General features: G+C 38.7%; 4 protein-coding genes and 1 pseudogene across 4 annotated transcripts; 3 read left to right on the top strand and 2 right to left on the bottom strand.

Moving 5' to 3' along the window:
- Positions 23,071–24,156, bottom strand: LOC109127538. The gene is made up of 4 exons (XM_019232476.1): positions 24,000–24,156; positions 23,619–23,899; positions 23,349–23,419; positions 23,071–23,222 (listed from the first exon to the last, which is right to left on the bottom strand). The coding sequence occupies exons 2-4, from the start codon at positions 23,873–23,875 to the stop codon at positions 23,185–23,187; spliced, it is 366 nt and encodes a 121-aa protein (XP_019088021.1). The 5' UTR covers positions 23,876–23,899; positions 24,000–24,156; the 3' UTR covers positions 23,071–23,184.
- Positions 30,845–32,964, top strand: LOC104728059 (cytochrome P450 708A2-like). Its single transcript, XM_019231883.1, has 8 exons — positions 30,845–31,098; positions 31,211–31,314; positions 31,417–31,526; positions 31,639–31,788; positions 31,895–32,233; positions 32,356–32,538; positions 32,614–32,741; positions 32,844–32,964. The coding sequence occupies exons 1-8, from the start codon at positions 30,887–30,889 to the stop codon at positions 32,962–32,964; spliced, it is 1,347 nt and encodes a 448-aa protein (XP_019087428.1). The 5' UTR covers positions 30,845–30,886.
- LOC104728058 lies at positions 33,855–35,484 on the top strand (annotated as a pseudogene).
- Positions 42,750–43,673, bottom strand: LOC109127292. The gene is made up of 2 exons (XM_019231882.1): positions 43,452–43,673; positions 42,750–43,031 (listed from the first exon to the last, which is right to left on the bottom strand). Exons 1-2 carry the CDS (start codon positions 43,671–43,673, stop codon positions 42,750–42,752), a joined length of 504 nt encoding a protein of 167 aa, XP_019087427.1.
- Positions 53,601–55,330, top strand: LOC104723626 (cytochrome P450 705A20-like). Its single transcript, XM_010442016.1, has 2 exons — positions 53,601–54,525; positions 54,613–55,330. The coding sequence occupies exons 1-2, from the start codon at positions 53,608–53,610 to the stop codon at positions 55,246–55,248; spliced, it is 1,554 nt and encodes a 517-aa protein (XP_010440318.1). The 5' UTR covers positions 53,601–53,607; the 3' UTR covers positions 55,249–55,330.

Here is a 72,089-nt window from a genome sequence, read left to right as displayed (position 1 = left end):
ACTCTTTATGGTGTTGGTAGTAATGTTAGAGTGAGTAAGGTCAATGAAGCATTGTTTAGAGTAGCTACAAATGAAATATTGGCTTTAGCTGAGCTACCATTATCTTTCGTAGAGTGCTTAGCTTGGAGGCATTTCTGCTCTAAATTTCAGCCGTATAAACCTCATTCTAGGAAAACGGATACAAGAGACATTGTGGAGATTTATGAGAAGAAGAAGGCAGCAGTGAAAAAGATTCTTGAGCACAAGAAACAGAAGTTGTCTGTGAATACATATATATATGGGCTGCTCCCACTATTGGAGCTAGTTACATAGTAATAACAACTCATTTTATTGATGTTATGTGGAGGCTAAAGAAGATGATTATATGATTTAAGAATGTTTATGATCATAAGGGTGTAACAGTTAGTAACTGTCTTCTAGAATGTTTGGAAGAATGGGGCATACATATAATATTTTGCATCACTGTTGATAACACTACAACTAACACTTCAGCTATGACTAAGTTCAAGAAAGCAATGATGCAGAAGAATGGAAGTAATGTATTGATACCGAAAGGTGAAAATTTGCATTTGATATGTGCTGCTCACATATTCAATCTGGTTGTGAAGAAAAGATTGCATGATATAAATAGCAGTCTTGAGGTTGTTTGCAATGGAATCCACTATGTGAGGTCTTCAACAAATAGACTCAAGGCCTTTGATTTAAGTGTGGAAACATGAAAAATTATAAGGGGAAGCCTGCCATTAGATGTGAAGACCAGATAGAATTCTACCTATCTCATGTTAGAACAAGCTCTAAAGTTGAGAGTTGCATTTGAGAAAATAGAGGCTGAAGATAAACCATAAAATGACTACTTCCTGGAAAAAGTGGATGGACATATAAGAGGTGGTCCAGCTTTGAAAGCTGATTTGGATTCAGTTGAGAGGTTTGTTCAAATTCTTGGTGTAATACCCGAACTCAGAACCTGAAGCTGGTCAACGGGTTGACTTCCTCGCCTGGCCCAGAACACTCTTTAATCGCAAAACCACCAACTAACCATGAGAAAAGAACACTTAGCTTAACCATCTTGCAAAGATAGAGGGATGAGCAATTGATAATAACTCAGTGAGGGAAAGCCTCAGGGCTCCCGAAGTCTCTACACCCAAATACGCTTAGACAATCACAGAGTCTAAACCTAAGACAAGCAGCAATCACTGTATCCTAAATCCTATGACACACAAACATATGCACACAACACACAAATGGATCTATGTCCCATGATACCACATGTCAAGACACGCCAACCCGTGCATTACTGGATTCCTCATGCATTTGCGCTTCTTCCTGCATATTTTCACTAGCGTATCCGGATTCCTCTGGTTTCCCGCACTTCTTCCACGCACAACGCACTCGTTGGCTCATCAACCAATCCTGATCTACCTGAATTCCGCGCCCGTAGACCACCAGACAAGTACAAGGATCTCTCCTTGCATGACTCTCTGCGGCTCACCGCATCTACGTGCCATTGTCACCTATCTCCTCACACACAAGCACTTATTTCACCACAACAACATGCAGTCATGCAACAACATCAATATCAATCAACACACATTCATTTTCTATTCTCACGTTTATTCTAGTTCTTATATTTTATAATAAATATATATTTATATATGTATAAATAAGATCTACACTCATCCAAATATACATTACTTATATACTATGTAATATATAGGTATATTCACCTTAACCTTAAGCTAAGTAACTATCCAAACACATCTGCATATGTAGACAACACCAACTAGTCCTCACCTTAGCCACACAAATAGAATCCTCAGTTTAGAACTACCGACAACGGAAATCCACTTCAAAACAGTCTTAACCTGCAACAGTTGAGATTAACCAACCAAAGATTATTTCCAGGTAATAATCCATGATTTAATCTATTAAACCAACCCAAACCATTGTCTCCATTTAATATTTTCCATAATTAATTAGATTTAGTTTAATGAATAAATTAAACCAACAATCTAAATAATTTATAGCATCACAATTCATTCCACGATCGCATGGTTCCAGATTAATATCAACTAGAATTTACCCCGCGGTACACCACGGGTCAATTGTTTTTTTTTTTTCATTTTTTGTATATATATAATTTAAATGATTTTGTATTATAGGTAAATCGAGTTTCTTTGATTTTGAATATAAATGTTATAGTGTTCTATAAAATTTTGAATATAACTTTTTTATTTGTATGCTTCGTCGTTAATAAAATTAAGTGAAAAATATTAGGAAAAAAATCAAATTGACCCAGATAAAATAGCACAACTAACCCCTATTAAAAAAATTTAATAACACAATTGACTCCTTAATTTTTTTTTTGACCCTACAATAACTTCATATAAACTTTTTTCTACTATTAGTTAGATATAAAATATTGCGAGCAGATGCAGAAGAACAATATTATTCTAAATTCACTATGTACATGCTTTGTAGATGTCACTTGTATAATCACTTCATGAAAATGGAGATGGAGTCTTCGTAAATATATCCAGACGAAGGTTCTTCTTTCTTCTTTTTTCATCTTAGTTGTTTTATAGTGGAATATTATAGTATTGTGTATCTTGCAAGACCGGTGATAGAAGAGTGAGGCCATCATAGGGAGTCTGTATATCATTAAGAATTAAAATAAAACAAATCAATAAAGTGTACAAAAAGTAAATCAATATTCACTGTTGTGCCCAGATTTATCGGGGCTTAAGGCGAACTTAAATTAGAGGTCATTTTAATATAATTTTGAAAAAATAAATAAATATGAAAATACAAAATTATAATAAATAAACATTAAAAACTTAAAATTATATAATTTTTTCAAAAACATAAAAAAATAATCTAAAAAATTAAAACATAATCGCTCACCAATTTTTCATAATCTTTCTTGCTTCTATGTCACGACCTTACTCGATTCATTCACAATTTAGGGTACTATTTTTTTTGTATATTTTAAGAAAAAAAGAGTCATACATGGATTGTTTAGAAAATAATAAGACTCCCAAAACCATAATGATATACCATATTTTCCAAAATTGAGGGTTAAAAAAAACAAAAAAAAAACAATATATTTTGGGGCGAACGCAATTGCCTTTTTTCTTACTCATAGGCACGGCCCTGCCAATATTAACGAACAAATGAAAGTAGACTTAAGAAATGATGGATTTCACATGAACTTGTGAGCATCGAATAGGTTGGATAAACTTTTTGTACCTTAAATATTAATAACTCAATTGTTATAAACATGATTAAATATAGTTCCTATTCTTTTTTTTGCAAAAAAGAAAACCTTGTTCAAATAAATTAGCGACTATCCCATCAATTAGCGATACAGAAATATAGTTCCTAGGAAAATGACGACTATCCCATCAGAGTCGGCACAAGGTACATGGCAGTCTCTCACTGTTTGAATAAATTAGTATTGAAAACTAATGTTATCACATATACGTAAATATGGCTGATAATTATAAGATTTAAAAAACAATTAACTTACGTTTCATCTCTCATTTCGAAATCAAGCTTATTAGTTATCTTGTTGTTAAGCTCATGTCAATATCTCCAATGTTGAGGATTTGCCCAATCACATCTACAATTTTTTTAATGAGATTTAGACATGAGTGTTGAATGAGAATTCAACAAAATTTAAACACATATTAGAAATAAACTTACCAATCAAAATGTTAGCATTTAGATCACCACTAAATTTTTTCTGAAACTTAACCAAGGATAATTAGTTTGAATCAGAGATAGGATCATTGTGTGTATTGTCGCCATGAGTAGAAAACTTTGACATGAACTTGCCACGCTGTATGGACGTATGTGTCTTAGATAGGCAAATGAAGCGACCATTTTCAATATATGTATTTAGTTTGGTGGCTTAGGTAGGTGTCGTGAATGACACATATATAGTATTTGAGATGATGATAGGGTTTTGGTATTGTGGGTTGGTTCAATTCTTGATTCGCAAGTTTAGAAGATATTATAAGATCCGAAGTGTTTTTATTTAGGTAAGATTAATAAGGTATATACTTAAAAAATGCTCGGCTGTAGTTATGAAATTCATATGTTTAATGCTCGATTGCCATATTATAGGAAGATTGTATATTGGAGTACTATAAACGATTGCGAGATTTGTGCAAAATTTATTCTCTAATTTCTATAAATTTTATTGTGTTGCAATATTTTTGGGATTTAAACCACCCGGATTTTACTTGTTGACATTCCTACTGATTAAATGCATATTAGTAAAGGATTTCGTGTATATATATTTCCTTATACGTTTATCTCGGAATTTTGAAGGATTAATTAGACTGTTAGTAATTAAGGATTCAAAGAAGGATCCGATTAGTGTAATCGGGTTTTAAATCAAAATTTAAAACCGACCCAAGATGTAAGTGTACACAATTAACTATAATGAGTTTTGAATAATTGATTTAACATAAGGCTAGTTGTGGAAATCTTATGGAAAATAAGAGGATGGCACAAAAATGTACTCCAAAAATGTTAAGATAGCAGGATTGTAATCATTTGTTACTCAAATTCGGCTGTGTCATTTAAATTTAAGAGATTATACAGTCTCTGAAAATATATTAAAATAGATTTGGAGATTTTTATGGAATTAAAAATTTAATACGTAGAGTTGTTTTTGGAAACATCGAAATGTATAGATGTTGTCAAGCTATTTATGACAATAAACGTATCAAATTAGGTCGATTTAAATAGTTCCATTAATTAAGTTTTTATGAAATGTTATTTTAGGATAATTATTAAAGGTTAATATTGTAAATAAAATAAATTAAATAAGCAAAACTTGAAAAACATAAAACAAAATATACTTAAAAAATGTTAATAAAGATTCGTAGACCAGCACACTAATCGATTCACCACAATATTAAATTAACCAACGTCACCGTCAACACACGTGACGATGCACGACACCATGCACGTTCGATAATCAAGCTTTCTGTTCAGGACTTAAATCTCCTGGTTTAGTTGGTTAAATACTGGTTAGCAATGAACAAACAACACAACAACAACCATACGAGACCTAACGCTTCATCGTTTACCTCTCACGGTGACTAGTCTCGACGCACTGTTAACACGGCGGCAATACTCGTCTACGGACTACGGTGGATCAAGCTCACGGTGGTTAGGTCCTCATGCCACAACAATATAGAACAACACAAAGCGACAAATCAGACAAAGCCAGTAACTTTCCTGCAAAAGTTACAAAGAAGATCTAGGTTTCCTTACCTTTAATGGTTTAGACGATGATTACAACTACTCCGGTAACAGTGGGTGCCATATCCGGTGACCAATGGTAAAAAACAACCGCCTTTGACGACAACAGAGAATATCAGAGTGCTGAACTCCAACATCAACAACGATGGACTTAGCGATTGCTTTATCACAGGTCTTTAACTACAACGCCATCACGGGACCACAACAATGGTGGCTCAGCGCTCTCTCGTCTCTCCTACTCTCGGAGGCTGCTGGTTTTAGGTTTGATAATCCCCGATTCTATTCGCGGCTTAACGAGAGCACACAGCAAAACCCTCTTCTCCTCTGCTTTAACTTCAATTGAGCTTTTAGTGGGCTGATCTTAGTAACAAAGCCCAATTGTAAAAATCCAGAATGTTACAATTCTCTCCCACTTAAAATAAAGTGGTCGTCGAATTTGTGAACTAGTTCCTCCCGTACTTAGTATCCAACTCAACTGGGAGTGTCCTCCTCCTAGATGTTCTCTTCGAATATTTCAAATTTTTCTGATCAACAACGAACCGCAAGTTTCCACTTGGTTATAGTCACTCTAGTCTCCTTTTACTAGAAATAATTTCTCCATGCTCCTCATTTTCAGCTTTTCATTAGGTAAAAAAACCCAACTCTTCCATTACTATGATTTACTCCAAAGCAACATGGGGTGTCAAGTGTCATAATTCCTTTTAATTTTCCATCTTTCAGTCATTATAACACACATCTTTCAAATAGATCTCAAAGTTGAATAGAATACTCCAATTTGCAACAAAAGGTTTTTCCATTACCTCATTACCTTGACTTGTGAAAATAACCAATTCACCAACATACGACCTTATTTAACAATGTTCTCTTAATGAATGTTAAAGGGACTGATTGATAGGATTGCATGTGTAAAGATTGGAATCGTTTCAGGTTGTGAAGAACTTGTCTAAAGTTTTTAAATAAAGTTCCCTCACCATGCATCATAGAATTAATAACAAGGACATTGATTCTAACTACTCTATTCAGCAAGTTTTAGGTTATGAGACCCCATCTTCACACCTCTCTTCCATACTTTGTTCCTGATTGTTTGCTTGAGGGCAAACAAAAAATAAGTTTGGGGGAGTTGATATGTCTATTTTGTCTCTCCTTACCATGTAGTTATGATGCATTTAGCTAGGACGATAACTCATTATTTTGTATCATTGTTAGTCTCTTTTTCATAGAATGCATACTTAGGTAGTTCTGCATAAATTATGCATTTCATTGTGTATTTTGGAGTATTTCAGGTATTTAGGAGGTGTCCAGACTGTTGGAGCCGAATGAAGCCTTAGCTACACTCCCGGGACTCAATTCATGCGACTCCAGACATGCGACTCGACCAACGCTCCCGGGAGAGACGACATGTGACTCGACCAACGCTCCCGGGAGAGACGACTTGCGACTCGACCAAGAACGCCTGAAATGGATGTCATCCCACTCGACCCACCATGCCTGGAAAAGATGACATGCGTCTCGACCGACCACGCCAAACATGCGACTAGAACGACCCGTCTCGCACGCTTCTGAAGATTCCCGAACCGCATCTCTATCTTGTCGTTTTATGTTTTAGGGCTTTCCATGTTTTGCTATAAATACTCTTTCAAGTCTTTACCCAGGAGATATCGTTTTTTACCTTAAGCTTTATCTGTTGCCACCTTAAACATTTTCTGATTTTGTAATCCAAATATCTTTGAATTTATTGAGTTTTTGCATTTGATTTCTTCTACAAAGTTGTTCATCTCATTTTTGTCTATCTGATTATGCTTGATTTAATGTTTTCTGGGTTTGTGTTCTTGGTGATGATGATTTCTAGATCTGAGTAGTGTTAGAGTTCTTGAGGATGGGATAGATTAGGTGGAAAATCTTAGTATATAGGATGTTTAAGCTTAGATTCGTATGTTTCCCTTCTGCACTAGAGTTAGAAATGCTAGTTTCTCTCTGATCATTTGGAACTAGGTCTTAAAAATTTCCACACCCAAAAGGTGTTTGATGAAATGTCTGACCAACTAGTTCTAGAGACTTACATGCCTAGCCTAAGAGATTAGTTGTCTAGGGTGTTTGTTGACGTGAATGAACTGGTTCGTCATGCCTGCGTGACCATGTTTCTCTAGCGAGAGCTAGGTTTGGAAAAGTTTGAGTCTAAGTAGCTTCTGCCAAGAGATTGGATTAGCTAAGTCTTGAGGTTCATTGTCTAGGGATAGTTTGCTTGTGGCATATTAAACACTCTGTAGACTAGGAGACTTCGCCGACATCAATTACTCCCATCCTTAGGACTTCTATCTTTCTGATTGTTATTACATTCCTGAGACAGTTTATGTTCTTATTGTTCAGTTCATGCTTAGACTTGTTTCTGCTTTTACTCATTCATTTTTGCTTCTTGTCATTCATGTTCGTTTCTAATATTTTAGTTCATTTTCTTTTTGTGTTTCAACCATTCTAGGATTGTTATATATAAACCCACTCTTTGAATTGGCTTGACTTGTAATACTTTGATTGCATCTTGAGTGATAGCAAAGTTCCCAACTGGATTGACACCTTAAGTATTACAACTACATAAGGTTAGTTGAACCTACTAGGATAGACATTCAAAAATCCTAGTATCATGTACTAACATCCTTGGTAAGTAGTGCTCCTTCCTCAGGGCTCAAACCATTTGATACCATTCTTTTAATATACTGCTTAATCCTAGGAGAAAATTTTACTACATCAACCAAAGACATTTATATTATCACCTTATCTGTCATAGCATTACATCTAGATTCCTCCATCTCCTGCTTAGACCGTCTTGGCTTAGGAAAAGGAATCTTAGGATTGTATATCCTCTCAGCTAGGCATGACCACGGTTACGGTTAAAAATTTTGTTTAACCTTAACCATAACCATTTAATAAAATTGTTAAATGGTTAAGGTTAAATACGGTTCCGGTTAAAGTGGTTACTATTAAATACGGTTCCGGTTGAAGTGGTTACAGTTATATACGGTTACAGTTCATTGATAATATGATATTGTATTATTATTTAATTTGATGATATAATATAATTGATATTATTTATTTATAATTAATATGTTCTTTTAGTGTAATTATATTTCTATATATTATATGATTGATATTAAACAAATAATTACTTGTATATTTTATTATGTTTTTAAAACAGTTACGGTTTAACTATGCGGTTAACCAACGGTTTTGATACGGTTATGGTTAATTAATGGTTATGGTTAATATAATTTAACCATATATTTACGGTTAACGTTATGGGTTTTAACCATTTTATACGGTTACGGTTTGAATACGGTCCGAAATGCGGTTACGGTTTAATTTTGGTCATGCCTACTCTTAGCAACTAGAATCGGAGATTTTGTAACGTCAGGTTCTGTCTCAGATGAGTGTCGCCGACACCCAGTTGGTGTCGATCCACACCATCATCTGGTGTCGACTCCTCTGTGTTGAGCTCGGTTGATCTCTCTCCCTGTTCTACGGAAGCAAATTCATCATCATCTTCATCTCTCACTGATATGGCATTGCAAGCATGCTTGGGGTTTGACTATGTTCTTGCAGAAAGAAAACCCTCTTGTCGTTTAACAGACCCATCAGTCTGTGGAACTTGACTCTCCAGCTTCTTAACATGAACATTCAATGCATCAATCTTTCCACTAAGCTCAGTGTAGATATTATCAATCTTCCCATTGAATGTCACTGCGAACTGCTCTTATCCCTGAAGACTCTGATCAAGCATGGCTTCCATTCAACTCTCAAAAGTTTGTGGAGGTGAAAACTGATTAGATGAATTACCATAGGTCCTTGTAAAACTGTTGTTCTGTTGCTGCTTTTGGTAATATAGCTTGGAAGTGTAGCCTGAAGAGTTACAATTGTAAGGCCTTTTGCCTTGCTGATTGCCAAACTTTTGTCCCTGATACCCAAATCCTTACACAAAATTGACGTTCTCTTCTTCATTCTCTGGCTTTGGCTCAAATGTCTCAACCTCAGCAGCAAAATGAACAGATTTCTTACCTATAAAAAGATTGTGCACTTAATCAAGCTTAGCATTAACTGAAGCTAGCTGGTATGAATCATTGCCTCCATGTAATTTTTTTCTCTCAGCATTGGCTCACTTAGTGCTATCGCTGAAGGCCAGATTTTCAATCAGATGCTTAGCCTCATCTGGAAATCTTGTCTTGAAATTCCCATGGCTGGCAGCGTCCAAGGCTTACTGATACTCCTAGTCACATCCTCTGAAGAAGATACTCAACAATTGTACCCTTGAGAAACCATGGTGTGGACAGTCCCTCTGATAACCTTTGAATCATACCCAAGCTGCCTTGAAGGCTTCATCCGGTCTTTGCTTAAAAGAGGATAGCTTGACTCTCAGCTCATCAGACATTGCATCATCATAAAAGTGAGGAAAGCCACCTTGATGTCTTGCCAATTTGTCAGTGATCCAGGTTGCAGTTGCTTCAACCATTGAGATGCTTCTCATGCAAGTGAGTATGGAAATAGCTTGCAGTAGATGTAGTCTTCCGTAACACCATTAGCCTTGATACTAGTCACAATATCTTCAAAATGTTCAGTCTGGTCCAGAGGTTTCTCATTTGGCAGGTTGGAGAAAGGTCTCTGCCCAACTAATTGGAAGTATGCAGGCTTCAGCTCATAGTCATTCTTTGGGAATGGAGGTGGAACAATGGCAGAACGGTTGTCATAAACCAGGTCAGCCCTATTGTAGTCTGCAATGACCCTGATCAAATCCCGGTTTGGGTCCTGCCAGTGAACCGGTTGCAGGTTTTGGACGTGGTCGGCAGCTCCATGTGCAACAGCTGGAAGTGGGTGTCGATCGACACCATCATTCTACTCCTCAGCGACAACAATCTCATAAATCATGTTGCCCTCTGCATCAATCTTTTGGCCCTACTCATTGCGCAAGTGGCCCTCTTGATCCCTTAAAACGCCATCGTCATCAGGTCTCAGAATGATTGTGTTGACCATCTTCAAAGATTTGGCTGCTTTTCGGTTTTCACGCTCTAATTTTTCCAACTCTTGGTTTGAAAGCTTCACAATTGGACCAGTCTTATTGTGCTAAGTGCTAGGCTTAGAAGGCATACACCTAAAACACATAAGAGAAGAGAAACAAAAACGTGTTAGTTGCAAATAAAAAGAAAAGCTTAGACAAAAAAAAACTCAAATCTAATGGTAGATCAAAAGAGTCCCCAGCAACGGCGCCAAAGTTTGATATGCTCAAATTAACGCTAGAGCTACACTCTAATTAAGACATCACTGTAGTACTTAGGGGTCGAATTCTACAAAGACTCAAGAGTACACAATAAATTATAGAGTTTTATAGTTACGCTAAACAGAATGATTTGTATTGAAATAAAAGCAATCCAAAATACTAAAATAAAACTGTTTAAATTCAAGGGATTAAAAAGCTAGGTCTAGGGAATTTCTCAGGAAATTACAGAATATTAGATCAATAAATTAATAGGATTCAAGAAATTAAAAATAAGATCTAGAACTCTAAACTCTTTTGTAAAATAAATTAGTTCGCAATGCAAATATTATCTAAGTTTAAAACTCGAAAATCCAAATCTCTTTGTAAAATTCAAGGTTAAAACCAGCTTTGAAAACAAGTTTAGATTATTCACAAAATTACTAAATCAAATCTTTTTGTAAAAATTAATTTTGCTCATCAATGATTTTATCAGGAAAAACAATTATATTCTCATATCAATCAATAATCCTAAGATCTAAATCCAGATGACTAATCAAAGATCTAGCATTAAGAACAACCTATGGTGAAGAACAAGAAAGATAATGAATTCAAACAATCAATCAATCTAACATACCATGAAATCCCTAATGAATCCAAAATTTGATATGCTCAAATTAACCCTAGAGCTACTCTCTCGAATTAAGACATCACTGTAGTACTTAGGGGTCGAATTCTACAAAGACTCAAGAGTACACAATATATTATAGAGTTTTATAGTTACGCTAAACAGAATGATTTGTATTGAAATAAAAGCAATGCAAAATACTAAAATAAAGTTGTAAATTTAAGGGATTAAAAAGCTAGGTCTAGGGAATTTCTCAGGAAATTACATAATATTAGATCAATAAATTAATAGGATTCAAGAAATTAAAAATAAGATCTAGAACTCTAAACTCTTTTGTAAAATAAATCAGTTCTCAATGCAAATATTATCTAAGTTTAAAACTCGAAAATCCAAATCTCTTTGTAAAATTCAAGGTTAAGACCAGCTTTGAAAACAACTTTAGATTTTTCACAAAATTACTACATCAAATCTCTTTGTAAAAATTAATTTTGCTCATCAATGGTTTTATCAGGAAAAATAATTATATTCTCATATCAATCAGTAATCCTGAAATCTAAATTCAGATGACTAATCAAAGATCTAGCATTAAGAACAACCTATGGTGAAGAAACACAGACATATTGAATGAAACACAAAGCATCTTTCTGAATAATATGCAATGGATATTAAAAGAGTAAAGAGGGAGTTTAGGAATCTTCTCTCTACAGATGGATTCAGATCCGTCTCTCCCAAAAGCTCTCAAAACCTATCTCAGAAGGTTGCAGAAAATAAAACTTAAGGGTTTCTAAAACCTAAAAATACTATATATGTCCTAAAACATATAAGGGACTAGTCTTGCAAGTTTGAAAAACTTCGGGTAACTTTGTAAAACTTCAAAAACGTGGGCTTCTTGTTGGCTTACTTGGGTGTTGACCGACACCAAGGGTAGTGTCGATCGACACCATCACCCTTTATTGTCTCCAAGTTGATATCCTTCGGTTCATTGCTCCAAAACATCACAAATTGCTCCACTTTGCTCCATCCATGCCAAAATCCTATAAAACCTGTAAAGACTCATAACGAACCTAAAAGCACATCAAAAGACTCTAAAAAGACTCCTTATATGATGGTTAAAAAACACAAAAAAAACATGATATATCATGAGGCTCCACGGAGTGACAGCCAACATAGTGTCTGATCGCGACCCTAGGTTCGAGTCAATATTTTGGCAAGATCTGCAGCATGCACTAGGGACGGACGTCCATATGAACACCTCATTTCATCCAGAGACTGACGGACAAATGGAGAGGACAATTCAACCCATAGAAGATTTGATTCGACTATGTGCACTCGATTGGTCTTCGGATTGGGAAGGTAACCTACCATTTATTGAATTCTCCTACAAAATAATAGTTATCACTCGAGCATCGACATGTCTCCATTCGAAGCCATGTACAGGAGGCCGTGTCGAACCCCTTTTTGCTAGACGGAGGTAGGAGAGGGGACAAGTTTCAACCATGAGTTGATAGATGAAACGACGGAGAAGATCAAGTCTATTCGAGAGAATATGAAAAAGGCCCAAGATTGCCATAAGAAGTATGTCGATCGAAAGAGGCGAGAGGTAGAGTTTGAAGTTGGAGTTTGGGTGTACATGAAGGTCACAATCCAAAAAGGAAAAGATCGTTTTGGAAAGGTTGGAAAGCTCGCGGTCAGGTTCATAGGACCGTACCAAATCGAGCGAAGGGTTGGTGAAGTAGCTTATCGTCTAGCCATGCCAGAAGTCATGCGCATGCATTAGGTCTTTCATGTGTCCCAACTCAGAAAACATATACCATACCCTAATGCGATCACAGAGGAGTCGATCCAGGAACTGAAGACGAATTTAACATACCTTGAGGACTGATAATAGGATTTTCACCCAGGGTATCAATTCCCTATGCAGTTGTAGTACAAAGGGTTTATCAATCCAATGGTTGTTATGCTAGCAGATAAGATATGATCAGAACAAACAAGTCAAGCCAAGCAATAGTTGGGGTTTGATCTAACAATCCCAAAATATTTAAAAGAAAATAAATAAACAAGAACCACATGACCTAAGTACTCGATGCAAGCATTCGAGTACAGGATCGGGTGGAGTGATCAGGTAAGGAAGGAGAGTAAGAACAGCTGGAGTGTGTACACGAAGCTGGTGATCGAGTACCAGTTTGGGTATAGGGTCGAGTTATGAATAAAAACGTAAACAATCAAGATGTGAAAGCTTCTAAGGATGGGGTAATCGACTCCTAAGTGTTCCTTACCATTATTGATGTCCTACATGCCTCAAGCAAATATTCCCTAGACAATGAATCTCTAAAACCTTGTTAAAACACTCTCGTGATAGAAAAAAATCAACCTTGATCACTCCCCTACCCAACTTTCGTTGGAGAAAAATGACCAAGCAGGCAATACAAACCGATTCAATATTGTCAATAAACTCCCTACACATCTAATCTCTTAGGCTAAGTGAGTAAATCTCTAGCATTGATTGATTCAAGCATTTCAACATCTCTCGATGGCAAAACAGCCTAGATCTACTCATAAACCTCTTGGTCTGAAAATAGCATTAAGAACACCAATCTAGAAAGGAATTTATATAACATAAACAATCAAGCTAAGACATCCTAACCAATTAAGAACACATATTTGTCTATCCCATCCCTAGAAACTTTGTTTCACTACTCAGATCTCATTGTAGAAAACATAAAAACACATATAAATGAAAACTGCATTGTATTGAAAATAGAAATAGAGTAGAAGAGTACAGAATCGAAATCTAGAAGAATAGCAAAAAGAAAATGAAAATAAATCCTAACAAAGTGGAAAAGGAGTTTGGATCACTCAGTTTCTCTCCCAGAAGCTCTCGCTCTCTGTTCTAAGGGTCTGCGGCATGCTAGGGCGAGAGGAAGAAGAGGGGGGAGTTTATATATGGAAACCCTTTAAACCTAGCTGCCCAGTCCTGCCCGAGGGTCTGCTTGAGACGGTGCTCGAGGATGTGGTCGGGTTACTCCTCGGATAGGTCTTCGGGTTGTTCTTCCTGCCCTTGGATCCTCTTCGATCGGGTTGAGGTTCGGACTGTTCTTCCTGCTCCATAGTTCCTTCAGGTACATGCTCGGATTTGACCTTGTTTCTCCCCATTTTAGGCTCTAAAGCACCTGTTTTCATCCAAAATGTGCAAATGCAAGAATGCAACACCCTAAATAGCCTAAATGTGGATTTCTACAGTTAATGACCTAAAAACGCTAAGGTTAGGGTATATATAATGCAAAATATGGACAAAAAACGATGCCNAAAAGAAAATGAAAATAAATCCTAACAAAGTGGAAAAGGAGTTTGGATCACTCAGTTTCTCTCCCAGAAGCTCTCGCTCTCTGTTCTAAGGGTCTGCGGCATGCTAGGGCGAGAGGAAGAAGAGGGGGGAGTTTATATATGGAAACCCTTTAAACCTAGCTGCCCAGTCCTGCCCGAGGGTCTGCTTGAGACGGTGCTCGAGGATGTGGTCGGGTTACTCCTCGGATAGGTCTTCGGGTTGTTCTTCCTGCCCTTGGATCCTCTTCGATCGGGTTGAGGTTCGGACTGTTCTTCCTGCTCCATAGTTCCTTCAGGTACATGCTCGGATTTGACCTTGTTTCTCCCCATTTTAGGCTCTAAAGCACCTGTTTTCATCCAAAATGTGCAAATGCAAGAATGCAACACCCTAAATAGCCTAAATGTGGATTTCTACAGTTAATGACCTAAAAACGCTAAGGTTAGGGTATATATAATGCAAAATATGGACAAAAAACGATGCCTAAAACATGTAAATTAGAGAGTTATCAAACCCCCAAACTTAAATCTTGCTAGTCCTCTAGCAAGGAAGTAGGAGGAAGAGGTTAAAAATAGGACTCATAACCTTTTGAGCTAAGCGAAGGATTCAAACCATAGTCATTAAAGATAGTTTAACGGTGCTAAGATCAATCATCATACTTACAACTATTAGTAAAGACTTACAATTCCAAAGAACATCTCTTTCACATTCATTAAAGTGTTTGGCGAATTCTTGCAAATGGAAAGTGAATCAAGCTCAATTGGTTTCAAGGGTAAGGGTTTTTGGTGGGGTGGTTTCAAACAATATCTTTGGGTGGTTTTCGCTCAAAAGATGGAATGCTAGACAGTTGTGAAAACTATCTAAGATTGAGAACAATTAGGGCATNGTTTATATATGGAAACCCTTTAAACCTAGCTGCCCAGTCCTGCCCGAGGGTCTGCTTGAGANATTTTTTTTTTTTTTTTTTTTTTTTTCAAACCCCCTAGAATAGAACTACCCACAACCTTGATTTTAACCTTTTTTTTTATAATCCCTAAGGTCTAATCTTTAAACATCTAGCTATTTTTTTTTTTTCTTTTTTTTTCTTTGCTAAACTCCTAATAATATTCCTATATTTTTTTTATTCTTTTTCTAGGAGACTATAGCAAGATCTTTTTCTTTTTTTTACTTAGAGCTTAAATGAACCGAACCATAGGGACCTTCTTCTTTAATTTCCTTTTTATTCCTCAAGCCAACCCCAAATAATCATGCTAACAACCTATCTTTCAAAACCGATTCTATTAGCTAGTCCAAATGATTCTAAACTTAGCTAAAACAAGAGCCAGTTCTTTGTCGTTCTCAATACTCTCAAGGTTTCACAACCTATAGCACAATGAAAAGGCCTCACTCAACAATTCACAACAAGGTTTGGAAGAAAGGTTTGAGTTCAAGGGTAGAGAAAAACAAATCGGGTTAAACGAAAAGATTGGCAAGAATGGAATGTTAACCTGAGTTTAGAGTTACCATGAGCAAATATTCAAATTCCATAAGCAAGATAATTGAAATTCAGGTTAAGTCCAATAATATAGAGATGATGCAATGTTCAAGCAAGTTTCACAAAAGTGGAGGAAGCTTTCAAAAGACACAAGGTTTTAAACAAAGATTTTTTCATTTTTTTTTCAAAGATTGATCTAGCAACAATGAACTGTGATTAAGGGCTATAGCTTCAATCCTAAGGTTTGGCTTTAAACAAGGTGGTTTTAATCATTGTCCCCTAAAATGCATATGCAACAGTCCTATATGAAGCAATCTAGACTTAATCCTAATATGGAAATGCAACTACATGAACACACCTTTTTTTTTTCAATTTTTTTTGGGTTTTTTTGTACAAATAGATGCAGACTCAAATGAATAACTAGCATGCAATAATTTGAAATAAGAAAATTAAGAAAATAAAACACAATGTTATATACATTCTCAGACCCTCCCCCAAACTTAAATTACACAGTCCCTTGTATAAATAAAAGTCTGAAAAATAAATATGAGAATCACACAAAATGAAACAAAATAAAATGCAATGGTATAAACAATGGTTTGGATGAAAGTGGTACCTCATGGGTTGGTGAAAAAGGAGGTTGTGGCAGCCTCCATGCGTGCCAACGTGTACCCAGGATCGTCACCGGCTTCAGCAGGCGCCAGGATTCGCTCATCAGAAAGTTCGGTTATGCGCACAGACGACCTGCTTGGGCCAGCATCCGAGGGGTTGATCGGGTAGGGCATCGCGTAGGTCATCGGGTATGGCATCGGGTAGTACGAAGGGTATGGTGGGAGAGATTCGGAATGGTCACCTGTGTAGCTGCTCGCAGGGTGCATCGAGTACGACATCGGATATGGCATATGATATGTTGGAGCAAAAGGACCCGAGTGGTCACCCGAATGTGTGCTCGATGGTGGCATCGTGTAAGGCATCGTGTACCCCGTCGGGTTAGGCGTCGGATAGGCATCCAAATGGCTTCTCCATGACCTATCGGGTCTGGTTACACCTTCCTCAGCGTGGGACTCGTAGGAGGATGCCCTATGGGGCTCTGGAGGTTTTAATCCTCGGATTCCCCCTAATGGTCTGCTCCTCCCCATCCATGTGGGTACATAAGCTGAACTGGGAGCTGAGGCACAGCTTGCCTTATCTTGCAGCTCCCTGATCTGTCCTCCCATCACCTTCACAGTGCCAGTAAGGTCCTTCACTTTCCTAGCCAGGAACTTGCTCATCCTCTTCAACCATCCGATCCTCTTGTGAGCTTACCTCACTCCAACTGGTTGCTTTTGAGAGCAAACATACTCCTCAAAATCATAGTCCTCCGAGTTTTCTCCCTGTCCTTGCTCAGTCGGCTCTCTCTCTTCAGCTGCGGATTCTTCCTCAGGGTTGTACAGCTCTTCCAATGGTGGCACAAAGTCTATGTTCTCTCCTAGCCGGATTTTTGTGCACACAACGTTGGGCAGGATCGTCTGAGTAGCTCCGACTGCTGGATGAACGAACCTGAAGAGAGACATATCATTTGGCTTCTCATAAGCCAAGAATCTCGCCAATGTGAGGTAGTCGATGTCTAGCCATCTCGGCTCATGTACTACCCCCTTTAGGGGCACATCGCAAGCGACCAAAATTGGTGTGACTAAACCCCCTATGGATATCTCTCCAGCTCCCTCTCGCCTCTCGGTTTTCATTGCCCAGGATTTTAGATACAGGAACTGATCGACCAACACAAAAATCATGCTAGTGTCCGCAACATCCCCTACTAGCAGTCTACCATCCCTAGCATTATCCAATATTCCACACAAGGCTACGTCTAGCAGTTGGAGCCCATGATCATTCACATTTCTAGTCTCTTTCCTAGCGAATAAGGTGCAAGCTAGAGATTTGTGAAAGTACCTCAAAACAGGGCTCCTTATTTGAGCGGATTTTGAGCTTGTAGACTTGTAGGGAAGCTTATGGCCTATTGTCAGCCATAGGGATTTCATTTCTTCCTTGTTTACTTCAATGTTTTCTCCACTCCCAGCCTTGAATCCATACAACTCCTCCATCTCCTTGTAGGTGAGTCGGTATTCCTTGTTGCGGACGGAGAAGGTGATGAACCCGATCCCCCCATCGAGTAGTAGGGTCGGGTGGTCTTTAAAGTAGTGTAACCGCAGCGTGGAAAGGAAGTGAACCGTCTCCTCCTCATAAGCTTTGAGGTTGGTTCGCATCATCTGGCCCAGGTGGTACATGTCGAAAGAAACTCAAAGTCTCTTGCGATTCCTTACTGCTTCATCGTTTCGCGGTGGGGGTAGCGGGTACCAACGAAGCTCATCTTGCGGAGGACCTTGAATAGCTTGTCCGGAGTCTCCACTTCTCTTTGTTTCAGCCTCCTTAATGCTAAACGTGTGTGTTCCCTCTACTCCTCTTCATTATCACGGCTCTCATCCTCAGTACCTTGATCTTCTTCTTCCGCTGCTCTCTCAGCTACCTTCTCAGCCTTTTCAGAGGCTGATCTCTTCCCTCTCGCAACCGCAGCTCTACTTCTTAACCTGGAGGTTTGGATCTCCTCCGGTTCTCCTCCATCTGTATCTGAATCAAGCTCTATTGGGTCGGTGATGATTCTCTCGAACGTAGACAGGTCCCTACGTCAAGGAGAACGGTGGATTGCAACCGCTACTGGGCTATGTGAGCGAACATGGGTATCTACCCGATCAGGTGCTCGAGCGTCTCCTCGGGTAGATGATCAGGTTGAGCATCGGGTGGGGGATTGGAAACGTCCACTCAGCGGTTGGGAATGCGAAAGGTTTCCTCCTCCCTGAGAATCGCGAGCATCCACACCGTCACCTCCGGTTCTAGCAGCGGCGGAGGTTGATCTTGTCCCTTTCTTTTGGTAAGTTGTCATCTTGTGAGCCATTGGTGAATCCTTGAAAAGAAAAGAAACTAAACTCGAGATCAATAGGGTTAGTTCCCTAGAGATTAAAGACTCTTGATCCTTTGAGAGAGAAATAGAAAGTTGGAAGACAAAAAGTTTTTAGGGTTGAGAGACTTATAGATTTTCTGATGCTGATGGAGAGGGGTCATAGTCCCCTTAAATAAAAGAGGCAGCTTCTAGGGTTTCACCGAGAGTGGGTTAGGGTTTTGTGGAATTCGTACTCCACTCGCCACCCGAGTAGGGACATAATCAGGCGCGTCAGGTATGCATTCGGGTAGAGCCTCGGGTTCCCCAAAATTTCCTTTTTTTTCTCTTTTTTTTTTATATATGTAAATATGTAAAAATAGAAAATAAGACAAAATAATTAAATAAAATTAAAAGAAAATAAAAGGATATCTTTGGGACTTCCTCCCAAGAGAGCTTGTTTTAAGACATTAAGCTTGACTCTTCATGCTCTTTAAGCATGTGTTTTAGGAGGGAGAGGTTTTGGAATCCTCTCCACTGTAGCTGGCTGATTTAATGGATTTTCCAGTTCTTGTCCAGGTTCCACAGCAAATGAAGTATGGACTTCTTTGTGATGCTTGACTCTTCTTCGTTTTGTCTGGGTGGAAAAAGCTTGTACATCAATGGTTGGCTTCTCAATTCCCTTCTTGATACCAAATTCCATTTTGAAGTGTTCTCCATGCTCAATGCTGATCTTCCCTTTTTCACATCTATTACTGCTCCTACTGATGCCAAGAATGGCCTTCCTAAGATCAGTGGATCTTTTGGTTCCTTATCCATATCAAGGACCATGAAATCGGTAGGAACTTCCACTCTTCCAATCCTAAGAGGCAGGTTTTCCATAATACCAATGGGGTGTCTGACCGTTCTATCACCTAGAACCAAGTACAGGCTACTTGGTTTAAAACTGCTGAAACCCATCTTGTTGGCAACTGATAGTGGCATGATGCTGACTGAAGCTCCCAAATCGCATAAGCAGTTGTTGAAAATCCTAAGGCCTATTGAACATGGCAAGGTGAAAGAGCCGGGATCCTCCAATTTTTTCTCAATTCGCAGTTCAAGATCTAAACACATTCCACTCCTCAGAATTGCATTCCCAATCTCCTTGACAGCTTCATTTACCTCAATCTCCAGTTGAGCTGTCTCCTTGATTATTTCCTCTCAAAGTTCGTGTGGTGGCAAGAGCTTTGGAGGCGGGGCTTTTCGTTTGGACATACGCTCTACAAGCGCCTCTAACTGGATGTCAAGAGCAGCTTTGAACCTTTCCTCTAATTCCCCTTCCTCAGCTTGAGGCAGTTGAGGTTGATCTGTCATCTGAACGTCTACCCGATGGATCATCCGATCACAATCATCAGGTATGTCATCGTGTTCAGCCTCGGGTGGTGCATTGGTCTGCGATTCTCAAACCAGTGCTTGATCATCAGCTCGATCAGCCTCCTCGGGTGAAGGATCAGGTCCATACTCGGATATGTAGTACTGACACTCATTCATCCCATAGTGATCCATATCCTCCCCATCTTGAACATCGTTGTACTCAGTGAGGTAGTCCTCAAAATCATCATCTAGAAAGATGGCTTAGGCAGTGGCATAGTCTTTTGGGTTTTGAACAGTTTTACCTGGAAGGTGGTTGATTTTTTGAGGTGGTTGTGTGTTGTGTTGACCTTCAAGTTATCACAGCTTAGTGTTGAGAGAGTCATACTTGGCATTCAGGTCATTATACCTAGAAACGATCTTGTTGCTCATCTCCGCAAACCGTTTTGCATTGTCCATTGCAGCCGATGCTTGACTTTGTATCATCTGCTGAATTAGGCCACGTAGGTCAGCTTCTTGAGATTGGTTATGCGGGCCTTGCTGTTGTAGGAATCCAGGTGGTGCAGTCGGTTGGTGGTAGTTGCCAGAATATTGTGGCTTGGGAGCATAGCCTTGATTGTATTGGACAAAAGGCTTTTGCTGGCCTTGGTTCCCTTGGACTGCGGATGGGTAGACTTGGTCCTGAGGATTTGCAATATTGGGGTTATGGTATGACAGATACGGGTTTGGTTTGTAGTTGTTGTACCCTTTGTTGTAACCACCTTGGTTGTTGATGTAGTTCGCATCCTCTAGTTGAGCACTCTCCCCATCTTGTTACTGAAACGGGTCTTCCTCTGAGATTGCATGGACATGCTGCTGGTGGTTGAGGAGCTTATCCAATTTTTCATTGAGGGCTTTCATGTCACTCTTTTACTTGGCGTCATCCTCTCCAGTAGAGCGTATAGTGCGATCATAATCCTCATTGTAATGCCCATCAGATTGAGCAAAGTTCTCTACTAGATCCCAACCTTCATCGACATCCTTGTTGAGGAAATTCCCATTACTAGCTGTGTCCAGCAACATCCGTATCTTAGGGACTACACCTCGGTACAGTGTACTTAGCAATGAAGCATTGTTGAAACCATGATGAGGGCATCTACTTGTGTATCCCTTGAAACGTTCCCAAGCTTCACTGAACGTCTTATTGCTTTTCTGAACAAAGCTGGAAATGTCATTTCGCAACTTTGCGGTTCTGGAATTGGAGAAGAATTTGGCTCGAAACGCATTTTTGCATGCTTCCCAAGTGGTGATGGACTCCTTGGGAAGTGATTTCTCCCATATGAGTGATTTGTCTCCCAAAGAGAATGGGAAAAGCCGGAGTTTGAATCCATCTTCACTGACTCCATTTATCTTGGTTAGGCTATAGAGCCTATCAAACTCATCTTGATGATCCAGTGGGTCCTCCATTGGCAGTTCGTGAAACTTGTTGCTCGTAATCATCTGGATGAGACTACACTTGATCTCAAAGTTGTTGTTTTAAACAGCAGGTGGCACAATGCCATGTCTTTGAGTGTGAGTAGATGGAGCATCTCCTGCTCCTATGTTGGTCCTCTCTTGAGGAGCTTGTGGACCATTCTGATTATTCATGACCTCCTCAATTGTAGTTGGTTATGGTTGCTGGACTTGTTGTGGATGAAAGTGTTGGCTACCTTTGGATCGTGTTTGCATGCACAATCAGTTGACCGAGTGAGTACACGAGGGTCTACTCGATCCAGGTGATCGAGTGATGAGTCGGGTGGGTTCTCGGGTTGTACCTGAAATGCAAAACAAAGAAACATGAAAGTAAACAAGTCAGTAACGAACCTAAGTATATAATAGAACTTGATCTAGCAAGTGCTGAAATCTTAAACGTAGCAAATTAAATTCAACCAAATGGCAATGGTGCCAAATTGATAATAGGATTTTCACCCAGGGTATCAATTCCCTATGCAGTTGTAGTACAAAGGGTTATCAATCCAAATGTTGTTATGCTAGCAGATAAGATATCATCAGAACAAACAAGTCAAGCCAAGCAATAGTTGGGGTTTGATCTAACAATCCTAAAATAATTAAAAGAAAATAAATAAACAAGAACCACACGACCTACGTACTCGATGCGAGCATTCGAGTACAGGATCGGGTGGAGTGATCGGGTAAGGAAGGAGAGTAAGAACAGCTCGAAGGTGTACACGAAGCTGGTGATCGAGTACCAGTTCGGGTATAGGGTCGAGTTATGAATAAAAACGTAAACAATCAAGATGCAAAAGCTCCTAAGGATGGGGTAATCAACTCCTAAGTGTTCCTGACCATTATGGATGTCCTACATGCCTCAAGCAAATATTCCCTAGACAATGAATCTCTAAAACCTTGTTAAAACAATCTCGTGATAGAAAAAATCAACCTTGATCACTCCCCTACCCAACTCTCGTTGGAGAAACATGACCAAGCAGACAATACAAACCGATTCATTATTGTCAATAAACTTCTTACACATCTAATCTCTTAGGCTAAGTGAGTAAATTTCTAGCATTGATTGATTCAAGCATTTCAACAACATCTCTCGATGGCAAAACACCCTACACTACAAGAAAACATGAAAATCACAACTACACTATTAGTCCCTATTTAGTCGTTAAATAGTGTTTTACAACTAAATAGCAACTAAAACCTGTTGTCGTAAATCGTAAGTCGGTAAAAAAATTTAGTTGTACACAAAATGACAACCACTACTCAGTAAGTTTGTTATGCTTGGTTCTCCTTCTTCTTTCTCAAATTGGTGACTTAAAGGGTTAGACTTTAAGGTTGTATGTGTCTGTTTTTAGCAAGGAAAAGGAAAGGGTTTTATAACATACCGTAGGTTTGGTCCTCAAGGGTTTCAAAGGAGCTGTCCGGTTCTCTGAGAAGCATTGAGGAGATGGTGGATTTGTCCAGATTTGCTGCAAGAATCGTTCGTGTCCTTTGTTCTTTACAGTCAGAGGAACAGGGATGTTCTCTGCATCATCCTTTCTCCTGATAAAATCATCACAGAATCCAAAGTTTAGTACTTTTATTTACTTACCTCACCTCATCAGTAGTATGTCTCAGACAACATATAAAATGAAAGTTAATTGAGAAGCAAAAACTTGTTTCTTCTACCATCCTCTCCTTTGCCCTTTACAGTCTCCACATTAAGTGAGACAGAAATGTTCTCTGAATCATCCACTCTCCTGCAAATCCCCAAAGTTTAGTAACTCAATTCTATATTGGTTTTTGCATAAACACAATTATACTTGCAACATGGTAAAACTTACAGACATGGCTTTGATGGAACAACTTGCTTTACAACATGTTTCGTTTCAAAATGACAAAAAAAGGCTGCTACTTTGACTAACCCCAATTTGTTCAAGCAAAAAGTGTTTGACTGACCTTTTCAAGTGAGGGAGATTCAGATTCTGGTGGTTCATAAGAGAATGTGGAATCGGAGAGAGAAGCGAATATTCCGGCACTGAATTCCGGAGAATTTTGCCGGAATTTGACCGGGATTCAAAGCAGACCACGAAATTGACAGTACAAAAGATGGTTTGAGCTTCGTTGATATGAGCTACAGGTTTCGAAGTGAGTTTCTGAGAAGGTGAAGCTGTTCTGATCCCAAAAGACGCACTCTGACATGATTGAACCGCCATTTTCAGCTTCTAAGCGAGCGAGATCTGAGTAGATAAAGAAACAGATGTGAAATGTTTAGGTCTAATAGGTTTTTTCGAGAAGTCATAGAGATAAGGGGGAGGTGAGTAGAGAAAGAAGACTTACCCGGCATATTCAAATTGACGGGACGTGGAAGACGACGGTCGGAGGTTTGGCCGGACAGAGTCATCGCGATGAGAGTGAGAGTTTTTCGGAGAGTTTCAAGAGTGATGATGATTTTTTTTTTCCAAGTGTAGTTTCGAGGAATGGAGGTACAGATCTAGGGTAGGTTTCTTTGTTTGTTGATTTTTTCTTTTTTTTTGTTGGCCAAGTTTTGAATCATATCATAACTCAAAGTGATACAAAAGCCTTTAAGGCCCAAACTAAATGACTAGTTTTAGGTTTTTTTTTTTTTTTTTGTCAACAAATAGATTTAGATTTTAAAATGACTAATTTAATAAATTGTATAAGTAAATAGTTTTTGAAAATATTAAATTATATGTATACACTAAATAGTTTTAGATATAGATTTTATTTTATACACATAATGGTTATATTTTGGTTAAATGGTTTACAATTTAATTTCTATATACTATGCATTATAAAAGTTTAAATTTAAGTTATAGGGTTTAAAGTACATGGTTTGGGGTATAGGTTTATGATTTGGGGTTAAGCTTTGAATTTATGATTTATGAATTAATTTCTAAGATTTAGTATTTATGATTTAGGTTTTGAAGTTTAGTTAAGGGTTTGGGGTTAAATTTTGAAAATTTTGATTTTCTTAATTAGCAACTGATATGTGACTTCTTAGCGACATTTACTATGAGTCCCATATTAGTAGCTAAATTGGTGACTATTTAGCGACTACATATTTTGGTATGCAATATAGTCATAAAATAGTCANCAAAAGCCTTTAAGGCCCAAACTAAATGACTAGTTTTAGGTTTTTTTTTTTTTTTTTGTCAACAAATAGATTTAGATTTTAAAATGACTAATTTAATAAATTGTATAAGTAAATAGTTTTTGAAAATATTAAATTATATGTATACACTAAATAGTTTTAGATATAGATTTTATTTTATACACATAATGGTTATATTTTGGTTAAATGGTTTACAATTTAATTTCTATATACTATGCATTATAAAAGTTTAAATTTAAGTTATAGGGTTTAAAGTACATGGTTTGGGGTATAGGTTTATGATTTGGGGTTAAGCTTTGAATTTATGATTTATGAATTAATTTCTAAGATTTAGTATTTATGATTTAGGTTTTGAAGTTTAGTTAAGGGTTTGGGGTTAAATTTTGAAAATTTTGATTTTCTTAATTAGCAACTGATATGTGACTTCTTAGCGACATTTACTATGAGTCCCATATTAGTAGCTAAATTGGTGACTATTTAGCGACTACATATTTTGGTATGCAATATAGTCATAAAATAGTCACTAAATTACGACTAAACTAGCGACTACGATATGTAGTCGTCAAAAAACGACTGATATACAACCAAATATATGTAGTCGTAAAATAGTTGCTAAATAGTTGCTACTTAGTCACCAAAAATGACGACTACATATATAGTTGTCAACTGTAGTCGTAAAATCCATGTTTTCTTGTAGTGCTAGATCTACTCTCAACCTCTCGGTCTGAAAATAGCATTAAGAACACCAATCTAGAAAGGAATTTATATAACATAAACAATCAAGCTAAGACATCCTAACCGATCAAGAACACATATTTATCTATCCCATCCCTAGAAACTTTGTTTCACTACTCAGATCTCATTGCAGAAAACATAAAAACACATATAAACGAAAACTGCATTGTATTGAAATAGAAATAGAGTAGAAGAGTACATAATCGAAATCTAGAAGAATAGCAAAAAGAAAATGAAAATAAATCCTAACAAAGTGGAAAAAGAGTTTGGATCGCTCAATTTCTCTCCCAGAAGCTCTCGCTCTCTGTTCTAAGGGTCTGCGGCGTGCTAGGGCGAGAGGAAGAAGAAGAGGGGTTTATATATGGAAACCCTTTAAACCTAGCTGCCCAGTCCTGCTCGAGGGTCTGCTCGAGGCGGTGCTCGAGGATGTGGTCGGATCACTCCTCGGATAGGTCTTCGGGTTGTTCGTCCTGCCCTTGATCCTCTTTGACCGGGTTGAGGTTCAGACTGTTCTTCCTGCTCCATAGCTCCTTCGGGTACATGCTCGGATTTGACCTTGTTTCTCCCCATTTTAGGCTCTAAAGCACCTGTTTCCATCCAAAATATGCAAAATGCAAGAATGCAACACCCTAAATGGCCTAAATGTGGATTTCTACAGTTAATGACCTAAAAACGCTAAGGTTAGGGTATATATAATACAAAATATGGACAAAAAAGGATGCCTAAAATATGTAAATTAGAGAGTTATCAAGGACCAATGGGTATTGGCGAGCGATGGATACAAGAATTGAAGAAAAGGAGGATTCCTCAAATTCAAGTGTTTTGGGAAAGCAGAATCCGAAGGTTACAACCTGGGAGGACGAAGGGAAGTTCCGAGTAAAGTATCCCCAATTCTTTGCTGATAAAGAAGACGAAGCAGGACCATCACTATCGGGGTCCTATCGTCCAACACGCCCACTAGCTTCCCTCTAACGGTTACCTGCAGAACAAAATATTATCATAAATAATCTAAGATTACTTAGTGAGTCTCAGGGGTCCATGCAGAAGATTAGATTCCCATCCCAACTCCAAAATACAAGGAATCAATCAAACACAACACCTATCATCAGAGAAAGCATGCAAAAGGTAATAAGCCAAGCAAATAACCATACGCAACCAATCGATGCAACATGCAAACTTGAATAATGGATAAATTTTTAAACAAGTTTACTAGGGCTTGGATATGCTGCCTCTTGCTACACTACAGCTGTGTACACCCGCATTGCAACCACTAAGGCATGCAACCGGAACATCACTTAGGCTACACTATCGTTTAGACAGCTTCAGACAAGGTAGCTAACCAAGTCTCTCCGAGCTCTTAGTGTCAACATGCAACACAAGACATAAGTCTGACTGCATGTCGAGACAGAATTACTGCAAAGGTCACCCATATCCCTGTCTTAGTGTGCTTATGGCTAGTTGGACCTCTTGTCACGAATGCCACACACTAAGACCTTCCAATCCATTGATACTTAAGTTTTAAGGTTTTAGAGAACACATAAAACATCAAGTACCAAAACTTAACCTCACATGCAATATATCAAAATGTATAGATCGACGATCATGCACATGATCTAACATGGAGCACATCTCATCACTTCGCAACCAACTTTAGATGCATAAGATCAAGAAAATGTAACAAGAAATTCAAGAAAATGCAATCTAAATGCACATGCAAACTGAAACTAGAGCGAATCGTTGACATCGAACTAGATCAGATTAATGCTCCCTGAACTCATAAAAATTAAAGAACTCAAGCCAAAACCGTTTAAATCCTTGCTAGCTTCGACGCAACTTCACAAATGCAGTAACTAATCGGCAAAGCTTTTTGAACTTAGCGGATTTCTTCACAGCTTCTCTCTTTCTCTCTTACCAGCCTTTGGGCAAGTTCTCTCTTTTTTCTCTCTTCTCCAAAATGAGAAGAAGTGTTGTATTTATAGAGGCTTGGGTGGATTCTTCATGGCACACGCAGAGGGGTGAGGTGTCACAATGACATTCACTCAGGCAAACACTTGGCATTTTCGTGGTGACACCTCTGGGGTGAGGTGTCGCCCTCCTGCTTCCCAAAATCACAAGTGGCGCCAAGAAAAAGGAATATTCCTCTCCACTTTCCCTTCTCTTGGAATAAAATAAGAGGGGGTATTCAAATGAGAATTTTGGAGGATTTTGGCTTTTTATTAAAATCATCTGTTATTCAACTTATGATTTTAAAATCACTTCCCAAATCTAATGTTATTCAATTTGGAATTTCTATAAAATCATTCAAAATCACTCACAATACCATGTTATTCAATTAATAATTTGTCAAAATCATATAAAATCTACTGTTATTCAAAGTATAAGTTTTTTTTAATAGAAAATCAAAACACAGATTTTAGGAGACTTTGGATACATTTTTACATGAGAAATCCAACAGAAAAAATCACACCTTGGGAGATGTTATTTTGAAAAATTTGTTTTTAAAAAAATTAATTCACAAAGAAAAAAGAAATAGTCCTCTGCAAATGACGTCTTCTGTAGTGAATGTGATGATACGTTTCTTTAAATACATCCCTGCAAGTGATCATCATTCTTGTGTGTCAATGGCGTAAGATGCAAGAACCGGACCATTAGTGATGACCCATCTAAGAGCGAAACTAGCAAAGAAACTGTCCAGAAATAACCAAAAGAGAACAATAACATGTCAAAACCAACCAATTATAAGCAAGAGAACACCCAGATCAGTGAGAAAGACAACAAGACGAACCTGCTTCTCTCCAGTAAGGAGAACAGGCTTCATAGAGTCATAGGGTCCAAAGTACAGACCACAATAGACAATGATACCAACACAACACAACAGATGTTAAATCCACGGTAAAGACCAGCAATACCATTAGACTTGAGTGTCTTTCTATAAACATAGACAAGACCATCAAATTGTCTACCACCATTGGCAAGACGGGTACATACGTAGTCAAGAGAATACACAAACAGAAGGATTTAACAGAGAAAGCGTTTGGGTATATGCATTCAAAAAGTAAGTGATCCCTTCTTTTAGTCGCATTAGAGCGTAGAAGACATGATTAATCCCTTCACAGTTCGATCGCATCGTCCAAAATGGAAATGTTAGCAGTGATGATATCAACAACCTTCGAGAGTTTCCCATTGATATAGTCATGACGAGAATGGAGAATGAAAACGAGAGGGTGATAATTGAAAACAATGACCTTGCAAAATTATTCACTTCATGACGAGAATGGTTTTGTTTGGAATCCAATTTTTTCATTATGGTTCTAAAAATCTCTTAAAATCACCCAATATATTCTTTTAAAATCTCACCAAATCACAAACTATTTTTTCTTTCTTAAGATTGAAAAAACTAACAAATCCACCTAAGTATCCTAAAAACTCTCAAAATCCAAAATCCCATCAAATTATCCAAAATATCATTTGAATACCCCCTCTAATTCTTAGTGGAATTTCTCCACTTAGTGTCATACATCTTCAGCAATTAAACTTTATAAATGTTTTAATATTAATGATATTCAAATTTTATGTAAATATTATAAAAAAATTAAAACATTAATAGTATTTAAGGTATATAATTTTTCTAGATATCAACAGTATTTAAACTCTATATAAGTGTAAAATATTATAAATATTTTAAAACATTAGTTTTTAGTTAGTATATTTGGAAAAAAAATTAAGATAAATTTCTGTTTTTTTTTTCATTTTTGTTTGATTTTATTATCATATTTTAATTTTCAATAGGTTCACAAGGCTATAAATATTATAAATGTTCAAAGTTAATAAATTATTTGAGATATTCATGATTTTAAATTTTTTTATAAAGTTTTATTGATATTTAGGCATATAATTATTTTTAATAATCAGTAATAATTTAAAATTATAAAAAGTTAAAATAAAATTAATAATATATGTTTATAAAACATGAAAAACAAATATATATATATATATGTAGTATAAAATATTATAGAGTATATCCTGATTTTGTTTTATCAACAAGAGAAAATTAACCAAATTCTTTATAATCTGTAAATATGGTTTTTAAAACAATTATATCTATTATAGTTGGAGGATTTCAGTATGATTCTTCTTGTTTTTTTTTTGAGTTTAACACATTGTAAGTGTGACACCCCAATTTGCAGAGTAGTTTAAAATAATTGATTTGGCCACCTATGTCACCAAAGTGCACTTATCTTTTCGGTCAAAGGTCCTGAGATAACTCCACAGTTAAGCGTGTTTATGCTGGAGTAGTTTTAGTATGGGTGACCTTCCGGGAAGTGATAGTCAGAACTGTGCGAATGAGGATAAAACACAGGAAAAGATCATGTGGTGATTTGTAGGGACGGTAACATGTCTTTAAAGCCTCTTGGACGTACCAAACAGACCGTCGGATATGGATAGGCTCACGGGCCTAGTGAGAGGACGTGAAGTCCATTAATGAAGGTGGCCCCATGAACTGAGAGTGGACATGAGGTCCAGTGAGAGGTGGTTGTCGAGGCGTTACAGTAAGTTTATTCAACCATGTCAGAAGTTTGGCAAATATACATCAATGTCCTAAAAAAAAATATTCAAATGGGAAATAGGGTATCCCATCTATATCTCTTACCTAATAACTTCTAATAAAAAATATCAAACATGTAATTATTTTAAAGAAAATGGTTATGGGACAAAAAAAATTGTCACAGATTAGAGACGCGATTCCCGTTCCAAGATAGATACTTCTAGATTATATACATAAAATAACCCAAACTAAACCGAATCCACCTTCAATTAAACACCCCTAATCAAATTGTAAGAAATGTTTTGATTGGTTTAGAAAAATAGATATGTAACATCACTTGACATAATGAAAAACCCTTTGTTAAAATAGGGATGCATGCCATGTGTCAATCTTTTATTTTTTCTTGTTAAAAATAAACATTGTAATTAAATTTATCTCTTAAATAAATTTTAATACATATAATCTTAAATCTCATGAAAATCTAGTGAAAATAGATGATGTATTTGTTTGTGAGAGAAAAATACACTTTTTAATATAAAAATATAAAAGTATAACAAAACTTAACAAAATGAATAATGGTGTTTTTAGAGCTAAGAGAAAAAGACACATCTAACAAAAATATAAGTATCACAAGTCATTAAAAAACCTTTGATTAATATTTAATAAGATTACTCACTTATATAAATAGCATTAGTGAGTCCATGAAGAGAGCACCAATATAAAGAGAGTACCTCCCTCGCATCTTATACCGGCCGAAAACCCCTCAAACAAACATCTTCACTCATTGTTGAGAGAAGAAAAGAAGTTAACATGGTAGAATTTTATGAGTTATTATTGGCTGTGGTAGTTTCACTCATTGTGGTGACGTTATTTCATTGGATCTATCAGTGGAGAAATCCGAAAATCAATGGAAAACTACCACCAGGATCCATGGGTTTTCCGATCATTGGAGACACTTTTGAGTTCATGAAGCCTCATGACGTTCTTCAATTTCCGACATTCATCAAAGAGAGAGTTCTCAGGTTCTTTGCAAATTCTCTAGCATTCATCATTTGTATGTAAACTTAGAAATATATAACTTAATTACTCCACCTAATTTACGTTAACTTTTCCTTGACATACTTTTTCGAAAAGATACGGACCAGTTTTTCGGACAAGCTTATTTGGAAGCAAAGCTATAATCTCGTTGGATTTTGAACTGAACCTGGAAATAGTAAAGGCAAATCATGTTCCAGGTATCACGAAGAGCATAGCACGACTATTTGGGAAAAACAACTTGTTTATCCAGAGCAAGCAGTCCCATAAACATGTCCGGAACTTGACATTTCAATTGTTGGGTCCAAAATATTTGAAGCTGAAGATGGTAGAAGACGTCGATGTTTTGGCTCGCACATACATGGAGGAAGGAGCCAGGAACGGCTGTCTTGACGTCAAGGAAACAGCAAGCAAGGTGACAAAAAAAGTCTATCCTTTTCTTAATGTCTGTAACTCGTGGCATGATTCTGTTTTACCGGATTACTTAATGGATCATCTCATCAAACACATATCATCGAATTTTACAGATCTTAATTGAATGTCTTGCAAAGAAAGTTATGGGTGAAATGGAACCAGAGGCAGCAAAAGAACTTGCACTATGTTGGAGATATTTTCCAAGGGATTGGTTTCAATTCTCTTGGAACATTCCTGGGACTAGTGTCTATCGAATGATGAAGGTATGTGTTTTTCCAAGGGATTGGTTTCAATTCTCTTGGAACGTTCCTATGATTGTGAATATAATTTGAGGGAAGGTAATCGTTCCTATGATGTGTTTCTTCACAGGCAAGAAAGCGGATGATGAAATTAATAAAAGAAACAGTATTAAAGAAGAGAGCATCAGGAGAGGAGTTTGGAGAGTTTTTCAAGATTATCTTCGGAGAAATGGAAGGCGGAGCCGAAAAAATGAGCGTCGAGAATGCGATTGAATACATATATACTTTCTTTTTGATTGCTAATGAGACAACACCAGGGATCCTTGCGGCTACAGTTAAATTCATAAGCGATCACCCTAATGTCATGCAAGAGTTGCAAAGAGAGCATGATAGAGTTGTCCAAGGTAAGCCCGAGAAGGAGGCTGGCTTAACATGGGAAGACTACAAATCAATGACGTTCACCCAAATGGTGAGTGTGTATCATAGTAATATATATAAATCCACTCATTGTTAATTAGTTGTAAGTTGTATGTCTATTAACCTTGATATATATATGTGAGACAAATGTTGTGTTTTTAACTTTTATTTCAGGTGATATATGAGTCGCTTAGGATCACAAGCACAGCGCCTACAGTACTTAGAATAACTGATCATGATTTCCAAGTTGGTGATTATACAATTCCAGCTGGTTGGATCTTCATGGGCTATGCTAATGTCCATTTTAATCCGGAGAAGTATGATGACCCTCTAGCATTTGATCCATGGCGCTGGAAGGTGATTTTATTTAACTTATATTATACCACTAGTCAAATTTATATAATTTTCAGCATATAATCATTGAATTTTCAGAGTGACGACTTGGGCTCAATCCTCTCCAAATCGTACATTCCCTTTGGCGCTGGTTCTAGACTATGTGTAGGAGCTGAGTTCGCTAAGCTTCAGATGGCCATTTTTATACATCATTTGTTTAGATACAGGTTCATTTTTATTACCTATTGTACAATGTATTAATTTATTTTTAACAGCTCGAAGCTTTTTTTGCTTAATTAAATTGTTTTCTATCTACCCATGGTTTAAAGGTGGTCAATGAAGAAAGAGACTACAGTGCTTCGAAGGTTTATGCTTATGTTTCCATGTGGATCTGATGTTCAATTCTCATATGACACCAAAGTGGATAATAATGTTGGTTATCAGAGCTAGTAGTTATATCTTAAAGTTGTTAATTCGAATCCCAGAGTAAAACAAATATCTTTTTTTCTGTCCGACTGTTATGGTTGCTACAAACGCGCAAGACCCATCTTTTAAGAGGCCAGTGGTCAATATGTATGTTTCCGTTGAATAAATAGTGTACGCCTAACACTTCGTATAACATGGGTGGTGTATAATATCTATATCTCAGAGTCAGACCATCATACTTCGTTCAAAAGCATACTACAGATCAGAAACATATATACGCCAGAAAACATTTAATACGTACATTTCATTTTGCTATATTACGGTTACATCTCAAAACATCATCGTCTTCCAGAAGCGTATAGTAAATCTAGATCCTAGATATCCACATCAAAACACTTCTTACAAGTCCCTATAGCAAAATAAGATGGGGAGAAATTTAGATGAATAGGAAGATCTTTGACAAATATATAGGAGACAGTGAATAATTAAATTACTAATATTAAGTAATTTTAAACTGAAATCCAATAAAGCAAAGGGTTATAGACTTATAGTAAAGAGTTTCCAGCTCTACATATACCTTTTCCTCTTTTTTCTTTCTTTTTTTCTTCCTTACGTTCAAAGCGATAATTACCCTAATATCTAAGTATTTCACATGCGCTTAATCTATATTAGAAGAATCTGACAATATTGATAGAAGTATTCTAGTTGTCACGTTGGGCGATGAAAACGCTTAACGAGTTCTTAAACTAGGATTTAATAATATAAATCAAAAGAGAAGACTACAACTTGCAATTTTTTCACGTTCTTTCGACGAGAAAGCATATCATATTTGCTACTAAAACAGAGCATGATAATACATTGATTCTTGACAAAAAGATTAGTCTGCTTCATTTGTCTCTGCACTTTGAGCAACCATGGCAGCAATAATCACACTTGACCTTCAAACAAGCTTCATCTTCATCTTCTTATGTCTCTTCTCATTTCTCTGTTACTCTTTCTTCTTCATAAAACCAAAGAACTCACGAGATGGCCGTAGTCTTCCTCCGAGCCCTCCTTCTCTTCCGATCATCGGTCATCTTCACCTCATTCTTTTGTCTACTTTAACCCACAAGTCTTTTCAGAGACTCTCATCCAAGTATGGACCTCTTCTCCATCTCCACATCTTTCACGTCCCCATAGTCCTAGCCTCCTCGGCCTCAGTGGCCTACGATATCTTCAGGGACCAAGACGTGAATGTTTCCTTTCGGAGTTCCCCTCCGATTGAAGAGTCTCTCTTACTGGGATCCTATAGCTTCATCAGTGCTCCCTATGGAGATTACTGGAAATTCATGAGGAAGCTGATGGTCACAAAGATTCTTGGACCGCAGGCACTCGAACGTTCACGAAGGTTCCGTGAAGATGAGCTTGATCGCTTTTACAAAGTTCTGGTTGACAAGGCAGTGAAGAAGGAGACTGTTGAGATCGGTGAGGAAGCAGCGAAGTTCAATAACAACACCATCTGTAAGATGATCATGGGAAGGAGTTGTTCTGAGGAGAATGGTGAGGCGGAGAGAGTCAGAGGCTTGGTAACGGAGTCGATGGCCTTGACAAAGAAAATTTTCTTGGCCACCGTTTTTGAAAAACCGCTTAAGAAGCTTGGAATCTCACTGTTTAAAAAAGAGATTATGAGTGTTTCCAACAAGTTTGACGAGCTGCTGGAGAAGATTCTTGTGGAACACGAAGAGAAATTGGAGGAGCATCATCAAGGTACTGACATGATGGATGTGTTGTTGGAAGCTTATAGAGACAAAGACGCAGAGTATAAGATCACAAGAAACCATATTAAGTCCTTGTTTGTGGTAAATTTTCTTCTCTTTAGGTGGGTTTTGTAAGCCAAAATACCGTTGGTTTTACTGACTAACAAATGTTTGTTACTGTATATAGGATCTTTTCATTGCAGGTACTGACACCTCATCGACCACTATACAGTGGATCATGGCAGAGCTCATTAACCATCCCAAGATTCTTGAGAGACTAAGAGAAGAAATCGATTTTGTTGTAGGGAAAACAAGGTTGGTTCAAGAAACTGACCTACCAAACCTTCCTTACTTGCAAGCTATAATCAAAGAAATTGCATCCACCTGGGCCTCTCGTGCCAAGGACACTCCAAGAAAGGTGTGAAATTAAAGGGTTCCACATACCAGAGAAGACAATAGTTATTGTTAATTCCTATGCTATAATGAGAGATCCTGATTTTTGGGAAGATCCTGAGGAGTTTAAGCCAGAGAGATTTTTAGGTTTTTCAAGATCAGGGCAAGAGGACGAGAAGAGAGATAAGTTCCTAAATACATTCCTTTTGCCAGTGGAAGGAGAGGTTGTCCTGGAACAAATCTAGCTTATGTCTCTGTAGGAACCGCGATTGGAGTGATGGTGCAACGCTTTGATTGGAAAATCGAAGGAGAGAAAGTCAACATGAATGAGGCTGCTGGAACGATGGTGTTGACCATGTCTCAACCTCTTAGGTGCACTCCTGTTCCTCGAACCCTAAACCAGTTACCTTCCTAGTTCTTTACTTTGAGATGCTTGCTTGTTTACTGTTTTTTTTTTTGTTTTCTTAACTAATCTCGTGATATATCAAACATGTGATATGATTATGTTTTAAATTCCTAATAACTCATGCCACAAGTGCTAAACGATCTTAAACCATGGATAAAAACAAGTCTTCCTAATCATTCATAGTCTTGTGTGTTGTAAAGAGAGCATGTTCATCGTAGGAATGTTAAACATGCAGAGTCATCCATCATTAATCTGAATGTATGGATGCCTCTGCATGTTACGGAGAAAGCTGCATCATAAAATAATTTGTCGTAGGAACTATTCATCATAATCGTGTAAATTGCAGGTACTTGAATACCACCATGATAACATAAAGATCAAATAACGATTATGATGATGTAATTGATGACAAAAAAAAAAGATACTGTAAAAAAACATAAAAGCTTTCACAAACATTTGCATTGAAAATATGAAACAGCATTTCTTATCAAACACAACTTAAGTTGTAAAACAAAAGTTCTATTGAAGCGGAGAAAGTATTGAAATCCTCTATATATCCAATGATAGTTTTTTTGTGCATTTTTGGCAAGCCCACACTTTTCAACTAAACTTTATTTTTCTTTTAGTTTTGCTATTTTTCTTGACATTTCGACAGTAACTGTTTTGCTGTTCTTCTTAAAAATAAACAATTACATTAAAAATATTGATTTTACTCATTTTTTTTCTCTTCCTTGTTTTTCTATTTTTTTTAAAAGCTTCAAAACTCATGCTTTAAAACTAAACAATTTTAAAAACATTTTTTCTCTCCCTATTATATTTAAAATCTCTTCAAAATTATATATATATTTTACATATTTTATTTTTATAAATTAATTACTCTTATTTTCTTATCTTTGTTTTACAATCTATTTCAATAATAGGAGAAACACGAGGGTTATATTGGATCGCTTGGGACAGGTTATGTGATGATAAACTGGATGGAGGTTTGGTTTTTCGGTGTTTGGATGACTTTAACACCGCATTGTTGGCTAAACAACTCTGGCGGTTGATTTCAGTTCCAGACTCGTCATTTGCAAAGGTTTTTAAAGGTCGATATTATAGGCACTCTGATCCTTTGAATCCGATTAAATCTTATTCCCTGTATTATGGATGGCGGAGTATGGTATCTGCTCACTCTCTGGTGAACAAAGGACTTATTAAACAGGTTCCATTTTAGTATGGTCTGACCCCTGGATTCATGCTCAATGCCCGAGACCAGCATTGCGTTCGGGATCGCCAGCCGATCCTACGCTTAGAGTTGAAACTTTCATTGACAGGAGCTCGCACTCGTGGAATTTGGTTTTGCTTTCGACCTCTTTCGAGCCAGAGGATGTTGCCCTTATTTCTGCTTTACCTCTTGGTAATCTTCCCACACCGGATAGATTGGGTTGGCATTTGACAAAAACTGGCTTGTATACTGTCAAATATGGGTATCAAGCTTTGCGTCAGAAACCGGGAACCGCTTCTCCTGTTTCCGGTCCCAACATTACTCCTTTACAGGCTTTTGTTTTGCAACTTCGGTGTCCACCAAAAAATTGACATTTTTTGTGGCAAGCAATTACGGGTTGTGTAGCCACAACAACTAATCTGCGGCGACGTGGGATGGGCTATGATCTGGAGTGTACAATTTGTGGAGGGACGGAAGAGACAATCAATCATGCTCTTTTCGTATGTCCTCCGGCTAGGCAGGTTTGGGATTTGTCCCTATTTCCGACATCCTCGAGCTGTTTTCCTTCAGACTCTATCTATGCAAACATAGATTCTTTATTTGGATATTTCAGCAGATTCTTTTGGTGGATGTTTTTCCGTGGATTCTTTGGTATATCTGGAAGCCCAGAAATGATAAAATTTTCAGCAATTTGGATTCTAATCCATCAACAATCTTACAGATAGCGGAGGAGGAAGCAAAGCTTTGGTTCTTGGCGCAAGAGGATTCTTTGGGACCCTCGCCTCAGGGTGGCTTTCGGCCGATTTCTGGCTTTACGGTTAATACTATTGACGTAATTAAAGGTATGGAACCAACCACCGATGTTTTGTGGATGGATCTTGGAAGGCGACTGGCCAGTTTATAGGTAGAGGATGACATTGCATTCCCTCTAAAGGGGAATCTCCCACTATGGGTGCATCTAATTCTCGTCGTAGCTTGTCACCCCTCCATGCAGAAGTGGAAGCTCTCATTTGGGCAATGCGGTGTATGATTGGCGCAGATAATGAGAATGTTATTTTTTTTCACGGAATGTTCTAATTTGGTGAAGATGGTGTCTTTGCCTTCCGAGTGGCCTGCCTTTAAGACATATTTGGACGTGACTAAAGAAGATAAGGAAGAATTCCTATCATTTTCTGTAATCCTGATCCCCCCAGATCACAGAATGGTAGTGCGGACAAGCTGACGCGTCGTGCTAGAGTGGAGCGCATCAGATTACCTATGTGAACACTTTTCCTCCCAATTGGCTCGTTTGAGCTGATCTTGTATTTTGTTGTAAAAAAAAAATCTATTTCAATAATAAATTTTATTTTTTCATCATCATCAATAATATTGTAAAAGAGTTTATGAAATTCATCACTAATAAGAGAATAACATTCAAACAATGCATTGATTAGTGGTTAATGAATTTTTTACTGCTCATATAACTACTCAATAGAAAAAAAACATTCAAAATAATTAAAAAATATTATTAATATTTGCCAGAATGATCAGTCAATAATCAATCACATATTTGATTAACTTATATTTTTCAAAATTTTAATTTATCATTAATAATTTTTATTTTGTCATTAAAGTGCTATATGAATTAATTTCTGACATAATATATATTAGTTATTAATATTTAAATATAGTTACAGCTTTAAAAGTTGTTGGTAAACAATCATATTTTAACAGTTAAAGTTTTTACAGTCAAAACATCTACAACCAAATTCTCTGCAGCTAAAATTTTAAAGTTAAAGTCTCTACAACCAAAAGTAACCATTGTTAATTTGTTAAAATATAAGATGTAAAACTATATATATATATATATATATATATATATTGGAGAGATTTTAAATATAATAGAAGAAAAAAAATGTTTATAATTGCTTAGTTTTACAGTATGGTTTTAACGCTTTAAAAATATGAGAAAACAAGGAGGAGAAAAAACAAAAAGGGGACTTTCATAACTTAAAAAAAAAAAAAAATACAAAAAAGTGTGATTGGTTAAAAGATGGCTGTCAATGCTTTAAATAATTTTAAAGTCTTAAAAGTCTGTTAGAGCCTAAATTAGAAAAATAATACCTTTTAAAATCATTTTAATGATTTTCAGTTTTATGGTTATCTTATATTATTTTATTTTAGTGGTGGGATTCAGCTCAATTATGCCCAATTGACACACTTCTGAGATGTAACTATAAAGTGTATAAAAACAAAACTATGAACTTGTGACTTTTGTCTTCCTTCTGTATTAATTGAGAAGTATAAATATGAAACTAACCTTAAAATGTATAAAAAATTATCTTCAATTGTCACTAGAAAACTTAATTAAGATTAATTAATTATTTAAATAAATATAATTAATTAAAAAATAAAAACGCTGACAGATCAAATATAACAAAATCTAGAAAAGTAAAATAAATCTATTCAAATCAAAACTAATTTGTACTTAAAAAAATAAAAAATAAAAATTAACTGCTAAGATTTTTTAAAAATATGGATAGTAGAGTTTATTTTCTTCTTTAAATTTACATTGTTATGCTATTGATTTTAAATAATTATTAGTTAAAAAAAAATATTTTCTCTCTGAAATAAATTACGGACGAAATTTACAAATTTTTTTTTTTAAAAAATAGAAACAAACCAGAATTTCAAAAACTAAGATTTTATATCCAAGTAGTCAATATAATTATTTTTAATAACTAGATTTTGAGGATTTTGTTATAATTTCAAATTATGATTTTACTATCATTTTTATTTTATTTTATTTACAAATTGTTTGAAATTTTCATATAATACTTATGATTAATAAAATGCAGATTTTTTTCTGCATATGTTGTGATTTGAAGTTTTAAAAATAAAGATATATTACTCGATTATAAAAATAAATTGTGTGTTTTAATTTTCACATTTGCGGGTTGGTAAAACTAAATTTATATAGCTGATAAATTAATAAATTTTATTTGTTCATAATTATAATATTAAAATTACTACTTTATATTTCACAAAATAATGATGCAAATACAACAAAAAAGCAATATAAAACTGTAATATATTACATCAAAAATAAAATACTAATAATATTCTAAAATAATTAGTATTAAAAAAAACATGTATAGATTTACAGAACAATTAAAAATAAATCGTATCTCAAAAAAATAATTTTTTTTTAAAAAGTATGACAATAACTTTATTATTCTATAATATTTTTTTTTAAATGTTGACCCGTGCTTTATGCATGGGATATTTCCTAGTTATCATATTAGAAACTAAATCTGCTTATTTTTTTACGGAAGTTTATATATAGATTTTATTTCGCTAAATTAAAAAATTTAGACAATATGTTTAAATCTTTATGTGATCATTAATATGTATCTTCAGCTGTACAATATTTACAAATAACAATTTGTTTAATAAGATACATTATGTATTAATTATTTTTTCCTTTTTATCTGATTTAGGATAGAGATTGATCAGTTTTTTGTTTTAACCGAATATTTTGGATATAGTGTACAATATATTCCCAATGGTTTACAAAAGAGATAAAATAATTTATTGAAGAATGGGGTTTTTTTTTTTTTTTTTTTTTTCCAAAGAAACAAGGTATAGTAGAAGTGTAGAACACATAATGATGATTTCATATTTTCGACGATTGAATTCTTGAAATCTTGATTGAAAAAGAAACATTCGACGATTGAATTGCCGTAGCTAAACGGAATATGAAATGCTTTTTGTATTTCCTTTTACTTTAGTTAAGTTACTGATGTATCTCTTAATACAACAAACGTGAAACGCATTTCCATATTGGAAAAGAAAAAACGGGGTTTTCCAGATTTAATACCATGATAAATAAAAAGACTAAATGGATATAATTTTTACCAATTTTAAAAGGATAATATTGATAGATTTTTGCCTATATCTTATTATATAAAGTCTTAAAAACTGTCATTTTTAATCATTAAAATTGACACATGTCACGATCTGATGAGTTACTAACTTGAATATTTAATCGTTAAACTGACACGTGTCACGATCTGGTGTGTTTTTAACTTTGATCTCTGATCGTTAAAACTAACACGTGTTGAGATCTGGTGAGTTATTAACTCTGAGAACTAAGCTTTATAAAATAAAATATGATACTTGAGTTTTTGATTTCATAAATTTTCTTTTTGAATATATTTTAAAATTTATTACCTCAAAAATAATTTTTGTTTCTTTGACTTCAAAATGATATTCTTCTATTGCTAAAAGAATACTGAAGATTTTGGATGTAAATATAATAAATCCAAAATGTTCGGTTTTCATATGACCAATAAAATTAAATTTATATTTGAATGTATAGGCCAATTATAGATGTCAAATGTAAAGACCAACTAATCGATCAAGAACGAATAGCACAAGCCAACATAAATCCCTTGAAGTCTACTACTGTAACACCCCCGAACCGTTCTATAGATAGGACGGTCAAGGATGCCACTTGATGATACACGCAGACAGTCAAACGAGGTTATCAAAACGAATTCGATACCCCAAATATTCGTACCGCGGCACATCCCACTCAGACTCGGGTTTAGGCTTGCCAACCCTTGCCGTGTGTGAGTGTTGGAACGGTCCGGACAAGACCATAATCATTTGGGAACAGCATCGAATATAAAACATACTTTATTTCACAAAGATTGTTCGAGTAAAAATACAACATTAAACATCCTAACAAAAGGTGTTCGGCCGAGAGCTAACCTCCAAAAGAGATTACAAGCCTTATTCAAACCAACATATTTTACAAAAAGACAAGAAACCTACACTGACTTTTCCTAACGTCCCAGCTCCCCCTACGGTTTAACCCACTACTGGTTACCTACAAAACAAAAGTAGCATCATGAGTAATCTAAGATTACTCAGTGAGTCCGGGTTCTCTAACAGTTAATAATCCCAGCTCAACTCCCAATCACAAGTAATAATGCAAATATGCAACAATAACATCAAAGATACACGCAGCGGAAAATAAATCAATCAATAATTTGCATGCTATAACTTCTTATTCTCCAAAGCCTTCTAGCGATTTTGATCTCCCGCAAGGCAATGTTTTCCCGATCCTTAGTCACAGAGACTAAAAGGATCTCATCCCTTCCTCTTGGACCGTGAATAAGGGACCTACTTCCCTTACGGTAATAGGTTACTACCTCGTCAGGTAGCGCTTGGCGGTTGCGATCCTTTCCGAGCCGTCGAGACAATCAAAGAACCGCTACTAACTAAACTTAAACGATATTACGAGTAAAAGAAGATACTCATAACATCTTACTAACAAGCTACTAACACATAAATCGATCAAGCCAAAGCAAGATCAACAAACAATATCACACACAACAAATAACAATCAACAATCAACAACCAATAAGAATCACGGATCAGTATAAGAGCTACGCGGACAACATAACAGTTATACCAACAAATACTTCAACCCGATCTAAAGATCTGATCCAAAAATAAACCAAGCAAAACGCCAGATCTAAACAAACCTTTAGTCGTTCATGCGTTAAAACGCATAACAAGCTCACCAAAATTTATGCATGAATTCTACTAAACATAAAACTATAACCTCATGCAAAAATTATAACAAAAAAATAAACTCCTAATCGTGTGCTACTCCACACGACCGGAAAACTCACAAAGCTTGGCTGAACGGTCTTGAAACTTCTCGAGACCTTCTTCTAGAATTCTAGCGATTTTCTAAGCAGAGTTTAGGTGGTTCGGAAATAAAGAACTTATGGTCTATGGTCGAAATCTAGGGGCTATATAAAGGGTAGGAGACTTAAGGGGTAAGCTAAGGTTGGATAAGGATAAGAATGTGTTTTGGGATAAGAATTGGTTTTAGATGAGAACATGTGTCATGGATAAGGATAAGCATTAAGGTGGCTTCGGGATAGACTGGACGCGTCTGTTCTTCTTCATCTCTTGACGGTTGTACTTCATGAGGATCTCTGATGTGTTTTCTTAACATAGACATATGGAACACAGGATGAATTCCCATGGTCTGTGGTAGGGCTAAGCGTTAAGCCACTTCTCCTACTCTTTCGGTAATAGGAAATGGTCCTTCATATCTTTTACCAACCTTGGAGGGTTTTCCAAAGCGGTCCTTTCCTTTTCCTTTGATTGCTACTACCTTGAGGTAAACCATATCCCCGACAGCAAACTCTATCTCTCGCCTTTTCTGATCTGCATACTTCTTCTGACGATCTTGAGTTTTTCTCATATTCTTCTGGATTATCTTGATATTCTCCATTGTTTCTTCGATAATGTTATTTTGAACTCCTTCGTTACGCCACACTTCTGTCTAACATAATGGTGTTCGACCGGGTCTTCCATACAACGCTTCAAACGGGGCCATACCAATGCTGGCATGATAATTATTGTTGTATGAGAACTCGATCAACGGTAAATGCTTCTTCCAGGCTTTTGACCAATCTAATACACACATCCTTATCATGTCTTCAATAGTACAAATGGTTCGTTATGTTTGGCCATCCGTCTCGGGGTGGTAAGCTTTACTCATAAAAACATTGGTTCCCAAGGCTCGCTGCAACTCCTTCCAAAATGCGGCTGAAAACTTTGGGTCTCGATCTGATATGATATTAGCAGGGATACCATGAAGTGGTACAATCTTGTTTACATACAAATCTGGTAATTGCTCTGACTTGATATCATGGAAGACTGGTAATAGGTGTGCGACCTTGGTTAATCGGTTTACAATTACCCATATCGCATCTTTTTGCCCCATCGCGGCTGGCATTCCTGTTATGAAATCCATCGCGATAGATTCCCATTTCCATTCGGGAATAGGCAAATTCCGTAATAGACCAGCTGGAACTTGATGCTCGGTTTTCACCTGTTGACAGGTTTGACATTGGGCTACCCATCGTCCTACTGCTCGCTTCATTCCTGGCCAGTGGTAGTATCGCTTCACGTCCTTGTACATCTTTACACTACCTGGGTGAATACTCAACTTTGTATGATGTGCTAATCCCAGAATTTCTTCTCGTAGTCCTTCTCTATCTGGAACAGTGATTCTCCCGTTGAGTAGTTGTGTCCCATCATCAGCTACTTGATATCCACTTGCGTTGGTACCACCTTGATTCTGTACTTCCTCCACTATCTGCTGAAGTTATTCATCTCGTGCTTGTTCCTCTCGAATTCTTTATAGTAATCCAGCTTGGCGTACAATTTGCATACCAAGGGGTTCACTCGGTTCTCCTTCAATGGCTGCTAGACTAACATTCTTGAGTTATTGATTCAACATCTGAAGATCCTTTTCAGTGTCCACTTCTAGTTTTCGGCGGCTTAAGGCATCAGCTACTACATGTGCCTTACCCGGGTGATGTTGGATCTTTAGATCGTAATCAGCAACGAATTCCATCCAGCGCCTCTGTCGTAGATTCAAGTCTGGTTACGTAAACAAGTATTTAAAGCTTTTATGGTCCGTAAATACCTGAACCGTCTCTCCGTACAAGTAGGATCTCCATATCTTGAGTGCAAAGACTACTGCGGCCATCTCAAGGTCATGGGTATGGTAGTTCTCTTCATGTTTCCGGAGTTGTCTGGATGCGTAAGCAATGACTTTTTCTTCTTGCATTAAAACACAGCCTAATCCCACTTGTGAAGCATCAGTATACACAATATATGGCCGTCCTGGGTCTGGTAAGGCTAATATTGGTGCAGTGATCAACGTCTCCTTAAACTTGTTAAATGCTCCTTCGGTTTCTTCATTCCATATGAAGGGAACTCCTTTCCCTGTTAGTCGTGTCATGGGTTTTACGATAGAAGAAAATCCTCGTATGAATTTCCGGTAATATCCTGCAAAACCGAGAAAGCTACGGATTTCCGTCACTGACTTGGGTTGAGGCCAATTCCAAATTGCTATAACCTTCTCTGGGTCGACGGATACACCTTGAGCTGACACACAGTGTCCGAGAAATCTTATCTCTTGCTTCCAAAATTGACATTTGCTAAGTTTTGCAAATAATCGTTGTTCCCTTAAGCGCTCTAACACCTTTCGTAGATGCTCCTCATGTTCTTCTTTACTCCGGGAATAGATGAGGATATCATCTATGAATATGATCACGAATTCATCGAGATAGTCGTGAAATACTTCGTTCATGAGTCGCATAAAGGCTGTCGGGGCATTAGCAAGTCCAAAGGGCATTACAACAAACTCGTATTGCCCATATCTGGTTCGGAAGGCTGTCTTCTTAATATCAGCTTTTGTGATGGGAATTTGATGATAGCTGGAGGCTAAACCAATTTTAGAGAAGCAAGTAGCCCCTTTTAATTGATCTAGTAACTCATCAAACCTTGGTAACGGATACTTGTCTTTAACCGTGATGTTGTTGATTCCTCGGTAATCGATACACAATCTCATGCTCCCTTATTTCTTCTTGACAAACAAAACTGGGGATCCCCATGGTGAAGAACTTGGTCGTTTTAATCCTTTGTCCAGTAAGTCCTCCAACTGGTGTTTTAGCTCAGAAAGTTCAGCCGGTGCCATTCGGTAAGGCGTCTTAGCAATTAGTGCAGCTTCGGGTCCCAATTTTATCTCAAAAGGGTTGCTTCGGTATGGAGGCAATCCTTGTAGAGACTCAAAAACATCCGCATATTCTCGCACTATGGGAATATCTTCAATCTTTAGTGCATCATCAAGGTCATCTTCGACGGTTGTTATGGTGACTAAGTATGCTTCTCCTTCTTCTAGCTCCTTTTCTATCCTAATTGCTGACACAAAAGATACAACCGAACTTGGGTTGATACCTTGATAAGCAATCAGCGATGGGTTTCTTCCTTCAAACAAAATTCTTCCTTTTCCGCAATCAAGCTGAGCTCGGTAGCCTGATAGCCAATCCATTCTGAGGATGACTTCAAAACGTTCTAAAGGTACTATTAGAAGATTGGCCTTAAAGGTTTTCCTAGGGATTTCTATTGGTACTCCTAATATAAGGTTTCGAGCTTTCAGAGTTTCCTTTCCAGGGGTTCTAATGGAAACATTCACTTTTACCATTTTGAAAGTCCCTTCAAATCTATGAGCAACTTCGGGAGATACGAAACTATCAGTAGCTCCCGAATCAAACAATACATGGGTGGATCTTCCACCAACACGTAATGTTCCTAACCAACACCAACCAACAAACATAATACTAATAAACTAACTAGTAAAATGCAAGCAATGATCACACAAAAACACTTTCAAAAAGAGTTAAGATAGAACCCATACATACCTGCGATGGGACCCTTAGAAGTTCCTGGTAGGTTAGTTTTATCTAAATCTAGGGCATAAACTTTTGCTGATGTTGCTCGCTTCTTAGATGTGGACTCGCCAGATGGATGACTCGGTGGTGCATGATTTATTGCCTTGCCTGGTTTTTCTTCAGAACCAACATCCTTAGTCGGACACTCATACGCATAGTGTCCTTTCTCCGTACACGTAAAACATACCACCTCCGAACGAGGCTTGTATTGCTTGGATAGCTGACCAGTCAAACAATCTCGAGCAAAATGCCCAGGCTTGTTACAACTGTAACACACTGGAACAGCAGTTGATATGATCTTTGGTCCTCTCTCTTGATTCACTCTCCCTTTCATTTTATTCTTGGCCTGCCTTAAACAGTTATCTATCTTGGCTTGGTGGCTTGGCTAAACACTTCCTCGCTCTATAGCATCTCTTCTCTTTCTTCTACTAGTCCCTCTTCAGCAATAACAGCTTTCTCTACCACCTCGAAATAATTTCGAAGTTTGAGTATACGAAGACGGTTTCGAATCTGGGGTCGTAGTCCTCGGATAAACTTACCGATCACAGCAAGTTCATCACCTTGTCCAAAGTTGGTGTATTTCCTCAGTCGTGCAAACTCAACTTCATAGTCATGAACGCTCCTATTTCCTTGTTTCAGATCAAAGAACTGGGTTTCAAGACAATCTCTTTCTTCTGGAGGAAAATACTTCTTCTCGAATTCACGACGGAAGTCTAACCATGTCGGCCTTACAAAAAATTTCTTTTCAACATTAGCCCACCAACTCAAAGCATCCTTCTCCAAATAATGAACCGCAATCTCCTTCTTGTAAGTCTCCGGGCATCGGGTTGTCGCAAAGTTCCTCTCCACATCTTGGAGCCATTTATCTGCTTCATACGGGTTTGCACCTCCAGGAAATTTTATCGTTCCAATATTCTTCATCATCATTACCATCTTAAGATAATCAGGCGGGTGAGCTGATCCTAGCTGTACAGTAGCTATCGCCTGTTGTTTTTGCTTCATCTGCTCCACCATGCCGTAAAGCAAACTAATCATTAGGTCAACTTCTCTTCCTACGAACCATGGTGGTCCTGATTCATTTCCTTGTTGAGGGAAAGCATTTCAGGGTGCATTTGGATTTTGATCAAAATTTGGGTTCCCTTGTGGTTCTTCCACAATTACAGTTGGTGATCTTTGTTCACACGGAACAGGATTTGGATTTGTATGGCCGCTAGAGATGGACATTGATCTGACCGGAGATACGTATCCAGGTCCATATGTTTCTTCTTTGCAAGGAGAGCGAGCTTGGCCACCAGCCAATGATCCCATTGAGAGAGACAAATCAACTTATGAAATTCTTGGTCCTGATCTATGTGCTCCATTTGAGCTACCCAAACTAGCATCGTCCGGATACCGAAGGTTCCAATTCTCATAACCAGATTGCAATCCCCACGACCGGCCTCCACTTTCTCTTTGTCCCGACATTTGCAACGATCAAATAAGGTGGGTCCTAACCCATCTACCTAATAAAGCTGAGGACGAGACAATTTCCTAATTGTCTTTTTGCGACCATTTTGACTCGATAAAAACCAAAAATATGCATGTTCCCATGAGCATGACGAACCATTCTCTGATAACAAGCTTGTAACACCCCCAAACCGTTCTATAGACAGGACGGTCAAGGATGCCACTTGATGATACACGCGGACAGTCAAACGAGGTTATTAAAACGAATTCGATACCCCAAATATCCATACCGCGGCACATCCAACTCAGACCCAGGTTTAGGCTTGCCAACCCTTGTCGTGTGTGAGTGTTGGGATGGTCCGGACAAGACCATAATCATTTAGGAACAACATCGAATATAAAACATACTTTATTTTACAAAGATTGTTCGAGTAAAAATACAACATTAAACATCCTAACAAAAGATGTTCGCCCGGGAGCTAACCTCCAAAAGAGTTTACAAGCCTTATTCAAACCAACATATTTTAGAAAAAGACAAGAAACCTACACTGGCTTTTCCTAACGTCCCAGCTCCCCCTACGGTTTAACCCACTACTGGTTACCTGCAAAACAAAAGTAGCATCATGAGTAATCTAAGATTACTCAATGAGTCCGGGTTCTCTAACAGTTAATAATCCCAGCCCAACCCCCAATCACAAGCAATAATGCAAATATGCAACAATAACATCAAAGATACACGCAGCGGAAAATAAATCAATCAATAATTAGCATGCTATAACTTCTTCTTCTCCAAGGCCTTCTAGCGATTTTGATCTCCCGCAAGGCAATGTTTTCTCGGAGAAGAAGAAGTTATAGAATGCTAATTATTGATTGATTTATTTTGCTTAGCCAACTCCAAATCCTAGCTCTCCCTATCCTACTCATGTTCGCCTAAGCAAAATACTATAGTCACTGGACGCGTCCGAACGCATGACCTGATGAACTGCTGATACCAATAACTTTCCTGGACTGAACTTATCTTTCTAGAACTTAACCATATATGACCCGCATTATTCTCTACTAATTTTTCTAAAGACAGGCAAAATAATACCTGACCTAACATGCAAGTCCGTCCATAGTCGAAATGCAGGGCATTACAACTACTGTCACATAATTTCTCATCTAACCCCAGCTCAGAGTCCTCCAAATTTTGCAATATGGTGGTGCCACTGCACGCCTTATCCATAATTTTCTCATTTCTTGTCCTGCTTCAACTGATCACTATCATCCCCATATCTATTTTTTTTAAAGCTCTTATTAACTGAATCCTTGGAAATGCTAGACTTGTAGAACGTCTTAAGATCTATAGAGAGTCTTAAGATTTCTTCAAAATCCTCAGTCCACTGGAGTTACCTAGTCTGTTTTTCATGAAAGCCACCTCAAACCAAAACCCAGAATCAAAGCCACCATGTCTCAAATTTCATCATAAATGCAAAGGAACATTTTTCAGATCTGTCACTACAGAAAAAATAGGAAATTAATAGTGTGTGAAAAACGCTATCTAACAATGTGATAGTGTTAATACAGAGATCGCCCGCAACAATAACTCTAGTACTTTAGATAGTGGTTTTCTTCCATGCAATTATTATTGTATTAATAATAGCGCTTTTTCTTTTGCGGTTGTTAATTTTATAAATCTACTATTAATTTTATTATCCATAGCATATTTTTAATAACAGGTTATATATATATATATACATATTATAATAGGTAAATCTGTCGATTTTAACAATGAAAAAAAAAATTATGTGTCCACCTAGAAAAAAAAGCAGACATGTATTAGTTGTTTCATTTGATAGGTTAGTCATTTTAATCAATGTGTCAGTCTCTGCTTCAATACAAAAGCTGATGTGTCAGATAGGGAGAGCAACATATTGTAGTTTTATTATATTGATATCTTGTATAGAAAAATTATAAAGATCGAAAATTTAGAATATTTTTCTTTTATTTATTAAAGTATTATTTACATTTAAGTTTGAAACAATCCGATCCATTTTTTTTATATATCTGATAACAGGTTTTTCACCCAGGGTATCAATTCCCTATGTAGTTGTAGTACAAAGGGTTATCAATCCAAATAGTTGTTTATGCTAGCAGGAATGATGCATTCAGAACAATGCAAGTCACGCCAAGCAATAATGGGGTTTTGTCTAACAATCCTAAAATAATAAAAGAAAAGAATATAAACAAGGAACCACACGACCTAAGCACTCGATGCAAGTATTCGAGTACATGATCAGGTGGGGTGATCGAGTAAGCAAAGAAGGTATGAACAACTCGAGGGGTTACTCGAAGTAGGTGATCGTGTACCTGTTCGGGTAAGAGATCGAGTGATGAATAGAAATGCAAGCAATTAAAATACGAAAGCTTCTAAGGATGCGGTAATCAAATCCTAAGTATTCCTAACCAGTACAGATGTCTTACATGCCTCAAGAAAATATTTCCTAGACAATGAATCTCTAAAATCTTGTTAAAACACTCTCGTGATAGAAACAATCAATCTTGATCACTCCCCTACCTAACTCTCGTTGGAGAAATATGACCAAGCAGACATTAAGATCTGATTCATTATTGTCAGTAAACCCCTTACTCGTCTAATCTCTTAGGCTAAGTGAGTAAACCTCTAGCATTGGTTGATTCAAGCATCTCATCTACACCTCTCGGTGGTAATGCACCTTAGATCTAATCTCACCCTCTCGGTTTGTTGACAACATTAAGAACACTAATCTAGAAGGAAATATATTAAACATATACAATCAACTAAGACATCCTAATCGATCAAGAACACAAAATCATCTATCTGATCCCTAGAAACTTTACTACACTACTCAGAAATCATAGCAGGAAACATCAAAGCAAATATAAACGAAAATTGCATTATATTAAACGATAAAGTAGAGGGATAAGAGTACAAGATAGAAATCTAAAGAAATGATAAAAAGTTATGAAATAAAATCTAAAACAAAAGGGAAAAGTGTTTGAGTCGCTCAGTTCTCTCATAGAAGCTCTCGCTCTCTGGTTTGAGGGTCTGCAGTGTGCTCGTTTGCGAGGAAGGAGAGGAGGGGTTTATATATGGAAACCCCTTTGACCTAGCTTCTCAGACCTCCCCGAGGGTCTACTCGATGGGGTACTTGATTCTACGATTAGTGTGACTCCCCGGTTTCAGAGACTTGCAGAGAGGTTTAAAAGAATTGATTTGGTCACCTATGTCACCAAAGTACACTTATCTTTTCGGTTAAGGGTCCTGAGAGAACTTCACAATTAAGCGTGCTTATGCTGGAATAGTCTCAAGATGGATGACCTTCCGGGAAGTGAACGTCGGAACTGTGCGAGTGAGGACAAAAAATAGGAAAAGATCATGTGCTAATTTGTAGGGACTGTAACAAGTCTTTAAAGCCCCGTCGGATATGGATGGGCTCACGGGCCTAGTGAGAGAGTGAGAGGTCGTGAGGCCCATTAAGAAAGTTGGGCCCATGGACTGAGATTAGACATGGGGCCCATTAAGAGGTGGCGGTTGGGGCGTTATAAGTGGTATCAGAGCCGAACCAAGACGAGTATGGAGTCGAGTGGGCTCACACCGTCAGGGGGTGACGGTCTTGGTGCGCAACGAGGATGTTGTGATCTCTTAGTCGGGGTGAATTGTGACACCCCGGTTTCAGAGATTTGCGGGGAGGTTTAAAAGAATTGATTTGGCCACCTATGTCACCAAAGTGCACTTATCTTTTCGGTCAAGGGTCCTGAGAGAACTCCACAGTTAAGCGTGTTTATGCTGAGTAGTCTCAGTATGGGTGACCTTCCGGGAAGTAACTGTCGGAACTATGCGAGTGAGGACAAAACACAGGAAAGATCATGTGGTGATTTGTAGGGACAGTAACAAGTCATTAAAGCCTCTCGTACGTAGCAAACCGGCCATGGTGTCGACCGACACCACTTCTAGTATCGACCGACACCACTTCTGGTGTCGACCGACACCATGCTCGACATTCCCAAATCCCTAATGGTGTCGACCAACACTCGTCAAGTCCTCGCGCCATTCTCGCGTTGGTGTCGACCGTCACCGATGCCGAGCATCTATTTCCTTCGAACAGAACCTCCGAATCTCACCTCCAAGCTTCTCCTTTTCGTCCCACACGATTCCAGGAGGGAATCCAAGCCTCAGAAGCCACAAAAAACTCACAAACAACCAAAAGAATCAACCATACAACACACAAAGTCATAGAAACAGAGATCTTAGCTTAGATAAGCCATGGTCATGAACTTACCTTAGCCAAACAACGAGATCTCATCAACCAACGACGAAACCACACCACCACAAGCTTCTCCTACGTTCTCAGCCTCAGATCTCCAACCTCCAAGCCAAAAACTCACAAGAACAAGGACAAAAGCTTAAGGAAAAACCTTCAGGATCTTTAGGAACTTTTGGGAATCGTTTTCTCTCTAATTTACACCAAGGAGGCGACAATTAGGTTTTCTGAACCCAAAAATGTGAAGTCTTCTCTTTAAATACGACTCCCAAACCGAACCAACCTGAACCGAGAATCCTGGAATCAAACAAAACATCCCTCCACTTAAGGTGTCGACCGACACCACCACTCGTGTCGATCGACACCCTCACAAATTATCAAATTTGGATTACGAGTGTTACAAAGTTAATCTTAATTTAAGAAATTAAAATTACTTTATAGATATATATATATATATATATAGATATTGATGTATCATATACTGTAACATTGTTTTTATGAGAGTGTATATTCAGACATAGTAAATATTTTAACAAGTTAGGAAAATATATATATTGTACTATAAATTATTCATAAATCATATAACGTTAAATTTACTCGTGCAAAGTCTTTGAGTCTTAATATGTTATTTGGAGTCTTATTAGTACTTGTATGTGTTACTATTATTATATGGTTTTGGAGAGTCAATGCATAAATTAGAGCAGCATTAATTGCCCCATGTATTTCATTAGTTTAATGACTTTCGCCTTGACCATATTTCATTAGTATATTTTATTTTGCTTAGATTCTTTTGACTCTCATAAAAATTGCCTAAATTAGAGCAACATTAACTATCCCACGTTTTTCATTTTGTCTGCTCCAGTTTAGTGGATCACATTTGACCGTTTGTTTAGTAATATGCTTACTTTGTTGAATGTGTTTAATCTTTTTTGTATCGAAATAATTAGTGCTTTTGAAAGAAAAAAAAAGTGTTTCAAATTAAATTGTGTTTAGAGTTCTCTATACAAACTTTATTAGATTTCATATTTGACAATCATTTAATATGTAGTCTGTAATTTTTTTTATAATCGAATGAATTGTATTTAACTAAACAATACAATAACCCCCAATTTTCCTATCTTTTGCTACAAAAGAGACAAAGTGCGTAACACTGAAGCCATCGGCTGCATGCGTGTGAGGAGGTAAACGAAGGCAGTAAGCATATGCTGTTATTTTTTTCCAACTAATTCCAGAGGACCAACCTTCTATGCCATGACCGTTGTGTAAGAGTTAGCTGGAAAATGTTATTTCGTGAGGACTCCTTATATCCAATCTGAAACTGTTGACTATAAAAATAAACATGAATCTGACAACAATACGGAAGCGGTGATTTTGAAACTATAACGGACGAATAATTGTGTGGAATCAATACTTAATATATATATTGCTTTGATGAGTCAAGTAATATGTGCATGTCGTAAGAGGGGTTATTCTTTTGATTGAATTTTGTTTAAGTCTTGGAATTACCCTTTTATTGTTGAAGAGTTAACTGAGATAATCTATGTTGAAAGTGACTGAGATGATGGTAGTATAAATGTCGGAATAATAGATATGTTCATATTTGGATTTCTACTCTCAACGTCCATTTGGACATGAACAGTTCTTCATATCTGCTTGATAAGATCAAGTGAACACATCTTACCACTTGACTATTAGTATTCTCAAACTCCGATCCAAACTATAATATTGATATTATAGATTTTATCACGAACGTCCATTATGCCACGTTCTTCCAGACAAGGCTTTTTCTTTGTAATAAACAATGCATGGTTGGTCATCTTGATCCATTATATTAACGTACAGATTTTTCATCAAGTGTCGTCAGCCTCTTAACTTTGGAGAAACAATGGCAGCAATCATCTTTGACTTCCAAAACTTCTGTATCTTCATCCTTGCATGCCTCTTGATACTACTCTTTCACTCTCTCTTCTTCAAGAAACCAAAAGACTCACGAAGCTTTGTTTTGCCTCCGAGCCCTCCTTCTCTTCCAATCATCGGTCATCTTCACCTTCTCCTCTCTGCCCTAACTCACAAGTCTCTTCAGCAACTCTCCTCCAAGTATGGACCTCTCCTCCTCATCCGCATTTTCTATGTACCCATCATTATTGTCTCCTCTGCCCCAATGGCCAACGAGATCTTCAAGGTCCATGACGTGAACGTCTCCTCTCGCGGTATCATTGCGATTGATGAGTCTCTCATGTTTGGGGCTTCTGGCATCTTGAACGCTCCATACGGAGAGTACTTGAAGTTCATAAAGAAGCTCATGGCAACAAAGCTATTCCGACCGCAAGTGCTGGAGCGGTCACGAGGTGTTCGTGTTGAAGAGCTACAGCGGTTTTACAGGAGCATTCTTGATAAGGCAACAAATAATGAGAGCGTTGACATTGGTAAGGAAGCGATGAAGCTCATGAACAACACCCTGTGTAAATTGATCATGGGAAGGAGTTTTTCAGAAGACGACGGTGAGTCAGAGAGAGTCAGGGGCTTGGTTGATGAAACGTATGCCTTGTCGGAGAAGATATTCTTGGCAGCTATATTGCGGAGACCGCTTGCGAAGCTTGGGATTTCACTATTCAAGAAGGAGATAATGGCTGTTTCCAACAAATTCGATGAGCTGCTAGAGAGGATGCTTCAGGAACACAAGGAGAAACATGAAGAGCAGTATCAAGAAGGTATGGATATGATGGACGTGTTGTTGGCAGCTTATGGAGACGAAAACGCAGAGTATAAGATCACATGGAATCATATCAAGGGATTTTTCGTGGTAGATGTTCCTATCATTTTGTCAATTTTATTTGATAATCTAAAAATTAAAGATTAACTTATAATCTTTTGAGTCTTCTCAATGCAGGAATTTTTCATTGGAGGTACTGATACCTCGGTGCAAACAACACAGTGGGCAATGGCGGAGATGATCAACAATGATAGAGTTCTTGAGAGACTGAAAGAAGAAATAAGTTCCGTTGTAGGGGAAACAAGGTTGATCCAAGAAACAGATTTACCAAACCTTCCTTATTTGCAAGCAGTGGTTAAGGAAGTTCTAAGACTGCACCCACCATCTCCGGTCTTGATACGGAAGTTTCAAGAAAATTCTGAGGTCAATGGATTTTACATACCGGAGAAGACAACACTCATTATCAATATCTACGCTGTGATGAGAGATTCTGCTTCTTGGGAAGATCCTGAAAGTTTTAAGCCAGAGAGGTTTCTAAGTTCTACAAGATCAGAGCAAGGGGACGAGAAAGATCAAGAACTTAAGTACCTTCCTTTTGGCAGTGGAAGGAGAGGATGTCCTGGATCAAATCTTGGTTCTATATTTGTAGGAACTGCAATAGGAGTGATGGTGCAGTGCTTTGATTGGGAAATCAAAGAAGATAAGGTCAACATGGACGAGAATTTTGAAGGAATGACCCTAAAAATGGTTCATCCGCTTAAGTGCACTCCAGTTCTTAGAACCCAACCTTTTTCTTTTACTTCTAATCTCTAAATTTCTAGCTTTGATACTTAGGTTGGGAGCTTATAACAAGTCTACTTTCTTCTGTTCTATATGTTTGCATTTGTTATCTTCTATGTTGTCTCTATATTCAGTATCTTTGCTCCAGAACGTTGAATTACATTTGCTTGCTTTGTGTTTGTTATATCTGAAAATCTGAAATTCATATGTAAGATCTCTAAGGCATCATCATTCTTCAATCTAAGCTTATCTAAGTTATTTGGATTTTCTTTTCGACAAAAAAACTTGCAAGTTATATTTCATTATTTCATCTCTAGTTCTTCAACCCATAGCATCAAAATGCCAGAAAGCGTTGGTTTCATGTAAAAGAACTTTCCAGAATTTGTATCGCTTTGCCTTTTATCCTTGATCTCGGCTGTCTTGCAAAAATAAATTAAATTAAGTTACTAGAGAATCAGAGGAAAGGTAGCTAGAAACTGGAGAAGCAAACTTGATTGCTGTTATTTAACTACTTCCATAGGACCAACCTTCCTGACCCAATTGTGTATGGGGAATTCCTAGATGAAGTCCAAGCTGAACTTAGATCTAAACTTTTCGCAAGAAAAGAACATAAAAGAGGTTTCAAGACGTGAAAACTCACATGTTCTATAAAACGCCGTAAGCCACTCAGAATACATCAATTTTGGATAAGAAGTCGACTATGTACTTCACCTTAGTCGATCAAATGTGGTGACTTGCCGCTGTGTGGCTACCTTGACTACTACAGAAGAAGCACAAAGACCTGGTAATATGTTGGCTTCACCTTAGTAGCTTCATGCATAGGACAATCCCCGTGCCTTGATATATTTTATTTGACCTGATGTTCGAAATAATAGAATGTGTCCAAACAATGGACTGGAGAGACATGTTGACCAAGCTCGAGGGTTGTGTTGCCATGAAGAAAGGTACAGAAAGACTCATGGGCATGTTAGAGAATGTCGAGCAAGTTATGAGATTATAAATATTTTGTATTATGTGTATGAGCATGAAGCTATATGGTTAATGTAAATTATTGTTTTGAGTAATTGGGTGATTATATATTGTGACAGCATGTGAGTAGGAATGATTTACCTCACTAGGTAATTTTTTTTTTCATGCTTTCTTTGTGATGCATGTTAGGAGTATATATGATTAGACTAGTGATCATAAGACATAGAGATCACCGGAGGTTGTGTTGATAAACGATATTCTATAACACTGGTATTATATTAAAATAAAGTCTCGATTTTATTCATACACGGATGTGTTTAGTTACTCTTTCAGTCTTTCCCAATACATTTTTTACGACTAAATTTTTGTAGTTGTAAAATTATCGTCAAATAGTCGCTAAAAATGACGACTACATATGTAATCGCTAACTGTAGTCATAAAAATCATATTTTTTTTGTAGTGTTAATAATTTGGAGACATCTCTCCCCCAAACATACTTCACACTGTCTTGGTGTGAAAGCAAAGCCAAGAAAAGAATGAATCCCATAAAAAAAATAAGAAAACATGAAAAATAAAAAGAAAGGAAAGAAACAAAAAACCGGTGATCTCGCATCTGGTGTTGGAGTGGTGTTGGCAACGGTGGGGACCGATCGAGATGGAATTGAGCGGTCTCGGGATGGGATCAATCGATCTGCAACATATTGAACTGTAGATGCCTGCAATGAACACCGGGATCGATCGATCCGAAGCTCCTGGAAAAAAAATTCGTATCTTCTGCATTTGGAACCTATTCATGAAAATACTTAACACCGGACGTGATTTTACCATAATAAATCCTAAAACAAAACCAAAATCCTAAGACAAAATAAATAGAAAATAAAAATAAAGGGTAAGCCATCACAAACCCCATGGGCTGCCTCCCATAAGCGTTTGTTTAAAGTCTTTAGCTTGACTATGGTTTCAGGTGTCAAGTGATGGAAGGATGAGAACTTGTATCAAACAACCTCTCCAATTTGTCAGCTTAACGGTCGAGACTGGTGGAACCAGTGCCGGGGCGATCACAGGTATAATTTCTGGTACTTAAACTTTGTGAATTTTCAGTAGGTTCAGATTTTATGTTTTGTCTGTGATAAAGTGTTAGGTTTTCAATACATGAGGTTTATGTAGGGACTTTGTTGGTGGCCGGGTTTAAGTCCCACATTCTGTTTGATTCTGGAGCTACTCATAGCTTCATTACCTCGGAGTGTGCGGAGGATGCGGATATCAGAGGAGAATCCAGAGAGCGTACAGGAGTTGTAAGAGTTGCAGGAGGCAAGTTTCTGAGAGTCATTGGACGAGCTAGGGGAGTTGATATTCAAATCGTAGGAGAGTCGTGGCCAGCGGATTTGCTTATCAGTCCAGTGGAGTTGTATGATGTTATTCTCGGGATGGATTGGTTGCATCGGCATATGGTTCATCTGGATTGCCATCGGGGTAGAGTGGAGTTTGAGCGTCCAAGAGGGAAGTTGGTTTTCCAGGGTATTATACTAATTTCAGGGAGTCTCGTGATCTCGGCCATGCAGGCTGGGAAGATGATCGCGAAGGACCGTGAGGCTTATTTGGTTACTATATCGATGCCAGAATCAGTGGGGCAATCTACGGTTAGCGGTATTCAGGTTGTTGAGGAGTTCGAGGATGTGTTTCAGTCATTGCAGGGATTACCACCATCTCGGTCTGATCCTTTCACGATTGAACTGGAACCGGGGACAACGCCATTATCCAAGGCTCCTTACAGGATGGCTCCAGAAGAGATGGCATAGCTGGAGAAGCAGCTAGAGGATTTGTTGAGCAAGGGATTCATCCGTCCTAGAGTATCACCGTGGGGAGCATCGGTGTTATTTGTTAAGAAGAAGGATGGGAGTTTCCGCTTGTGCATTGATTACCGAGGTTTGAACCAGTTCACTGTGAAGAACAAGTACCCTCTTCCCAGGATCGATGAGTTGTTGGATCAGTTGAGAGGTGCTACTTGGTTCTCCAAGGTAGATCTGGCGTCGGGTTATCACCAGATACCGATAGATGAGGCAGATGTGAGGAAGATGGCTTTCAGGACGAGGTATGCGCATTATGAGTTTGTGGTGATGTATTTTGGGTTGACTAACGCGCCAGCAACGTTTATGAGATTAATGAACAACGTGTTTTAGGATTTTCTGGACATGTCTGTCATCATTTTCATCGACAATATCCTGGTATTTTCTAAGAGTCCTGAGGATCATGCAGTGCATTTCAGGGCAGTTCTAGAGAAGCTACAGCAGCAGAAGTTGTTTGCAAGGCATGTCCGATGACTAAGTTGATAGGGAAGGATGTTCCTTTTGTTTGGTCACAGGACTGCAAGGAGAGCTTTGTAAGCCTTAAGGATATGTTGACTACTACGCCAATATTGGCTTTGTCTGAGCAGGGAGAATCCTATGTGGTTTATACAGATGCATCCAGAGTTGGTTTGGGGTGTGTGTTGATGCAGCATGGGAAGGTGATTTCCTACGCTTTGCGGCAGTTGTGGAAGCATGAGGACAATTATCCCACTCATGATTTGGAGATGGTTGTTGTAGTTTTTGCCCTGATGATTTGGAGATCTTATCTTAATGGTGCAAAAGTACAGGTGTTTACAGATCATAAGAGTCTGAAGTATATATTCACTCAGCCCAAGCTAAGCTTGAAGCAGCGGCGGTGGATGAAGCTAGTGGCGGATTATGATTTGGAGATAACCTATCACCCTGGTAAGGCTAACTTGGTTACAGATGCTCTGAGTCGGAAGAGGGCAGCTTCGGCTCAGGAGCAGGATATGAAGTCTCTGGTAGGAGAGATTAGTGCGTTGAGTTTGTGTGCGGTTTCTCAGGAGCCGTTGGGGTTGGAGGCGGCTGATAGAGCAGATGTTCTGAGCAGGGTGCGGTTGGCTCAGGAGAAGGAATTGGGGCTGGTGAATGCCTCTAAGGATGTTGATTACGTGTATAGGGTCTCAGCTAATGGTACTATACTAGTGCACGGTCGGATTTGTGTGCCCAAGGATGAGGAATTGAGGCAGGAGATCCTGAAAGAGGCTCATTCGAGCATGTTTTCTATTCATCCAGGAGCGACTAAGATGTAATGTGATCTTAAGAGGTTTTATCACTAGGTCGGGATGAAGAAAGATGTAGCTAGTTGAGTCGCGAGGTGCGATTTGTGTCAGCTAGTGAAGGCTGAACATCATGTTCCATGCGGGTTACTGAATAGTCTATCCATTCCGGAGTGGAAATGGGACATGATCACGATGGAATTTGTGGTAGGATTGCCAATGTCTCGGACCTTTGATGCTATTTGGATCATTGTGGACCGGTTGACTAAGTCGGCATATTTTCTGGCCATTAAGAAGACAGATGGAGCAGCGGTCTTGGCTAAGAAATATGTGAGGGAGATAGTCAGGTTGCATGGCGTGCCAGCGAGTATTGTGTCTGTTAGGGATTCTAAGTTCACCTCGGTGTTCTGGAGGGCATTTCAGGCAGAAATGGGCACTAAGGTGCATATGAGTACAGCATATCATCCCCAGACAGATGGACAGTCAGAGAGGACTATCTAGACACTGGAGGATTTACTGAGGATGTGTGTGTTGGATTAGGGTGGTCATTGGGCGGATCACCTAAAACCTGGTAGAGTTTGCTTACAACAACAGTTACCAGACGAGTATTGGGATGGCTCCTTATGAGGCGTTGTATAGGAGGCCATGTCGTACACCGTGATGCTGGACTCAGGTGGGGGAGAAGAGCATGTATGGTGCTTGTTTTGTTCAGGAGACCTCAGATAAGATTCGGGTTCTCAAGCTGAACATGAAGGAAGCTCCGGATAGGAAGAGGAGTTATGGCGATAAGAGGAGGAGAGATGATATGTCTATATTTTGTCTCTGCTTAGCATGTATTTGTCATGAATTTAGCTAGGATAACTAGTCGTTTTGCATCAATATCTAGCCTTTTTTGTACACTTTGCATATTTAGGTAGTTCTTGCATCATCCTTACATACATTGTGCATTTCGGAGTATTTCAGGTATCTAGGAGACGTCAGGAACACATCGTCCGAGACGCTGTTCGAGTCGCCATTCGAGTCCACGTCCTTCGAGTCGACCCAACACAATTTGAGTCCACATCCTTCGAGTCGACCCAACACCATTCGAGTCCACCACTCTCACCACTCGAGTCACCCCGTTCGAGCCGTTCCATTCGAGTGGGATTTAGTTTTCGATGTCTTCATCAAAGTTTTCTAAAATTGACTCATATTTCCAATGCCGTTTATTTCAAGACAAGCGGAGGTTTAGTTCAAGAGTTATCATCGTTTTAGTGGACGCGTATACACCCGTTCGAGCCACTCGTTATGCAACCACTCCACCCCGTTCGAGCCGTTCCATTCGATTGGGATTTAGCTTTCAACGTCTTCACCAAAGTTGTAGATAATTGAGTCATCTTTCCAATACCATTTATTTCAAGCCAATCGGAGGTGTGATTAAAACGTTATCATTGTTTTAGTGGATGCGTATACACCTAGCTCGAGCCACTGCCCGTCGAGTCGACCCTCCAGCTCGAGCCGCTGCTCGTCGACTCGACCCTCCACCTTGAGCCGCTGCCCGTCGACTTGACCATCCCTCGAGCCAACACCATCACTCACTCAAGCTACCACTCGTTCGCACATGTCAAGAAGACGTTCCGTCTTACACGCTTCAAGAGATTCCCAAACCGAATCTTCATCTTGTCGTTTTAAGTTTTAGGGATTTACATGTTTTTACTATAAATATGTTTTGTTAAGTCTTTTGCGAAAACATCTTATCTTTTATCTCATTTTTGTTCTTAAAGTTTTACCTAGCCTCCAAAAACGTTCTCAGACTTTGTATCCAGATTTCTTTTAATACATTGAGTATTTACATTTGATTTCTTCTACAAACTTGTTCTTCTCATTTCTATCTATCTACTATGTTTTGTTCAATGTTTTCTGGATTTTTATTGTTGATGATGATTTTCGGATCTGAGTAGTATAGTAGTTCTTGAGTATGGGATAGATTAGGTGGATGATCTTAGGATGTAAGGTGTTTAAGCTTTGATTTGTATGATTCCCTTCTGGACTAGTGTTAGAATTACTAGTTTCTCTCTGATCAATTGGAACTAGGTTTTAGACATTTCCGCACCCAAAAGGTGTTCGATGAAACGTCTGACCAACTAGTGCCAGAGACTTACGTTCCTAGCCTAAGAGATTAGTTGTCTAGGATGTTTGTTGATGTGAATGAACTTGTTTGTCATGCCATGCTTGATCATGTTTCTCTAGCGAGAGCTAGGTTTGGAAGTGGTTGAGTTTGAGTAGCTTCTTTCAAGATATTGGATTAGCTAAGAAGAGATGTTCATTGTTTAGGGATTGTTTGCTTGTGACATGTTAAACACTCTATAGACTATGATACTCCACCGACATCAATTACTCCCATCCTTAGGACCTCTTTCTTTCTGATTTTTATTACATTCCTGAGACTGTTTCGTTTCTTGCTTTTTAGTTCATGCTTAGACTCGATTCTGTTTTTATTCATTTTTGTTTCTTGTCATACATTTTCGTTTCTAGTTCTGTGACTCATTTCTGTTTTGCATTTTCATCACTTTAAGATTGTTAGACATAAAACAATTCTCTGAATTTGGCTTAACTTTTGACTGTTTGATTGCATCTCGATTGTTAGTAAAGTTTCCCATTTGGATTGACACCTTCTGTAATACAACTGCATTAGGTTAATTAAGACCTGCTAGGATAGACACACAAAAAACCTAGTATCAATTGGGCGTCGTTGCCATTTGGGATTCATTTTGCTACATTTAAGATTTCAAGTCTTGCAAGATTAAGTTTTGTTACACTTATCATTCTAAGTACTGACTTGTTTTGGTTGTTTGCTTGTTTGTTTTGCATCTCAGGAACTTGTTGATTGCAACCTTGCATGCATACCAGATCAAGAGGGCATCAGAATCTACTTCCTATTATCGACGACATCAATCGGTTACAACGACCACGACATGCTCGTCAACTCACTGATCATCCTGCACTAGTCAATATGGAACAACAAAATGAACCAAATCTGAGACCGCAAAACATTAGTGCTGGGGATGCACCGAATACTCATACTCAGCGTGCTGGTATCGTCCCTCCTGCCGTGCAGAACAACAACTTCGATATCAAAGGCAGTCTGATCTCCATGATCCAGGGAAACAACTTTCATGGGTTGCCTATGGAGGATCCACTGGACCATTTGGACGAGTTCGACCGTCTATATAGTCTCACCAAGATTAACGGCGTGAGTGAGGATGGTTTTAAGTTGCGCCTCATCCCGTTTTCCCTGAGAGACAAAGCTCATCAATGGGAGAAAAACCTTCCCAAGGGATCAATCACCACCTGGGATGGTTGCAAGAAAACATTCTTGGCCAAGTTCTTCTCCAATTCCAGAACAGCACGTCTCAGGAATGAGATTTCTAGCTTCACTCAGAAGAGCTCAGAATCATTCTTTGAAGCATGGGAGCGTTTCAAGGGTTACCACAGCCAGTGTCCACACCATGGTTTTAGCAACGAGTCACTACTAAGCACTCTCTACCGTTGTGTACTACCAAAGATACGCATGCTGCTTGACACTGCTTCTAACGGTAACCTCCTGAACAAGGACGTAGATGAAGGTTGACAACTGGTTGAGAATCTCGCCCAGTCTGACGACAACTGCAATGAAGATTATGACCGCACAGTTAGAGGCGACGCTGGGTCTGAGGAGCAGTACAAGAAGGACCTCAAGAATGTCAATGAGAAACTTGACCGTATCTTGCTAAGCCAGCAGAGGAGCATCCACTTTGTATCTGAGGTTGATCCTTTCCAAGTTCCAGATGGGGAGGGTGAGCAGACTGAAGAGATCAGCTATGTTCAAAATCATGGTGGATACAACAAAGGTTACAAACCCTACATGACGAACCCCAATTTTTATTACCAAAGTAACAATGTTGCTAATCCACAAGATCAATTGTACCCGCCTCAACAAAACCAACAAGGACAACAAAACCTTTTGTGTCTTACAATCCGGGATTCGCTCCAAAACAACAGTTCTAGCAGGGTTACCAAGCTCCTTCAGGACCACCGCCAGGATTCCGCCCTTAACCAGTTCAGCCTACTACATCCCCAGATCAAGAAATGAAGCAAATGATGCAACAACTTATTCAGGGTCAAGCTAGCGGTTCTATGGATACTCCTAAGAAGTATTCTGCCCTTAGTTAGAGGACGGAATGTTCCTACAATGACCTGAACGTTAAATTTTAAGCTCTGAACTCGAAGATAAGGTATATGGAAGGCCAATCTACTTCTACTTCTGCACCAAAAACTGGCCAATTCCCAGGGAAAGCTGTTCAGAACCCCAAGGAGTTTGCAAATGCAATTACGCTGAGAATTGGGAAAACATTGCCTCCCCGACAGGGAGTTCCAGATGTCACTGAGGACAGTGAGGAATTAGATGGGGAGGATTTTGTTCAGGATGAAGCTCAGATGAAGAATCCAGCCGAAGCAGTCAAGGATCCGGTTGAACCATTGAAGCATTCCGAACCTGAAGCTGCTAAGGAGCCTGTTGTTTCTGATGACAGACCTGCGAGGTTCATACCTCCACCGTACAAGACTCCTCTACCATTCCCAGTGAGGGTTAAGAAGCAGCTTACTGATAAGTACAAAGCCTTGTTCGAAAAACAAGTCAAGGAGATTGAGTTGAGAATGTCATTGTTGGATGCATTCGAACTTGTTCCTCACTACCAGAAATTCCTCAAGGACTTAGTGATGGAGAGGTCAAAAGAAGTTCAAGGTATGGTGGTACTAAGTCTTGAGTGCAGTGAAATCATCCAGAAGAAGATTGTACCCAAGAAGCTCAAAGATCTTGGATCATTCACTCTACCTTGCTCCCTTGGACCTATATCTTTTGACAGGTGCCTATGTGATCTTGGCGCTTCATTTAATTTAATGCCACTCTCTGTTGCTACGAGGTTGGGTTTTACAAGGTTCAAGGGTTGCGACATCTCTCTCATCCTTTCAGATAGATCAGGGAGACTTCCAAATGGTATTTTAGAAGACTTACCCGTCAGGATCAGAGACATGGAAGTGCCAACCGACTTTGTGGTTCTGGAGATGGATGAAGAACCAAAAGATCCTCTGATCTTAGGAAGACCATTCCTGGCGACTGATGGAGCCATCACTGATGTCAGAAATGGCAAGATTGATCTCAACCTGGGCGATGACTTCATTATGAAGTTTGACATCAAGGATACTTTGAAGAAGCCAACAATAGGAGGACAAGTCTTCTACATTGAAGAGATGGATAAGTTGGCTGATGAGTTGTTGGAGGAACTAGCTGAGGAGGATCATCTCAAAACTGCTCTAACCAAGGATGGAGAAGAAGGGTTCCTGCATGAGGAGACCACCTGTTACAAGAATCTGCTAGACTCCCACAGAGAAACAGATGGACAAGAGGAGTTCGAGCAGCTATCTAACACAGAGAGTTCAAAACGTGAAATCGCCTAGCCTTTGCATCCATAGAATCAACCTTGAAAATGAATCTTATGCCAGTATTGAACCCCAAAGAAGATTGAACCCTAAACTAAAAGAGGTAGTGAAGAAGGAAATCCTAAAATTGCTTGATGTTGGAGTTATCTATCCTATCTCTGATAGTAGTTGGGTATCTCTAGTGCACTGTGTACCTAAGAAGGGAGGCATAACTGTGATCAAAAACGAAAGAAATGAGTTAATCCCAACTAGGACCATCACAGGACATAGGATGGGCATTGATTATAGGAAGTTGAATGCTGTATCTAGGAAGGATCATTTTCCTCTACCTTTCATTGATCAAATGTTGGGAAGATTAGCTAGTCACCCCTATTATTGTTTCCTTGATGGGTATAGTGGATTCATCCAAATCCCTATCCACCCAAATGATCAGGAAAAGACAACATTTACTTGTCCTTATGGTACTTTTGCCTACAGACGCATGCCATTTGGTTTGTGCAATGCTCCTGCCACCTTTTACAGGTGCATGACTTCAATTTTCTCGGATTTGATTGAGGAGTCAGTGGAAGTTTTTATGGATGACTTCTCTGTATATGGTTCCACTTTCTCCTCTTGTTTGTTAAATTTGTGCAGGATATTGACGCGATGTGAGGAGACGAACCTGGTGCTGAGCTAGGAAAAGTGTCACTTCATAGTTGAAGAAGGGATTGTTCTGGGACACAAGATTTCTGAGAAAGGAATTGAGGTTGACAAAGCTAAGATTGAGGTCATGGTTCAGCTTCAACCGCCTAAGACAGTGAAAGACATCAAAAGCTTTCTGGGACATGCTGGGTTTTACAGGAGATTCATTAAGGACTTCTCAAAAATTGCAAGACCTTTGACAAGGTTATTGTGCAAGGAGGTTGAGTTCGAATTTGATGCAGCATGCTTGGAAGGTTTCATCAAGATCAAGAAGGCATTGGTTTCAGCACCCATAGTGCAAGCTCCAAATTGGGATCACCCATTTGAGATTATGTGTGATGCTTCAGACTTCGCAGTTGGAGCAGTTCTGGGACAGCGTATTGACAAGAAGCTTCATGTCATCTACTACGCAAGTCGCACCTTGGACGAGACTCAAGGAAGGTATGCTACCACAGAGAAGGAACTCCTAGCCGTTGTGTTTGCATTCAAAAAATTCAGGAGTTATCTTGTGGGTTCGAAGGTTATTGTGTATACCGATCATGCTGCTCTGAAACACATATACTCGAAGAAGGATACCAAGCCAAGACTGTTGAGATGGATTCTGCTTCTTCAGGAGTTTGACATGGAGATAGTTGACAAGAAAGGCACAGAAAATGGAGTTGCTGACCACCTATCAAGAATGAGGATTGAAGATGTTGTTCCCATAGATGATTCAATGCCTGAGGAACAACTTCTGGTCGCCCAGGTTTGTGAGCAGATGAATGACACAGAGCTTGACAACCTCAGAATCAGATGCATGGCAATCACTTCTGAGACCGCACCTTGGTATACAGATGTCGTGAATTACAAGGTCTGTGGAAAAGTTCCTAATGACATGGATCCTTACAGGAAGAAGAAGCTTTTCACAGAGGTCAACCACTACTTCTGGGATGAACCCTATTTGTACAAGAGGGGTTCTGACGGTCTGTTCAGTGGATGCATAGCAGAAGGAGAAGTACAGGGAGTGCTTGAGCACTATCACGGCTCCACTTATGGAGGTCACTTTGCCATGTTCAAGACAGCTCAGAAAGTTCTTCAATCGGGTCTCTGGTGGCCAACATTGTTCAAGGACGCTCATAGTTTCATCACCAAATGTGATGCTTGTCAGAGGATGGGCAACATCACAAGGAGAAACGAGATGCCTCAGAATCCGATACTGGAAGTAGAGATATTGGATGTTTGGGGTATAGACTTCATGGGACCTTTCAACCCTCCATCGAATGGTAATGTCTATATTCTGGTGGCAGTCGATTACGTTTCTAAGTGGGTCGAAGACATTGCCAGTCCTACCAATGATCACAAGGTTGTTCTGAAACTGTTTAAAAGCATAATTTTTCCAAGGTATGGGATACCCAGAGCAGTGATCAGTGACGGTGGAACTCACTTCATCAACAAGGTGTTTGAAAGCATGCTGAATAAATATGGTGTCAAGCACAAGGTGTCTACTGCGTATCACTCTCAGACCAGCGGACAGGTTGAGGTTTCGAACAAACAAATCAAGGGTATTCTATCAAGGATTGTTGGGGTTTCGAAGAAAGATTGGTCTGTCAAATTAGACGAGACTCTCTGGGCATACCGAACAGCATTCAAGACGCTAATTGGTAGAACACCATTTCAGTTGGTATATGGTAAAGCATGTCATCTCCCTGTGGAGGTTGAGTACAAGGCGCTTTGGGCAATCAAGTTTCTGAACTTGGATATTAACACAACTTAGGCTAAGAGAACTCTTGACATCCACGAGTTGGAAGAAATAAGACTTGATGCTTATGAGAGTTCCAAGATTTACAAAGAAAGGACAAAGAATTTTCATGACAAGAAGATTATTGTCAAGGAGCTCAAGGTTGGAGATCAGGTGTTGCTTTTCAACTATAAACTTAAGTTATCTCCTGGAAAGTTTAAGTCTAGGTGGTCTGGACCATTTCAAGTCAAAGAAGTTCTGCCATTCGGTGTCATCACTCTTCTGAACAAGGATGGTAGTGAATTCACTGTAAATGGTCAGAGAGTCAAGAAATATCTAGATGATCAAGTCCGACCAGAGGGGTCTTCTGTGCTCCTCCTTGAACCCCAAAAAGTATAAAAGGCTAAAAAGTCAAGCTAGGGACTTTAAACAAGCTCACTTGGGAGGAATACCCAAATGTATCACTGTAAATATTTTTAGTTTATGTTTTTAATTTTTGTTTTTGTTTTTCTGGTGTTCAGGAATCTACAGAAGGGAGATTAAGCAACATAAAAAAATGCAGTCAAACTAGTGAGATCAGAGTCAAACCGAGTATGATGGATGTTACAGAAGTGAAGTCAAGAAAAGTTACAGAAGAGATAAAGTATACAGAAAAAAATAATAATCAAAGAAAAGCAGAGTCAAAGAGAGTTTGTTGGTTTTATGCGAGAATGGAAGGCAGAATAGAGGGGGAATCTCAATTATTGGGTTTTGTCACTCCTCTCCTCTCACCCACGTGTCTGTCATATCACCTTCCCTCACCCTTTGTTTCTCCCCACAAGACATATTACCTTTATGTCTCATCTTCCCACATCACTCCACCATCACTCCTCTTTTCTCCTCCACTTGCACGACAAATCACCTCCAATTATCTATCATCTTCACCACCCCTCTATTTATTTCACCTCTCCTTCACTCTCAACTCACCAACCAAACAAACTCCCTCACCTCTCTTATTTTTACTTGCTCGTTTGAAGAAGCTTACTTCACTTGTTCTCTCTTTTGCTCGATTTAACGAAGAGAATTGCACCTCCGCTCGACCACCGTGAGTATTCACCTGTTCCGCCGACCTCTCCAATCGATCCGCCGTATTGCTACCCGCTCGAGTCGCCGACCTGTACTCACTTGAACCACCCATCGAGCCGCCGTGTCGTTGCCTCCCTCGAATTGGATACGCCATTCTCACCAACATCTCGCTGACTCCATCCGTGCACCGTTCTCGCCATCTGCACATGCGAACTCGTCACGACCCCCCCACTCAACTGATGAAACAACACCTCGCTCGAGTCATCCCATGTCGACTCGACGACCACTCGAGTCACGCACTACTCCACTCGATCTGTCACACGACTCGAACAACGGTGAACCGTTTTTGTCTAAGGACTAGTCTCGCCATCTCCGCACGTGTCTCACCCCCCAGATCCAAACTCCCCCGCTCGAGTCACGCCTATGCCACTCGACCCATCTTTGAAGTCTAGCTCGAGCCGATATCACCGATACTACTCTTAATCGACATCTTCGCACCGCTCGAGCAAAGCTGAACGAATAGACCAAAGAATCCCTCACCGACATTTGCTCAACTCAGTCGAGCCACATCCGTGTACACTCGATTTTCACCGGTGTTCCACGCCAGTCGACCTGTCAGACCTGTAGGTGACTCGATCTGACGAACTCGCCACGCTCAAGCCGACCAGTTTCGCCACCGACCCCGACTTGTCACATGATTGGTTTATCCTCTCTATGCACATTCAAGTTTCGACTTTTATAACTGCTCTTATTATTTGCTCACTAATATATTAACGTTTAGCTTTGAGTTTACATGTTTAAGAGAAACAAAAAAAGTGCTGAGCTTATACATGAGATGAGAGAGGCATATGGTTGTGTTGCTGGAGAACGTTCATCCCCCGAAAACATGTCTAAGCGTTTCATGAAAATGAAGAACATGGTTGACGAGGTTGTTGGGGGTTCAGAACAAGCAGCGGGTTTGATCAGACCAGACAAACCGCTTTCCAAGAGCAAGAGTCACGGGAAGAGACTGGCACGAGCTTCCCACTCCAGAGACGAAAAACAAGAGCAAAGGAAATTTGTACGACGAAGAACATCTGAGACGAAGTTGACTCCCAAGGAGTACTACGAGCTGTTCCAACAGTGCGAGTTCAGTGGAACAAGATATCCACATCCTGAGACGATGGAGCTACTAGGGATTGGGGAGGATGTTCAGTACCTGTTTCGGCGGTGTCATCTGGAGAGAATTATGAACACCCCCAAGAATGGATACAGCGAGAAGACAATTCAGTTCCATTCCACTCTAGAGATGCACTTATATGTGGATGAGCCATGCATGATGTCTGATGGAGGTATGGACTACATTACCTTCCGCGTTCATGGCCAGTTCTATAATCTTACATTCCGGGCCATCGAAGAGATATTCGGTTTTCCCAGCGGAACAGGAACTACGCCGCAGTTTGATAGGAATGAGATATCCGCACTCTGGGAAACGATTGGAAGCGCGCCGACATTTACTTCATCGAAAACAAAGGCGATGAACCTGAGAAGCCCGGTGTTGCGTTACTTCCAGAAGGCGGTCGCTAATGCATTTTATGCTAAGGAGATTAAGGGATACATTACGTACGGCGAGCTTGAGATGATCGATCTGGCACTTAAAGGACTCTCGTTCACTTCCATGGATTGTACCGCACTGCAAGACGATATGTCCAACACCTCCGTCTCGCTCTACCTTCTCAACTACATCATGTCATACGAGACTTGGGTCTCGAGACTCAACAGCAACCGAACTCCTGGAGTAATGTGCATGGGAGGCATAGTGACTTGGTTTCTTGAGGCTGCAGGTGTTCTCCTACAACCCGATCCGTACCAACCACGCTGGATAGACATAAACAACTTGCGGCAGCTACGCACTTTGGACTGGGGATTGAGGAATGGACGATTGCTATACAAGTTTGTGCATCCTGCGGTCGGTCCCTCGAGATTACTCCTACCCTGCGTCAAGCTGACTACAATCTTGAGGGGTAAACATATCGAGTTCATCCCTCCCATGGACACCCTTTACAATTCTGAAGCTGAGGAGCAACATGTCGACGTCGCGGAAGCAGGAGCTGATCCGATGGAGGAAGACGCAGTTGAGTACTGCCCTGAGCAGTTCCACTTCGAGGAGTATTCAGAACCGAGAATGGCTAAAGGAGTCAAAGCAGCTCATAACGCCTCAACAAGCTTCAGCGATGGGGGAAGACCCGAGACAAGGTGTTCAGCAGCTTCACCAAGACAATGACGAACTTCATGCGCAAGTTTAGCTGCTCCACTTCCACTATCGTCGTCCCTAGGTCTATCCCCGAGGACACCAGACCCACGCAGGGTCGTGCTTCTACGAGCCACAAGCGAACTCACCAACGAACACCTTCTCCAGTCCATTCTCCAGCTCGCCAATCTTCCTATGTATCTCGGCAGCGTCAGTCGACACCCGTCCCTTCACGCCACTCATCACACGAGTCTAGGGAGAGACAGAGATGCGGTTCGCGAGGTTCCGGAGCCTCTTCTAGTTATCGATCAGCGCGTCGTTCTGCAGCTCGAGATGAGCATGAGGTTGAGGTTGAGCAACAGGTTGAAGCTCAGGGTGATCATCAGGGTATGCACGGGGTTGATCAGCAGGGCGAAAAACAAGGTGATTATAAGCCTACTGAGGTTGTTATGTTGGTATCGGGCCACAGTGAGTACAGAGTCGATGACATGCAGTGTGACGAGCAGCCGAACATGTATCAGAACACGCAAGTGTTTGAGCAGCACGTCGACCAACCCGCTGAGGTCACTCCTGCGGATCCGGAACAAGGTGAAGGCCAAAGTCAATATAACGCTCCTCCTTGGGCGAGCACCGACTCCTTCTTCTACTACTGAGGTACTCCCACCTTTCCTTGTATATACCATTTCATTCCTGCATTGTTTCTGTTGTGATTCTTAAATCCTCCTGCAAATTTTTCTTACACAGGAGATTGTGTAATTTAAGTTTGGGGGAGGGTTTGAGATGATGTATCTGATGTTGTGTTTTGTGATTCTTATTTCAATTTTTTTTTTTTTTTGCATAATATCATGTTTGAGTTTGCATCCATATATTTTCATAGAAAACCATAAAAATTTGAAAATTTTCAAAAATTTCCAAAATAAAAAATAGAGTGTTCATTTAGTTTACATTTGCATATTAGGATTGAGTCTAGTGTCATTCATATAGGGTTGTTGCATTTAGCATAGGGGTTGATGATGATTGTAACCTTGTTAGCATGTTGAATTCAATAGGATAGGATCAGGGACCTTGTTATTAGTTCTTTGATGCATGTTGATTGAACTTGAAATTGTAAGATTGAAGCATGTTTTGAATTGATATCATTCCCTATCTACCTGAACCTAATCCTGACTTGCAATTATCTTGTTATGCATTGAAATTGAACTCATGGATACCACATACATACTTGGATTATCTTTCTCCTTTTTACCACCCTTGTTAATCCAAGTAGCTGATTCCCATCTATGGAACAGTTCCCCGCACCCTTAACCAACCCTTCTTTCAAGCCAATTGTATTCTTGAGTGTCAGGACTTTTCCGAGTTGAGCATGTTAGAAAGTGTTAGGTTCTAACCGACAAGAGTAGGATCCTGTGTAGTTTTAGTTCGCGTTATCCGGACTAGTAGGACTAGGTGAGAACTCGATTTTGGGTATTGGGTATGGATTTGTGCAGAAACTTAAAGGGTAGAAAGTCTTAAGGAGGGAGATGCGTTTTCAAAGTTTACAAGTCTAGTAAAGGATATGGGTTGAGCAAAGTAAAAAGAGTAATTGGTTCTGGGCATGAAATAAAAGATTAGACAAAGAAAAGAAAGTAAAAATGCTTAAGATGCTTAAGAAAAGGAACCATAGTGAT

This window comes from Camelina sativa, chromosome 11 (assembly GCF_000633955.1).
Source record: "Camelina sativa cultivar DH55 chromosome 11, Cs, whole genome shotgun sequence".
Taxonomy (NCBI): domain Eukaryota; kingdom Viridiplantae; phylum Streptophyta; class Magnoliopsida; order Brassicales; family Brassicaceae; genus Camelina; species Camelina sativa.
Note: the sequence above shows the minus strand (reverse complement) of the source record. Positions and strands in the feature narration are given on the sequence as shown.

Excerpts from the sequence above, each read along its gene's own strand:
- LOC109127538 (XM_019232476.1), bottom strand. The coding sequence starts at position 23,875 with ATGGCGGTTCAATCATGTCAGAGTGCGTCTTTTGGGATCAGAACAGCT. Across the intron at positions 23,420-23,618 it reads AATCTCCCTCACTTGAAAAG|GAGAGTGGATGATTCAGAGA; the intron begins GTCAGTCAAACA and ends GGGGATTTGCAG. Across the intron at positions 23,223-23,348 it reads AAAGGGCAAAGGAGAGGATG|GAGAAAGGATGATGCAGAGA; the intron begins GTAGAAGAAACA and ends TGATTTTATCAG.
- LOC104728059 (XM_019231883.1), top strand. The coding sequence starts at position 30,887 with ATGGTAGAATTTTATGAGTTATTATTGGCTGTGGTAGTTTCACTCATT. Across the intron at positions 31,099-31,210 it reads ATCAAAGAGAGAGTTCTCAG|ATACGGACCAGTTTTTCGGA; the intron begins GTTCTTTGCAAA and ends TTTTTCGAAAAG. Across the intron at positions 32,742-32,843 it reads CATCATTTGTTTAGATACAG|GTGGTCAATGAAGAAAGAGA; the intron begins GTTCATTTTTAT and ends CATGGTTTAAAG.
- LOC109127292 (XM_019231882.1), bottom strand. The coding sequence starts at position 43,673 with ATGTACAAGGACGTGAAGCGATACTACCACTGGCCAGGAATGAAGCGA. Across the intron at positions 43,032-43,451 it reads GGCAAAAAGATGCGATATGG|ACAGAAGTGTGGCGTAACGA; the intron begins GTAATTGTAAAC and ends CCATTATGTTAG.
- LOC104723626 (XM_010442016.1), top strand. The coding sequence starts at position 53,608 with ATGGCAGCAATCATCTTTGACTTCCAAAACTTCTGTATCTTCATCCTT. Across the intron at positions 54,526-54,612 it reads ATATCAAGGGATTTTTCGTG|GAATTTTTCATTGGAGGTAC; the intron begins GTAGATGTTCCT and ends TTCTCAATGCAG.